Raw genomic sequence first — 72,089 nt, forward strand, 5'->3', positions numbered from 1 at the left:
AACAGTAAGCTAAGGCTGCAGTAATTATACTAATATCAGATCAATCTGACTTCATGATAAGTATTATCCAAGATAGACATTCCATAATGATAAAATGATCAATTCATCAGGAAGACATAAGAAAAATAAATGTTTACATGTCCAATAACATAAATTCAAACTGTGTGAAAGAAAAGCTGACAAAACTAAAAGAATCAACTCCACATAGTTGTTAACACTCCTCCTATCTCAATAACTGATAACACTATAGAGAAAATCAGGATGACATAGAATATCCGAACATAACTATCAACCACGTTAACCTCATTGACATTGATATACACAGTGTTAAAGAACTGCAAAATATATATTTTCTAGGGTTCACGGAACATTTATCGAGATAGGCTATGTTCTGCGAAAGACAATAAATCTCAAAAGATTTAAAAATATTGCAATTTCAGAGTTACTTTTGTGACCACAGCAGAAACAAACTACTAATCTCTAACAAGACTGGTCATTCAAAAAAGTGGAAGATGCAAGTTATCAATGTGAGTGTTTCAGTTACTGATTGCTGTGAAAGAAATCACTCTAGACCTCAGTGGCTTAAAATATCCATTTTATTGCTCACAATTTTATGAGTCAGGAATTCATGCAGGGCTCATCAAAAACAGATCACTTCTGCTCCTTGTGTCATCCACTGGATTCACGCATGTAGCAGCATTCAGCAAGTGCCTCATTTAGGCTACAAGGTCTGAGATGGTCTTCTTTCTATGTCTGGAGCGAAGGTGCTGACTGTTGGCTCCATGTCTTCTCTTTCCATGTGGTTTTTCATATTCCAGGGGCTCTTTCTTCATGTGGCCTCTCTCCCCAGAAGGATAGCCTTGGCTTCTTTACATAGTGGCACAAGGTACCATGCAGGCAATAAATACATAAATAAATAAATAAAAAGAAAAGAAATGCCTGCCACCTTTGAGGATAGTCTTTCCTCAAGTCGGAGCCTGAGGTGGGATTCTAGTCCATGTATTTGAAAGAGTTCATAGCTGGACATTTCTCCCCACATTATTACATAAGATGTTTTTTATTTTATGCTTTCTAAATGCCACATTCCTTGTTTATTTAAATTATTAGCAGTGATCTAATATAATCTATGATGTCTCTCAAATTGTTTGGTTGAGTGAAGCTTGTTCTTTAATAGGTTGTACAGGAAGCGTTCATGGGAATAATATTCCCTAAATGACAACTTGCAGATTAAAGAAAAAATGTAATTCGTCACCGTATTAAGCTGCACAAAGCGATTGTGAGACCATCTTCCTCTTCCTTGGGATATGTTTTGTTACAGATTGGAGTCTAGAAAGCCATTTGCATGCTTTGTTTTGTCTTCATTTTTGTCATGCCATATTTTTATCTTGATCATGCTACTGGAGATTATTTACTATAGTCGATTTTTAAACTCTCTTCTCCCCAACCCATTTTCTACCAGAATTGTACCATGGGAAAGGGAAGTGGTATGAAGGGCACATAAAAAATTAGTTCTTAACTTTCTCTCTTTTATCTACTGCTGCCCAGAGGTGTTTGAGAACTTAAAAAAAAAAAAAAATGACATAATTCTTCCCCATTTTCATTTTAATCTCTGTTTTAGCCATATAAAACCAGTTATGGGTTAGTTTTGGTGAACTTATACCTCATGCAAGTGAAGATATGTAGCCAGACCAAGCTTCTAGACTAGAAGCTAGTAACTATGTTATTTTGTGTGTGTGTGCTCCTGGACGACATCATCACTTAGGCTAGCCTTGCCTGCAGAGTTAGAGCAAAGGCTTGAATGAGTCCGAGAAATAATGACACAAAGAGCAACAGAAGATACTTTTTCTGCAAGCCCATAACTACTGCATATTGCTTATGAAGACAATCAAGAATCAAGCATTCATATGATTTTGAGGAATCTATGTACAAACTCTTACTAGATCTTTAATCTCGTCTATAATACTCTGATTTTACTCAAACGGTTTACATTCAGAGGGGAAACTCAGAGATTCCTGAAGAAACCTATACCATTATTTGTGTAGCTTTAGTTATGAACACAATTCGTTATTGCATTGACTTCAAAGGAGCCTCCCTGTAGCTTTCACTAAAGTGAAAAGTTCTGTTCTCTGATGCTATGAAAAATTGTCTGACCCTTCTTTCACAGATCAATCCTCCAAATACTGGAAAAGTACGTTGTGCTCCCATGGGTCCCTGACCCTTTTCCAGGGTCATCTTCCCTAGAACCTCTCAACTGTCCCTCGTTTCACATGGTTTTACCATCTTACTTTCGACCCCTATTTCATATGGTTTGTCAATGTCCCTCAAGAAAGTTAACCCCAGACAGGTCCAAAGAACAACCCCCGCTGAAAGGGAAAAAGAGATTCTTGCCCAAACTGTGGAGAAGGCAGTCAAGTCACTTAAACCCAAAGCTAAAATTGTCATAAAAGAGAAAAGAACTTTCAAGGAAACAATGAAAGGCTATGCATCGCTCTGTCTTGTCAGAGCCACCAGCCACGCCTCCGCTCGTGCGGCGCGCCTGGAGCACGGTGACTTTCTCGGGTAAAGTGACATTCTGCTCTTTTGACGGCACCTCTTTTTCAGCCGCCGTCCTCTTGCCACAATCTCCATTTGCAATGAACGTCTCCCATTTTCCGGCTGGGACACACAAACGCGTCAGATATGGGCCAAACCGACGGAAAGAAGACGCGCTTACCCGTCAATCCCGGGTCACGGCCCCAGGCCACTTCCGGAGTCGAGGCGCCGCGTTGCGGCCGGTCGCCCACAGGGGGCGTTGCGCATGCTCGCACGCAGCGCGCGGCTCGCTTCCGGCGGGGTCCTCGCGCGGTTCCGGGGTCGAGAGGCGGAGTCCAGTCTTACTGAGCGGCTTCGGCTGTAGGCGGGTCGGTTCGGCGCGCAGTCCGTGGTTCCTGTGGCTAGAGTGGAACGGGAAGGGCTGTGCGCTCTTCCTGTAGCTTCCTCCTGAGGTCCTGAGACCTGCAGTGCTGGGAACGAGAGAGGGCGGGCGTGGAGAGCCTCTGCGTGGAGCTGCGTAACACCGGTGAGGGGCCTTGAGGACTCGGGGAGGGAGGATTTGTGTAACGACTTTCCAACGTACCGTACGGGGTCGGTCACATTGAAACTCGGGCGTTATTTCAAACTCATGCTCCTAACTGTAGAGCTTGGTTTTAAAAGGTTTTAATAGGTTTACTCTGGCTGCAGTGTGGAGAAGCAAAATTTGAGGTCGGGTCACTAGTTAGAAAGCTAAAGCACTAATCCAGGCACAGTTTGAAGGTGTGCTGTGTTAGCGTAGAGCTGGAGGATTGCAGGGAAGAGGGAAAACGAGAGAAGTTCTCGGGGCTAGTGTCAGCAGCACTAATACTCGATGTGCTATGGGGAATGGGGGAGAGGGGACCTGAGCATCTTGAGAGTGAAGTCTGAGCTCAGCCCGGCACATGCCTTTTTTTCTAGGTGTCGTTTCCCGCCGGCACCTCTGCCTGCCTTCCGCCCCCTGCCCCCCACCCCCCAAATTCTAGTCATACCAGGTACTTTGGTGTTCTGCTTCCTACGATGTTGTCCTCACCTTTTTTGCGACATTGGGCAGGTTACATAATTTCACTAACTGTCAGTTTTTTCAACATGAACATGGAAGAAAATAATAGTACCTCCCTCAGGATTGCTGTGGGGATTAAACTAGATTATTTATACGCCTGATGTGTGGTAAGGGCCCAGTAAATATTAGCTACTATTATTATTCTTATTGTACTTATATTGTTTTCTTACTATGCATTTTGTTGTTTTTTCCTTTAGACCTGAAGTTTTTTTTTTTTTTTAATTAGAGGGGCGATATCTTGTCTTTATTTTTGAATGGATCATTGATTTTGTCTGTTGCTGACATAATTAAATTTTTTAACTTTAAGAGCTACCAGGTGCAATAAATTTTGTTGATAGAATGATATTTATTAGATAAAAAGATGGCTGTTTTTTTTTGTACAGCTCAGAAGCCTGTGGATTAAGATGTACGGAAAGTAACTGACATTCTTAGTTTAGTAAAGATATGAGTGATCTCAGTGAAGAATTGACGAGGCCTGTGACAGAGGATGAGCAAGTGGAAACGTCTGTGCTCTCTGGTACAGGAATGCATATTCCTTGGCTTCAAAAGCGTATAGAAACTGTAGGTAAGTAAAATATCATAGAACCATTGTAACTTTAATGCAAGGAGGTGATAAGATTCAGTATGGATACAAAATGAATTACCAGGCTGGTTCAATTTTCAAAATTGGGATATGTGAATTTTTTCTTTTAGGCTGTAAGCAAAAAAGAAATAAGAAATAGATTCTGTTTTCTTTTAGAATTCTTTGCTTTTGAATTAATAATAGATAGCCTGTATTATGGTAGATAAACATTTTTTTCAGTAATACTTACTGAGTGTTTATATCATTGGCTAAATATTGGGGGGTTATAGATAAAGAAGATGCGGTCTCTGTCATTGAGGAGCTCATACCTAGGAAGTGTTCTGGAAGTTTCTGTTAAATTGCATTGAAATAATTCCTAATAGAATTGATTGTGTGATAGGTTTAATATTAGTCCGTTGCTGTTGCTATAACAGAAGTACCTGAGACTGAGTAATTTATAAAGAACAGAGGTTTATTTGGCTCACGATTCTGGGACAGCTGCATCTGGCACAGGCCTCAGGCTGCTTCTACTAATGGTGGAAAATGGCAGCAGCCAGCACGTACAAGCAGATCACATGGTGAGAGGAAGCAAGAGAGAGAGAGGAGACGTACCAGGGTCTTTTAACCAGCTCTCACAGCAACTAACAGAGCAATGACTTAACTCACCACCCCTCCTCCCCCAGAGAGAGCATAACGGATCCACCCCCATGACTTGAACAGCTTTCAGCACTGCCACATTGGGGATCAGATTTCCCCATGAGTTTTGGTGGGGACAACACATTCAAAGTATCAGGTTTCAAACAGAGCATTTCCCTCCATTTTTATTTAACGTAAATACAAGCAAGTTTTCCTATGGGATAAAATCCCTGTAAAAAAAATATAAAAGAAGCAGTTATTAGTATGCTGGAAATGTTGGATGGTGTGGTCTTGGGAATCCATTTGAACTAGCACTTCTCTTATTGCTCTTTCTTTAGCCCAGGCTTCTTTCGTCTTGATGGAGATCCCTTGGCTCCTAGGATTTAGCTCTTATTTTTTCCTTTTAACCTGGGTGTCATCTCATTTAGTGATCTCAGTATATTAATCTTAAGTAGATCTATGTGCTAGGCATTGTAGATATGAGGAAACTAAATTTCAAAGAAGTTAAACTCTTCAGTGGTAGTGTCAGGAGTCAAACCCAGGTTTATCTGATCTTAAAGCCTACACTTTTAACCACTGAGATATAGGAGGGCACTTCAGAAAGTTCGTGGAAAAATAGAATTAAAAGATAATACAAATCTTTCCACAAACTTTTTGAAGTACCTTCATATTTAAAAAAAATGAGGCAATATATGTAAAGTGTCTGGCATAGAGCCTTATGCATAGTGAGTGTTAAAAAATAATAGTTCCTTTTCCCTCTTTTTATTTTTGCTAGATTAATGCACATGGCTTCAGCCAGGTTTGGAAGAATGGTACTTTAGAGGGAGTGCTACCTCACGCTTTGTAGGGAACTAGTAATCTAAAGTTCCTGCTAGTGTAGGCATACCTACCCGGGCCTGTTTCTGTCACCAAAGTTCTATAGAGAGCTTGAGTCAGTCTGCAAAGCAATTAGGTTTAAGACCATATGCTTAGAAGTGTTTCATGTTTTGTGGATAGTCTGTTAAACCCCCAATTCTGTCTGCAATGAGGAAATACTAGCAAGTAATATTGACATTGTAGTAGTAACTAACCGTAATAGGAGAACAAAATTGCCTTAACAATTATTTTTTATGCTGGTAGATATCTTTTGGGGTTTTGAACGGTGTGTTCCTTAGAATGAAAACTTTGAAGACGGGGCCAGTCTGGCATGAAGCTGGATGCTGAGTACCCGCAATACGAGGGTATTTCAAAAAGATGGTGGAAAGTAGAATTAAAAGATAGTACAAGTCTTTCCGTGAACTTTTTGAAGACCCCTCGTAGTGCTTGGCACACAGTAGTGCCGAAGAGATATTTATTGACAGATCAACCAAGTTTCCAGATTCTTTCAGTGGTATTATAAGTTAAGTTGATGACACCTGTTCTTTATTGTATCTCATTCTATGTAAAAATTTATTTCACTTGACAGTTACTATTCTTAAAATTATTGGCAACAAGTAAGATTGTCTTTGCTCACTAAAGAATGAAATGAGAGGAGAAATTTTCCTGAGATAACTTGGCTAAGTTGGAAGACAGAAGGTGAATTTCCCAAGGAGTTAGGTATAGTTGTGTAAAGTTGATTTTTAGTGTGAGCCATGAAAGTTTGAGAGGTAGAGGGGGATTGTCCTGAGAACAGTCCTCCTTTAGATAAGTAAAGAGTATCTTAAGGAAGAGGTGTTTTGTCAGTTTCCTGGACTAGCTGCCTGATCCGAGGCAGCTTGGGTATAGATCTTGTTAAATACAGCTTCTGATTTCGAGAGCTCTCTGGGGCATGGTATTCTGCATTCAAATAAGCGTCCAGATGATAATGATCCTGCTGGTTCCAGGACCATACTGAGTAGCACGGGTCAGGATCCTCGGATGATTTGTATGTACATTAAAAAAGTCTGAGAAGCACTAATCTGGAGTAGTGGCCTTCAACCTTTTTCACTTACATATTCCCTATTTTGTTTTTCTGAAAAATTGTGTAGTTCCTTGTACAGTTTGCTGGTACCATCTAAAAATTTTATTGTAAGTTTAGTAGTTGCAAGAGATATAATTTCCAGCATTTTTAAGTGAAATTATATTACTTTTCTTTTGGTTTTTTTTGATGACTGGCTGGTACGGGGATCGAAATCCTGGTGTTATCAGCATCACACACTAACCAACTGAGCTAAAAGGCCAGCCTTATATTACTTTTAAAAATATATCTGGTAGAATCTAAACATAGGGATGTAATACCTTGCATTATCTATTTTAAGGAATTTATGAAAAAGCTTTTAATAGATGGAAATTTTATATTCCTTTTTCTATTGTACTTCTTGAAGTAAAAGTATGTGTCTACATTGGTATGTGTTTTTTTGTTATTGTTAATATTCTTTAAGTTTTTAAGTCTTATTTTCTTTGGGGTTGAGTTGTACACAGGTGATCAAAATAACACGTATTAAAAGTTTTGTTAAATCTTAAGTATTAGGGCGGCTGGCTAGTTAGCTCAGTTGGTTAGAGGATGGTGTTGATAACATGAAGAGGTCAAGGGTTCTGATCCCCACACTGGCCAGCTGCTAAAAACCCAAAACAGTACATTCTTATGTGTTTCTTTATCGTAGTAAAATAATCACTTTTTTCAAATTACTTTATGTACCTGTGGATGACTGTTATATACTTCTAGAATGAGAAAAGATTTAGCATCAATTTTAGTATATTTTGTTTTAACTTTTGTACATTCTGAGGAACCTTAGTCACATAAGTAAGTAGATGGCAGTGAATGGTGTTTAATTATAGCAGTGTGTCAGGTCTTTGAACTCCTTCTGAATTATTCATGAAAAGATTACATAGTGATCTATTACAGAAAATTAAGTCATTCTGCAATTTTGATAAGCAAAGAATTGCAAAAAGAGATGTTAGTCATTGACTTTTTCAACACCTTGTATGTACACCTTCAGGTAATGTGTAGTGATTCTGATTGAGAAGCCTTGACTATAGACAGCTCTCTAGGAGATTAATTTTAGGTAAGAGTGTGTAAAGAAGTGAAAGATCTGCAAGTTAATAGTTTTGAAAGTATCTTTGCATAGTATACCCATTGGTCTTTGTGTACTTGTAGGAGTAAGGATACCTAACTGGAAGCCTGCTGCCCTAGAGGGGTCTGGTAGCTGGGTGTGAAGGGAAAAGGAGGTAGCAGTGCAACCAGTCACTTATGTAATGGGGCTGTAACAAGCCCAAATGTTCTTAACATGAGGATTGCCAACACTTTAGAAATATAAGTGCTAATATTTATAACTTTTAATTTCATTTGCATTTAGTATCATTGAGTTACTAGGAACTTGGTCCTTAAAAAATGAAAGCCCACTTGAGTTTTTCAGAATATAGGTGGGTGATGAAGACCGTACTTGCCTAGGATGACCCTGGTGATTTTTACCCGTTATAAATACCTGGGATGTGCTTTTGGGATCCTCTTTGAGACATTCTCCCGAAATTGTTTAGTGCAAGGATGAAAGGGTGATTGAATCAGATCTGAAGGATCTGGTGATTCTGGTAGCCCAAGAACATCAAACTATACATTTTTAATTTTTTTATTTTTTATTTTTATTTATTTATTTTTTTTGTCTTTTCGTGACCGGTAAGGGGATCACAACCCTTGGCTTGGTGTCGCCCGCACCGCACTCAGCCAGTGAGCACACTGGCCATTCCTATATAGGATCCGAACCCGTGGCAGGAGCGCCGCTGTGCTCCCAAGCGCTGCACTCTCCCGAGTGCGCCACGGGGCCGGCCCAAACTATACATTTTAAAAAATTTGCTAAAAGTAGTTGATAATAGTGTGGAAGAATCTGTTTCAAGTGAAGTTGGCTTTGATACTGGGGATGGGCTGGGTCAAGTAATACCTACTGTTCTACTTGTTAAAGCTTCTGCTTATCAGAAGTCAGGTTTTCGAGTTGTTGAATCGGAGTCACTGTAGGTAAAGGCTCTTCTCTTTCATGTTTATAGTGACTGGAGGAAAAAAGAAGAAGGATTTTGCTCAGACAACAAGTGCATGTTTAAATTTTATCCAAGAAGCTCTACTGAAGCACCAGTGGCAGAAAGCTGCAGAGTACATGCACAGTTATTTTCAGACCTTGGAAGATTCAGATAGCTACAAAAAGCAGGCTGCACCTGAGGTAAACAAAGTGTGAAACTGCTGGAAGAAATGACAGATTCCTGAGAGTTTCTGCCTTCAGCTCCACCCACAATAGCATCTACAGGAACGCAAATTGATTATACTAAAAGCTACTAAAAGTTATTCTGGGTGGGGAGTTTGTATTGGGTCATTTTTTGAACATTTCTTTTTAAAGGAGATAAAAATAGTTTGAATTCTCGGATTCCCCAGTATTCATTCATTCATTCCAATAATTCTTCCTTCTTTCCCTGTGTCATTATTTCCCCTCTCTATAGGAAGTTTGCTGTCATCATACAAAGACGTTTATTCTATCTTAAAATCGTCTCTTGATTCCCCACTTCCTCCACAGGCTGTCTCATTTTTCCACTGTCCCTTTTAGCAAAACTCCTTGAAAAAGTTATTCTCTTTCTCTAGCCACAGTGATCCTTTTTTATTTTTTTCAGTGTTATCGAGACATACTTAACACATCATACAATTCTCTCGTCTAAATTGTACAATTCAATGTTTTTAAAAAAATATCCACAATATTGTGCAACCGTTACCACAATCTAAATTGAGAACATTTTGTCCCCCACAAAAAACACATACTCTGTACCCTTTTCAGACTTTCCCTGTTCTTTCCTCCAATTGCCAGCCCCTGGCAGCCACTCATCTACTTTCTATTCTGGACATTTCATATAAGTGGAATCATACATTTTGTTGCTTTTTGTGAATGGCTTCTTTAGCTTGTGTAATGTTTTCAAGGTTTATTCATGTTGTAGCATGTATTAATACTCCATTCCTTTTTATTGGCAAATGATATGTCATTATATGGATATCCCACATTGTATGGGTATACACATTCCATTAATCAGTTGTCACATTTGGGTTGTTTCCACTTTTTGGTTATTATGAGTAATGCTTCTGTGGACATTTGTGCACAGGTTTTTTATGTGGGCATTTGTTTTAATTTCTCTTGGGTATATATCTAGGAGTGGAATTGCTGGGTCATGTGGTAACTCATTTTTAACATCTTGAGGAGCTGCCAGACTGTTTTCCAAAGTGACTACCCCATTTTATATTCTCACCAGCAATATTTGAGGGTCCCAATATCTCTCTATTCTTGCCAGATTTGTTAATGTCTTTTTTATTATAGCTGTCCTAGTGGTTGTGAAGTGGTATCTCATCCTGGTTGTGATTTGCATTTCCCTAATGACTGATGATGCAGAGTGAACCTTTTAAAACATCAGTCAGATCATGTCACTCCTGCTGAAAACACTAATGGCTTCCCATTTCACTCAGTAAAAGCCAGAGTCCTTATAGTTGCCTACAGGTTCTTACATGATGTGCTCATTCTCCCCTTCGACCTTTGTAACCTCATTTCCTGTTACTCTGCCACTTGCTTTTTCTTCTCTAGCCTTATTGGCCTTCTTGCTTTTACTTGAGCCGGCAAGGTGTATTGCTGCCTGATTGCCTTTGCCTTAGCTATTTCCTTTACTTGGAAAGATCTTCAGCTGTCACTATGGCTACCCTCTTTCAAGGACTTTCTTCAGTGAGGCCTTCCTTGATTATTTAAAATTGCACCTGCACTGCTCCCCTGTCACTCATTTTCCTGCTGGCATTTCTGATCTCCTTACCCTGCTGTATTTTCCCAAAACACTTATCAATTTAATTATTATGTTTCGTGGTCTGTCTCTTCACACAGAATGTAAATTTTACAGAGCAGAGATAAAACATTGTCTGGCATATAAATTAAATTTATATGTTAAATTTGCTTAATAAAAGTTTATCCACATGAATATCTCAGATAGCTTTTACTAATTAATGCAGTAACTATTGCATCAATTCATTATCTAATAGAGCCAAAAGAAAAAAAAAATCTGAAAGAAAAAGTTTATGGACGAAAGTTATATACATCTACAAAACATTGGACAAGGTACAAGCTCTTTTTGTCCAGATTTTGTTCTGTAAAATTAAGGAATTGGCAGTGGTTTACAGGTGCTTATTTGCCTCTAATTGAATCATAGGGCTTCTGTTGAAAATAATGATTCCTGTACTCCATCCCAGTCCTACTGAATCAAAATCTGAATACTTAGAATATTTGTTTTAACAGGTGTCCCAGGTAATTCTCATATGCAACGAAGCTTGAGAACAACTCTTATAGATAATCTCTAAGTTTTCTTTAAGCTCCCCAATACTACAGTTTGGCCTTCTGCAAATGAAATTTTGACCTCTTTCTGAGTTGGGAAGATGAGTGTTTTTGTTATACCAAACATCCAGTGTTTATGCTCATAGAAATAGTTGATTTAAAGTTCACTTTAATTTAAAGTTGATATTATTAAGTTGGCATTCTAAATATAGAATAAATACGGCCAAGAGTTGTAGAGCTTGATGGGATCTCAGGAAACATCTAGTTTGCTTCCCTCATTTTGCAGAGGATAAGATGTGACTGAGGCCAGTGAGAAGGCAGTGTTACTAGAACCCGAGTTTCCTGACTTCAATATTCTTCCTCGTATACTATTAAAAATTTTATATTCAATGTGTATCTTAACTGCCTACCTAACTTTCTTGGGCAGAAATTGGTTTAGGCAAGGATTTTACATTTTGGTACTAATTTCTGCTTTGACAGATTATTTGGAAGCTTGGAAGTGAAATTCTATTTTATCATCCCAAGAGCAACGTGGAGACTTTCAATACCTTTGCCGACCGGATGAAAAATATTGGCGTCATGAATTACTTAAAGGTGAGAATGTAGGTTTTGTGAGTTTACATTTGCAGTATTCATTTTTTAAAAAATTGCTTGTGTCTGATAAAGTAGATGATAATGTAAAAAGCATATAAAAAGGATAAGACATCTGGATAAATAAGAGAAACTAAAAGTAGTGTTGTGAGAACCATTGTACTAGGTTTCCAGTGTGTTCTGTGACCGAAGATGCCTTCTCTTTGTTGCAGATCTCTGGCTGCCAAAACCAGTCCTTCAGCGCTTGTAGTTGTGCTTCATTATTATAATGGGCCAAACCTAATGTGTTTGCTTAAGGTATTTGAGCTAAGAGTTGGTGTTTTGGGGAAAAGGAAGGAATTAAACGAGTTGGGAATTTGAATGTGTGAAAGTGTTTTGCTCCTAACGATTAGGTGGAACCTTCTCTCCACATTCGTATATCCTGTAATAAAAGTCTTATTCAAAAGGATTTAGACATTTCCAAAATATTATAACTCCCATCTGTAGTATGTTTTTGACTAAAAGAGCACTTTTTCAATAAAGTTTTATAAATGCTTTGCGGTTTAATTTTTTTCAACGACCATAAAGTTTTATTGGAACACAAGTACACCCTTTACTTCCATATTGTCAATAGCTGTTTTGCGTGACAGTGATGGACTTGAGTAATTGTGACAGAAACCATATGGTGTGCAAAGCCTAAGATAGTCACTCTTTGAATCTTTTTGTTTTGTTCTTACTTTTTCTATTTTCTAAATTTCTTTTTATCATGGTAAAATATATAAAACAAAATATGTTATTTAAGCATTTTTAAGTGTACAGTTCGGTGGCATTATATTCGCTGTTGTACCACCATCAGCACTATTTCTGAAACTTTTCCATCACCCCAAACAGAAACTTTGTGCTCACTAAGCAATACCTACCCATTTTCTTGTCTTTCTGGCCCCTGGTAACCTCTAACCTATTTTCTGTCTCCACGAATTTGCCTATTCTAGATATTTCATATAAGTGGGATCATACAGTATTTGTCATTTTGTGTCTGGATAATTTGACTGAGCATAATGTTTTCAAGATTTATCCATGTTGTGGCATGTATCAGAATTTCATTTCCTTTTTATGGCTGAATGGTATTCTTTTGTATATCACATTTTGCTTATCTGTTGTTGGGTTGCTTTTACCTTTTGGCTATTGTAAATTATGCTTCAGTGAATATTGGTGTACACACACTTCTTTGTTCAATGTTTTTAGGAATCCCCAAACTGTTTGACACAGGGGCCGCACTATTTTACATTCCCACTGCTTTGTAATTTTAAAAACAGTTTCCCCGGTTTAGGATTCTTTTTAGATCTTACTAATTAATTTAGGAAAATTTTTCTGAGTATTTGCTTATGTCTCAGGTGCTCTCTTATGATCTTGTTCTCTGGTAAACCAGATATACTGTGAGTGGAAATTAAATGGAGGCAGCTTATGGTTTTGCTTGAGGAAGAGCTTTCTAACTGAGTAATTGGAAAAAGGAATGGCCTGCCTTGATGATTTTGTGTGCTTCCTATTTTTTTTTTTTCAGGAAGAAACTGGACAGCCATTTGATTGGGGAGGGAGGGTGGAGTTTTAACTAAATTTATTAAAATCCCATTTGGCTCATAGAATCTACTCAGTTAAAGAAAACAAACTGGAAGGGAACCTCATTTCTCATTCTGGAGTCTGAAGGTGGTGATTAGGGTAGAGAATAAAATATCTTTTTGTTAATAATTTTAGAAACACTGCTGTTTTGCAAGCAATGTGCTAGATGTGGTTCTTGTGGTAGAGGGAGACAGGCATGTAAATGGAATAATGTGTTATGGGTACCATAGTAGAAATGCAATGTATGGTGAGAAGACAAAGGAGAAAATGGGCAGCTCTGTGGAATTGGAGAAGGCTGGGATTGAATGGCCAGGGGAATCAGGAAGAGAAAGGAAAGTGACGTTTGAGATGATTGTGAAAAAGCAGGTGAATGTTCACTACGCAGCCTAGGGGAGGGGAGAATCCGACGTGGCAGGGGGTAATAAGGAGTTTGATAGCCCTCTATCTGAAGCTTTAGTTATTCTAAAAATTATTTGGGTGGAAGCCAGGGGAAGTAGGTTGGGCCCCGTGTGCTGTAGCTAAGGAGCTTGGATTTTATCCTGTTGGTAGTGGGAGCCATTGAAGGATTTTACACAGATGACTATTCCAAGTCGCTGTTGTTAGTCACAGATGACTAACAAGATGAGATTGCTTTGGTAGTCACATGGAAGGTAGATAGTAGGGTGGGCAGAAATGGAGAGACCAGTTGAGAAATTATTGCAGTAGTTTGAGATGAGTCCTTGAATTTTCTGAACTGGCTCAACCCATATGATTAATTTTATTTTCCATTTTCCTTGATGTCTTCCTTTCTTGTAATGTTCTTGCTTTTTGTAATTGTTCTTTTTTAAATTAAATTTTTGCTGAAACATATGGATTGTACATATTTATGTGATACAGGAGTTATGTTTCAATACCTGCATATGTGTGATGATCTAATCAGTTAATTAGCATATCCATCACTACCAAACTTAATCATTTCTTTCTGATGTGAATATTTGATCTCTCCTAGTCATTTGATAACATGCATGAAATGATTGTTAATTATAGATTCCTGGGTTCACTGTATACCAATACAGAACTTATTTTTTATATCTAGCTGTAATTTTGTATCCATTAACCAAACTCTCTCCTCCCCTTCCCATCTCTAGTAACCAGTTTTTCTCTCTCCTTTTAACAGTACAACTTCTGAATTTGTTTTTTTTTTTTTTTTTAGTTCCTACATATGAGTGAGAACATGTGGTTTTTCTCTTGCTGTGCCTGGCTTATTTCACTTAACATAATTTTCTCCAAATTCATCCATTGTGCTGCAAATGGCAAAAGTTTGTTCTTTTTTATGGCTGTGTAGCATTCCATTGTGTATATATACTACATTTTCTTTATCCAGTCATCTGTCAGTGGACATTTAGGTTGGTTCCATATCTTGGGCATGGTGGTGCAGGTATCTCTTTGACATGGTGACTTCCGTTCCTTTGGGTATAGACCCAGTAGTGGGATTGCTGGATTGTATGGTAGTTATATCTGTAGTTGTCTGAGAAACTTCCATACTGTTTTCAATAATGGCTGTACTAATGTACAATTCTGTTTCTTTGCCCCACATGGATTTGTCACCCCACTTCCACTGGGTGATGGAGCTGCAAAGGATTACTCAAAGCCCATCTCTTCTGAGCAGTGAGAAGCCCCAAAGTGGTTAACTTCCCCAGAACCCTCAAGCAAGAGGCATCCGTTCCTCGGGAAATGAACCCCGAGTTGGGGTTCTCTTCCTGCATTTATTTTCCAGACCAGGAAGTTACAGGAAGAGAACATAGGTGGGGTTATATTTTAACAATATAGGCTGGTAACTTTCAGTGAAACAAGTCAGATGACATTCCATTAGACAATGAAGTGATCCACCAACAAAAGCTTGATCTAGCAAACATTCCCTTCTTACAGCAATTTCTCAGTATCTTTACATAACAATCAGTAACTAGTCTGTCCTTGAGACAGCAACCTTGCTGTGCCACAAATCTTTATCTTACACCAGAGACTTTATAGCCTGAGGAAAATTTCCTGTCCTCCGCAAGGACAATATTTGAAACTGCAAGGCTTTGGAAAACCAGGCCCTGTGAAGTACATTTGCTTTAAGAATCCTCTACACAATTCTACCAACAGTGTATTATAAGAGTTCCCCTTTCTCCACATTCTTGCCAGTATTTGTTATTTTCTGTCTTTTTGATAATAGTGAGATGATACCTCAGTGTGGTTTTGATTTGCATTTCCCTGATGATTAGTGATGTTGAGGATTTTTTCGTATACTTATTGGCCATTTTTATGTCTTGTTTTGAAAAATGTGTATTTGGCTTTCCTGTCCATTTTTAAATTGGGTTATTTGTCTTTTTATTATTTTTTAATTTATATTTTTGTGGGGGGTACAGTGTGTTGTTTCAATACATGCATATACTGCACAATGAGTCACTTAGGGTAGATAGCATAGTTTTGTACCCTTTAGTTCCCCTTTCTCTCCTCCACCCCCAGTTCCAGCCTCTGGTAATCTCTATTTGTATAAGAACCCCCCCCCTTTTTTTTTTACATTCTGCTTATGAGTGAGACGATGCGATTTGTCTTTCTGTGCCTGACTTATTTTACTTAACATGCTGGTCTCCAGTTCCATCCAGGTTGCTGCAAATGATAGGATGTTATTTCTTTTTGTAGCTGAATAGTATTCCATTATGTATATATAGCATGGGTTTTTAATTCATTCATCTGTTGATGGCCATTCAGGTTGATTCCATTTCTTGGCTATTGTGAGTAATGTTGCGATGAACATGCGAACGCAGGTGTCTTTTTGGTATATTGATTTCGTTTCCTTTGGGTACATACCCAGTAGTAGGATAGCTGGGTCATAAGGTAGGTCTGTTTTTAGTTCTCTGAGGAACCTCCAAACTGTCTTCCACAGTGGCTATACCAATTTTTATTCCCACCAATAATGTAGGAGGGTTCTCTTTTCTCCACATCCTTGCCAGCATTAGTTACTTTCTGTCTGGTTGATAATGGCCGTTCTAACTGGGCTGAGATGATGTATCATTGTGGTCATAATTTGTATTTCCCTGGTGATTTTGAGCATTTGTGCTTGTTGGCCATTAGTATGTCATCTTTTGAGAAATGTCTATTCAGGTCCTTTGCCTATTTTTTAATTGGGTTATTTGGTTTTTTGTTGTTGAGTTGTTTGAGTTCCTTGTATATTCTGTATATTAGCCTTTTGTCTGTTGTGAAGTTTGTGAACACTTTCTCTCATTCTGTAGGTTGTCTCACTTTGTTGATAGTGTCCCCTGCTGTGCACTAGCTTCTTAGTTTGATGTAGTGCCATTTGTCTGCTTTTGCTTTAGTTGACAGTGCCTTTGTAGTCTTGTTCAGGAAAGCACTGCCCGTTCCTGTTTCATGTAGTGTTTCTCCTGTGTTTTCTTTTAGTAGTTACATAGTTTTGGGTCTTAAGTTTAGGTCTTTAATCCATTTTGAGTCGATTTTTGTGTATGGTGAGAGACAGGGGTGTAGTTTCAATCTCCTGCATGTAGATAGCCAGTTTTCCCAGCACCATTTATTGAACAGGCTGTCCTTCTCCACTGTATATTCTTGGCACCTTTGCTGAAAATCAGTTGGATGTAAGTGCGTGGGTTTATTTCTGGGCTCTCTATTTTGTTCCGTTGGTCAGTTAGTGTGTTTTTATGCCAGTACCGTGGTGTTCTGGTTACTATTGCTTTATAGTGTATTTTGAAGTCAGGAAGTGTGATGCCTCCAACTTTGTTCTTTTTATTCAAGATTGCTTTAGCTATATGGGCTCTTTTGTGGTTCCATACTAATTTTAAGACTGTTTTTTGCATTTCTGCAAAGAATGCCATTGGTATTTTGATAGGGATTGTGTTGAATGTACAGATTGCTTTGGGTAATATGGACATTTTGATGATGTTAATTCTTCTGACCCATGAACATGGGGTATCTTTCCATTTGTGTTTGTGTCCTGTTCAGTTTTTTTCACCAGTGTTTTATAGTTTTCATTGTAGAGGTCTTTGACCTCTTTGGTTAAATTTACTCCTAGGTATTTCATTTGTTTGGTAGCTGTTATGAATGGGATTACTGTTTTGATTTCTTTTTTAGCTATTTTGTTATTGGCTATAGGAAGGCTATTGATTTTTGTGTGTTGATTTTGTATCCTGCCACTTTATTGAATTTGTTTACTAATTCTAGTAATTTTTTGGTGGAGTCTTTAAGATTTTCTGTGTATATGATCATGTCATCTGCAAATACGTTTGACTTCCTCAATGATTTGGATGCCCTTTATTACTTTCTTTTGCCTTCTTGCCCTGGCTAAAACTTCCAGTACTATGTTGAATAAGAGTGGGGAAAGTGGGCATCCTTGTCTTGTTCCAGATCTTTAGGAAAAGCCTCAATTTTTGTCCATTCAGTATGGTATTAGTTATGGGTTTATCCGATGTGTCCTATGTTGTGTTGAGGTACATTCCTTCTATACCTAGTTTGTTGAGTGTTTTTATCATAGAGGGGTGTTGAATTTTATTAAATCCCTTTTTTGCATGTACTGAAATGATCATGTGGTTTTTGTCCTTCATTCTGTTCATGAGATGTATCATGTTTATTGATTTGCATATGTTGAACCATCCTTGCATCCTTGGGATGAATCCCACTTGATCATGGTGTGTGATCTTTTTAATGTGTTGTTGGATCCTGTTTGCTAATGTTTTTGTTGAGGGTCTTCGCATCCGTGTTCATTAGGGATATTGGTCTGTAGTTTTCTTTTTTTGTTGTTGTATCTTTTTCTGGTTTTGGTATAAGGTTAATAATGTTGGCCTCGTAGAATGAGTGTGGAAGTATTTCCTCCTCTTTAGTCTTTTGGAGTAGTTTGAGAAGGATTGGGATTAAATCTTCTTTAAAAGTTTAGTAGAATTCAGCAGTGAAGCTGTTTGGTCCTGGGCTTTTCTTCATTGGGAAAATTTTTATTACTGTGTCAATCTCATTACTTGTTAGTGTTCTGTTTAGGTTTTCTAGTTCTTCATGTTTCAACCTTGGTAAGTTGTAAGTGTCCAGGAATGCATCTGTTTCTTCTAGGTTTTCCAGTTTGCTCTTATACAGCTGTTTGTAATAGTCTTTTATGATCCTTTGTATTTCTGTGGTATCAGTTGTAATGTCTCCTTTTTCATTTCTGACTTTGAGTCTTTTTTTTCTTCATCAGTCTAACTAAAGGTTTATTAATTATTTTTATCTTTTCAAAAAACCAGCTCTTTTTCATCAAAATGTTGTATTGTTTTTTAAATCTCTAATTCATTTATTTCTGCTCTGGTCTTTGTTATTTCTCTCCTACTGATTTTAGATTTGTTTTCTCGTTTTTTGATTCCTTGGTGTGTAGTGTTTGGTTGTTTATTTGAAGTCTTTCTTATTTTTATTTTCCTCAGATGTGGGCATTTATTGCTATAAATTTCCCTCTTAGAACTGCTTTTGCTGTATCCCGTATAAACTGGCGTGTTGTGTTTTCAATTTCATTTATCCCTTGGAATGTTTTAATTTCCTTTTTGATTTCTTCTTTGACCCATTTGTAATTTAGGAGCATGTTGTTTAATTTACATGTATTTGTATGGTTTCTAGTGTCCCTTTCGTTGTTGATTTCTAGTTTTATTCCATTGTGGTTGGACAAGGTAGTTGATACTTCAGTGTTTTAATATTCGTTGAGGGTTGTTTTTTGACCTATTCTAGATAGTGGTCCATGTGCTGTTGAGAAGAATGTGTATTCTGTAGCAGTTGGATGAGATGTTCTATATATGTCTGTTAGGTCCAACAGGCCTATAGTAGAGATTACTCCTGATGTTTCCTGGTTAATTTTCTGTCTGGATGATCTGTCCTTTGGTGAAGGTAGGATCTTAAGGCCCCCAACTATTATGGTGTTGGAGTCTATTTCTCCTGATAGGTCTTACAGTATATGTAGCGTATTGTTGGGTCTTGTTTTATAATCCATTCAACCACTGTGTCTTTTAATTGGGATATTTAATCCATTTACATTTAAAGTTGTTAGTGATATATAGGGACTTGTTACTGTCATTTTGTTACATTTTTCTGGTTGTTTTGTTAATCCTTTTTATTTTTTCTGATCTTACTGTCTTTGTGATTGAGTAGTTTTTTCTAGGAGTATATTTTGATTTCTTGCTCTTTTTTTTTTTTTTTAACAAGTTTTTGTGTTATGGTTACCATGAGGCTTACCAAAACCATGTTATAGTTATAACAGATTATTTTAGACTAATAACACCTTAACTTTGATGTATAAGAAAAAGGAAAGAACCAAAGCCAACTGTTTGCTTTGGTTTCCTTCCCTCCCACTTTTTGACATTTTGATGTTTCAAGTTACATCTTTAAATATTGCCTTTCTCCTATATGGTTGTTGTATATGTTAGTATCTTGTTAGGTTTGTCCTCTAGTCTTCATACTAAAGATGTAAGCAGTTTATTTATCCCCCTTAGGATATTGGAGTATTCTGAGGTTGTCTGTGGGTTTACTTTACTCATGAATTATGTACCTTCAGGTGTTTTCTTGCTGCTCCTTAGCATTGTCTTCTTTCAAATTGAAGAACTCTCTTTAGCATTTCTTGTAAGGCAGGTCTAGTGTTGGTGAATTCCCTTACCTTTGTTTGTCTGGGGAAGACTTTCTTTCTCTTTCATATTCAAAGGTTAGTTTTGCTGGGTAGAGAGTTCTTGGCTGACAGTCTTTTTCCTTCAGTGCTGTGAATATATCGTCCCATTCTCTTCTGGCATTCTAGGGTTTCTACTGAGAAATCTGCTGAGAGATGTATTGGGACTCTGTTGAATGTTCTGCGTTTCTTTTCTCTTGCTGCTTTCAGTATCCTTTCTTCGTATTTGGTTTTTGATAATTTGATTATGTGACTTGAATTTCATTGGTTACCTGCAAGCTTCCTGTACCTGAATACTGTCATTTTTCTCCATACTTGTGAAATTTTCAGCCATTATTTCCTTGAATATGCTTTCTATATCTCTTCCTTTTCTTCTCCTTCAGGTATGCCAATTATGCAGAGGATATTTTGCTTGAGGGAGTCCCATGTTTGCTGTATTTCTGTTTCATTTTTTCTTATTCTTTTTTCTTTTTCGCTCCTCTGGTTTGATAATTTCCTATGTTTTATCTTCCACCTCACTGATTCTTTCCTCTGTTTGGTCAAGTCTGCTTTTGGAGCTTTCCATCGAGTTTTTTAGTTCAGATAATGTATTCTTTGTTTGTAGAATTTCTATTTTTTTTTTTAATTGATTTCTTTGTCACGTTTCTCATTCTGCTCCTGGATTGTTTTCCAGATTATCATTTAATTTTGTACCTGTATTTTCTTGTGACTCTCTGAACATCCCCAAGAGGATTATTCTGAATTCTCTGTTAGGCATTTCATAAATCCGCTATTCCTCTGGGTCTGTTGCTGGTGCTTGGTTTGTTTCCTTTGGTGTCATATTTCTCTGTTCTTTCTCAATCTTTTTGTCTTTTCATTGATGCTGGGCATTTGAGGAGACTGCTACCTCTTCTAGGTTATACAGGTGTTCTTTGATGCTGTTACATCTTTACTGGATATCAGAGATTCTAATCTTTTGTTTTCCAGTTTTTTGTTGGATTATTACCTACCATCAGCACTTAAACTCTGCACTGAAACTAATTTGTTGTCCTTTGGTGAATTCCACAATTGGTGGAACTTCCTGTGGGGACCAGCACCTGAGCCCTGTGGTTGTGGTAAATTGCTGCCTTGCTGCTGATTCTCTGGAGAAGTCTTTTGTGCAGCTCACATTTTAATTGTTGACCTTTTAATCTCATCCAGGTCTTATGAGGTCAGATACACCTGGGCTGTGTGGAAATTCTGGCCCAGGACTTAGTCTTTTCAGCAAACTGCACCCCCTGTAGTCCTGTTTCCCTGACTAGTCTCCAGTGAGTGGGCCTGTGCTGACTGGAAGGCAGATCAGCTGCCCATGCTGTGCCCCAGTGTTCCTCTGGTGGGCCAGCCTCCCTCCCACCCCAACTCTAAATAAACACATCCTGTGGGGTGAGCTTTGTAGTCATCTGTTGCAGTGACTCACTGGCCTCTGGGTGACTCCTGTTTTTGGTCAGCTGGGGCACCTCGCTCCCATGTGGGTACACAGGAACCGTGTCAGTGGTCACATTAACCTGAAAGCTGGTATGGTACACTTTTAGTTCCTCTTCTCCCCTGCAGACTCCAAACACATTCATGCACAGGGCACGGCTGTGGCTTTGCCAGCTGCTGCTCTGTGTGCTCTCAGTGGCTGGCCCTAAATTGGCCAGGGCTCAAAACAGTTGGAATGGTACCTTCTTTCTCTCACTGCGGCTTCTCCTACCTTCATGAACTCTGTGGGTCTCTCCTCTTTCCCCAAGCTCCAGTGATCCTAGGATTAAGTCTTTACTTTTTAATAGTTGTATGTTGATCAGTTGTGGGAGATAGTGATGCTGGGGATCATCTACTCCACCATCTTGAAGACATCCCTTAAAAACTTTTTTTATTATTGAGATCCTTGTGTATTCTGGATATTATTCCCTTTTCAGGTTTGTAGTTTGCAAATATTTTCTCCCATTCCCCGGGTTGTCTCTTTGCTTTATTTATTGTTTCCTTTGCTGCATGGAAGCTTTTTTGTTTCAATGTGCTGATGGTAAAAATGTGTATTCTGCAGTTGTTGAGTGTAATGTTCTGTAAATGTCTGTCAAGTCCTTTTGGTCTAAAGTGCACTTTAAATCCAATATTTCCCTGCTAATTTTTTGTCTAGACGATCTCGCCAATGCTGAGAGAGGGATGGAGTTCCCAACTACTATTGTATTTGGTTCTATCTATCCCTTTAGATCCAATAATGATTGCTTTATATATCTGGTGCTCTGATGATGTTGGGTGCATATATATTCATGATTGTTATATCCTCGTGCCAAATGATCGCTTTATCATTATGTAGTAACCTTTGTCTCTTTTTATAGTTTTTGGTTTAAAGTCTGTTTTATCCAGTGTAAGTATAGCTACTCCTCGTTTTTTGTTTCCATCTGCATGGAATCTCTTTTTCCATCTCTTCAATATTAGTTTATGTGTATCTTTACTGATGAAGTGAGTTTCTTGCAGGCATCATATAGTTGGGTCTAGTTTTTTTTAATCCATTCAGCCAGTCTGTATTTATATTCAGTGTTATTATTGATAGATATTGCCTTACTCCTGCCATGTTATTAATTTTTTATGGTTGTTTTATATTTATTTTGTTTCTTTCCCTTTTATTGTTTGTGGTGCCCTTGGGAGTGTCTTGTTGGGGTGGGTGACACTGGGTAGGGTGGTTGTGGCTGTGGGCCTAGTAGCTTTGTAGAGGCGTGCTATGGAGGGTCAAAGCCCTTGCCCAATCTTCTGTTGGTCAGTGAGTGGGTATACAATGGTGCAGCAGGGCCTGGCAGTTCTGTAGAGGTACACTGGATCAGCTGTTAAGCCTGGAGCAAGACTGCATGGATGCTGCAGGACCCCGTGGCTCTGTAGAGGCCTGCTGTGGGGAGGAAAACTGCTACCCAATCCACTGTTGGTCGGGGAGTAGGTGTACACTAGTGTTGCAGGACCTGGCAGCTCTGTGGAAGGCTGCCAGATCAGCTGTTGAGACTGCAGCATGTCTGCAAGGAAGCAGCAGGCCCTGATGGCATTGTAGAGGACTGCAAGGGGAGGAGGAGCTATTGCTGGGCTGGCTTCTGGCCAGAGTGGGCACCTTTGGGTTCAGTGAGTCTGCAAGCTGTGCAGGGCGGGTGTACACGAATGTTGGAAATAGCTACTGATTGGAAGCTATTCCACTCAGAGGTCTGCCTGTTCTTCTGGGAGGGAAAGGGTGCCATGTGAACTCAGATGCTGGGGGTGCGGTCTTTCTCTCTAGCCTAGGCTCCAGGTAGCCCGGGGTCATGGCCTTGCTGGTGCCCATGTGAATGTGGTAGAATATAGATGGGGCTTCTGGATAAATGAAGTCAGTTTCACTGGGGCTGGGGCATGCATACTTTAACCACGGATTTGGTTTCGCGACTGCGCTGTGGCATAGTCACTTAGGGTGAGAATGGGGGTTCTTCTCCCTATGTTTCTACTCTGATACCATGTAGCTGCAGAAATTCCCACCTATTCTCCAACTGGGTTTGGGTCCTGAAAGGATTGGGGGACTCTCATGTGGCAGGGATCACAGACATTTGTGGTGGCAGTGGAAACAGCTGGGTTTTTTTTTTCCACCTTATCTCTCTCTGCCTGACTCTGAGCTGGTCTCTGCAGCAGGGCAGAGGCTGGATGCCTTGCTGTGCTCTCTATGGAGCTATTCCTGTCTTCCACGCTTCACAAGGATTTCATCACTCTCCTGGTGCTCTGCAGCATATTTCTTTAGTCGGTTTGGTCGAAATGTATTTGTTTGCTGTTTGGTCTCTTTATTGGGGGGGTGGGGGGGGTGGAAGGATACTAGAGCCAGACCCCTCTAGTCAGCTGTCTTGCCTCTTCTCTCTGTGTGATTGTTCTTATTGCTTCTCCTGTGTCAGAGATAGTTTCCTTTCTATCTGAACTGAAGCCATTCTTTATAAACTCTTATCAAGATGCTTTCTCTGAGCTTATATAACATGTATAAAATACAGGTTGTGCATCCGTAATCCAAAAATTTGAAATCTGAAACCTGCAACATCTAAAACTTTTTGAGTGCCAACATGACGCTCAAAGGAAATGCTCACAGGAGCATTTTGGACTTTGGATTTTCAAATTTGGCATGCTCAAGCAGTAAGTATAATACAAATATTCTAAAATCTGAAAAGCTTATGGTCCCAAGAATTTCAGATAAGGGATACTTAACCTGTAGTATATATTGATCGATTGTCTGTTATGGACCAAACTAGGCATTAGGTTGTATGTAACTATTATCTAATTTAATCCTCAACAATACCCTTCTGAAGGGTCAATAATAATTGTTACATGTAACATATGAGACTCTCAAAAGGTGAATAATTTACTCAGGTTAATTTATCTTTTAAGTGCCATGAGAACTAGGGCACTCTGTCTTCAAAGCCCATTGTTTTGTTCACTATATCACACTGTCTTCTGTTTGTAAGTTTACATAATTTAGCTCTCATTTACATACTGTTAATTATTTCATGTGTCTTTCTTCTTCACTAGATTGAAAATTTTGATGACAGGGCCAATGTCATATCATTTGTGTCCTACCAAAGTGAGCATGTATTTACTGAGCTTTTTGACTAATGGTTATCTAATGACTGAAATTTCAGTGGGCTTTTTTTATTTTTGTTGCAGATCTCCTTGCAACATGCATTGTACCTTCTGCATCATGGAATGTTTGAGGATGCCAACAGAAATCTAAGTGAGGCAGAGACATGGAGATATGGTGAGAAGTCGTCTTCCCAGGAAATATTAATCAATCTTATTCAAGCCTATAAAGGGCTTTTGCAGTACTATACTTGGTCTAAAAAGAAGATGGAATTGTCAAAGCTTGGTGAGTGAATATGAGTAAACTTTTTCTTATAGTGATGACACTGAAGGATGGAGATCTTAAGAAGTAATCTAGTAATCTCCCTACTGACTTCATCCAGATATTGCAGAGAACGACATTTTATTGATTTAAAATTCTTGATCATCTTTTCTCATATTTCAGATGATTCATAATTAAATATGTGACTGTTTTAGATTGATTGCTTTTTTTAATGTGATTTTTATCAAAGAGAAATACAGCTAGACATTAGAGCAGAGCAAACATTTTATTCAGTAACTACTGACAGTAGGGGGAAGAATGTAGAATGTAGCTACATTCTGATTTGTACAGAGGTGACTCGGTATTTTAAAGGGAGAACGAGGGAGTAGGGAGGGAGGGTGGCGGGGCTTGAGCAGAGCCAGGGAAGTGACAGTTATGAAAAGCAGAGAGGGGAATTGGTCCCTGGGAAACCCATCTGGATTTAGTAACTGGTGCTTGTGGAAGTTAGGCACCTGTCCTCCCACAGAGATTGGGAGACAGGGACACTGTCTTCATGTGTTGGCTAGAACAAAGAGTAAATTCTTTGGCAGCTTTGAGCTTTCTCAGGCAGGCACTAAGGGGAGCCAGGGTCATCTCAGGGATGTGGCATTGAGCTGTTAGAAATTGTTAGTGTTTGTTCAAGTCTTGTTGAGGCCTAGTCCCGAAGAGGGCTCAGAGGAACCTAACTGGAGTTAGGTCAAGGAGAAAATCTTTGTCAGTTACTAAGAGGTTACAAATTTTCCTCAGCAGCCATTATTGCATATAATAAACATTTCTTCCTGTGTGTTTAGAATGGAGTTTAGTTTTGTAGTGTTGTTTCTCAGAATATGTTTAAAGACTCTAGGGCAAGATAAAGTTGTTTTATTTCTATACAAAGGTTGTAATGAATTGTTTTCTTGATTTACTTACCATACCAAAAATTGACTTACGGGTTCTCAAACTGAGTTCTCCTTTTCTTAACCTTCAGTGGTGATGTTATCCTCTCCTACCACCAGATTTGTAATCTTTGGAGCTGTATGATTCTCTGCACTTTTCTTTCCCTTGTGTAATTTTTCTCCATGGCTCTCTAGGATTAACTCCTTTCTATGTTCACATCTTCCATCCAAATCTTAGTCCTGGTGTTTATCACCTCATATGTAGTAAGCAGTATTTTCTTTTTATCCCTATGTGATAAATAGTATTTCCTTGGTCTCTGATCATGTAGGTTCGCTAATCTCAGTTCTCTTCCTTTTTCCTGTCCATGATCTCTCCCAAGACACTTCTGAAATGCTGTCTTCATCCTGTTAGTCTTGTGAGGTCTTTATGCAATCTCATCTGGAATGCTCTCTGCCCTTCAAGACTCATTTGACCCTGCCCCAGCCCCTTTATTCTTATACTTTACACCTCATGTATCAGCTGCATGTTCAGCCTGTATCATTTGGCTCTTTATCTCTTGCTTTCTAATTGTTCTTTTTCAAGTGTATTTTATGTTGTGTCTTCCCGTTTAGACTAATTTTTTTGGTGTCTCGTATCTGTCCTCTATTTCTTTTGTTAACCTTGCCATGATTTGTGGTATGATATTTGTTTTTTTTTTTAAAAAAAGAAAAGCTTACTGATATGAATTGATTAGGTGAGTTTTAAAATCAGTATTTTCTTATGCATGATTAGGTAGAACTCAAGCAGATAGCTAATGATTAAAGCAGTTGGAACATGGCATTTATACCATCACTCCCATGGATAGATGATTCGGTACCTTACTGTAGCTGACGCTTAGTTCCGTAACAAGAAGAGATAAAGAGGAGATAATATATGGAGCTTTTTAGATGATCTCTAATTTCTAATGTGTATTTAATGAGGAAGAAAGTTAGGACTAGTTTTTATAACCAAACATTAGAATGTAATATGTGCACTCGTGCTCAGTAAGCTTGGGATTTTTTTCTTGCTGCTATAGCTGTGTCTATGTTGGGTCTGATGCTTTTGCTGACTGGAACCTCCTCCTCCTTTTTTTTTTTTTTAAAGATGACCGGTAAGGGAATCTCAACCCTTGGCTTGGTGTTGTCAGCACCACGCTCAGCCAGTGAGCAAACCGGCCATCCATATATAGGATCCGAACCCGTGGCCTTGGTGTTATCAGCACCGCACTCTACCGAGTGAGCCACGGGCCGGCCTATGGCACCTCCTTCTATAGTAAATTCACACCCAATTTATACTTAGGGATCTGCCATTTTTTTTTTCTTTTTTTCTTTTTAAAAGGTTTTTCAATATTATTTCTTATTTACTATCCCCTCATCCCCTCATTTCCAAGTCCATGTTGATACACATTCAGTTGATCCACTGGGGAAAGAATACCAGTGCCTCTTTCTGGTTTGAGGTATCTTGTGCTTTTATTAGTTGTTGCTTTTGAGAGACTTGAATAACTTTCCTTTTAAACCTTTAAGATTATGAAATATAATATACGAAAAAGGTGTATAAAACAAGTGTGTGATATAATGAATGAATTAAAAATAAACATCCATGTAACTACCACCCAGATTAAGGAACACAACATTGCTCTTACCCTAACCTAAAGGTTTTCCATTTGTTCCTTCTTGATTATACTCTCTCCCATTCTGTCTCAAGAAAATCACTGTCTTGACTTACATGGTAGTCACTCCTTTGCTTTTCATTATACTCTTTCCATTTGTGTATGTATCCATAAACAATGTAATTTAGTTTTGTCTATATCTGAATGTTAAATTTGGATTCATACTGTATATATTCTTTTGAGTCATGCATGTTTTATTCACGGTTGGTTTTAAGGTGTGTACATATTGTTGAATGTAGCTCTAGTTTATTCATTTTTATTGCTACAAAATATTTCATTCCATTATTGATGGCCATTTAGGTTATTATAGTTTTGGACTGTTATAAATAATGCTTTGAAATTAACTCCTGTTAATTTCTGTATACTGATGCACGTAAGCATGCATTTCTAGGAGTAGAATTGTGTCATAGAGTATGTGCAATTCAACGTTATTATATAATATGCTAAACTCTTTCCAAATTGGTTACCAATTTATACTGCATTGGTAGTCTGATTAGAGTTTTCTTTTGTCTGTAGTCTCAATATTTGTTATTGACAGAGTTTATATCAGCCAATTTGTTGGGTGTAGTACTCTTGTGTTTTTTTTTTTTTCAAATAAACCCTTTATTGAGACTTGATATATAATTCTGATACCATACAAATTTACCCTCTTAAAATCTTCAGTGGTTTTTAGTATATTCAGAGTTGTGCATCCATCACCACAATCAATTTTGGTACATTTTTATCACCTCAAAAAGAAACCCTGTACTCCCCATTTCTTCCCAATTCCCCTAATCCAAGGCAACTACTAATCTACTTTTTCTGTGCATTTGCCTATTGTGGACATTTTGTACAAATGGAATCATATAATATACGGTCTTTAGTGACTGGCTTCTTTTCACTTAGCGTGTTTTTAAGGTTCACCGATGTTGTAGTATGTAACTATACTTCATTCCTTTTTATTGTTGAATAATACTCCATTGTATGGATATCCCACATTTTAGGTATCCATTCATCAGGTGGTGGACATTTGAGTTGTTTCTAATTTTTGGCTATCTTGGATAACATTGCTATGAATATTCATGTACAAGTTTTTTGCGTGAGCATATGTTTTTGTTTCTCTTGGGTATATATAGTAAGAGTGAAATTGCTGGGTCATATAAACCAAGTTTATCCTTTTGAGGAACCACTGGACTGTTTTCCAAAGCAGCTGTACCATTTTATATGTCTACCTGTTGTTTATGAGGGTACTAATTTCTGTACCTCTTCAGCAACACTTGTTATCTTTTTCATTATAGCCATCCTAGAGGGTGTTAAGTGGTATCTCATGGTTTTGATTTGCATTTCCCTAGGGGCTAATGATATTGAGCATCTTTTCATGCATTTATTGGCCATTCGTATATCTTTTGTAGAAATTTGTATTTGGATCTTTTGCTCATATTTTAATTGAATTACTTTTAATTATTGAGTTGTAAGAGTTCTTCATATAATGTACATAGAAGTCTCTTGTCATATATATCAGGTATGTAAGTGATTTGTAAATACTTTCTCCTATTCTGTCGATTGTCTTTTATTTTCTTGACGATGTTCTTTGAAGCACATAAGTTTTTAATTTTGGTGAAGTCTAATAATTTATCTGTTTTTTCATTTGTTGTACAAGCTTTTGGTGTCATGTCTAAGAAACCGTCCACGGTCAGAAATATTTCTACTTCTTCTGAGTTTTATAGTTTTAGCTCTTAAATTTTAGGTCTTTGATCCATTTTGGGTTAATTTTTGTATATGATGTAAGGTAGGTAGGGTCTGACTTTACAGTATTTTGCATGTCCATATCCAGTTGTTCCAGCACATTTATTGAAAAGTCTGTTATTTTTCCATTGAATTGTCTTAGCACCCTTATTGAAAATCAGTTGCCCCAAAATGTGAAGGTTTACTTCTGTACTCTGACTTTTCTTCTGTTGATCTGTGTATGTATATCCTTATGCTTATATCATACAGTATGGATTACTGTAGCTATGTAGTGACTTTTGAAGTCCTAGTGTGCATCCTCCAACTTTGTTCTTCTCTAATGATTGTTTTGACTATTCTTGGTTCCTTGCATTTTTCATATGAATTATTTGAGAATACTTAAGGAAGTTTGTGGGAAAATGGAATTAAAAGACAGTACAAATCTTGCCATGAACTTTTTAAAGACCCCCTCATAGAATCAGCTTGTCAGTTTATGTAAGAAGGCCAGCTGGAATTTTGATAGCAATTACATGAATCTGTAGATCAGTTTAACAGTAGTAAGTCTTTTTACCCATGAATGTGAAATGTCTTTCCATTTATTTAGGTCTTTTAAAATTTCTTTCAACAATATTGCTTTTCAGAGTATAATTTTGCATCTCATCTATAAAATCTATACCTAAGTATTATCATTTTTGATGCTTTTACAAATGGCATTGTTTTCTTAATTTCATTTTCTGATTGTTTGTTGTAAGTGTATTGGCATATAATTGTTGTTTCTTGATCTTGTACCCTGTAACCTTGATGAACCAATTTATTAGTTCCAGTAAGTTTTTAGTGGATTCATAGTGTTTTCTGTGTACAAGATCATCTGCAAATAGAGGTAGTTTTACTTCTTCCTTTCCAATCTGGATGTCTTTTATGTTATTTTCTTGCTTAATTGTCCTGGCTAGGACCTCCAGTAATGAATGTAAGTAGTGAAAGAGGACATCCTTGTCTTGTTCCTGATTTTAGAGGAAAAGCATGCAGTCTTTCATCATTAAGTTTGATGTTAGCTGTGGATTTTTCGTAGATGCCCTTTATCAGACTGAGGAAGTTTCTTCTGTTCCTAAATTGTTGGGTGTTTTTATCATGAAGGGTTATTAAATTTTGTCAAATGCTTTTTCTGCATCTGTTGAAATGATCATGTGGCTTTTTGCCCATTATTCTATTGCTTTGGTTTAGATAATAGATCTTTATTTGCATTAATTGACTTTCAGCTCTTAAGCAAACGTTGCATTCTTGGAATAGATTCCACTTGAACATGGTTTATAATCTTTTTTATATTTTGCTGTACTCAGTTTGCTAGTATTTGGTTGAGAAGAGATACTGATGTATAGGTTTTCTTATGTTGTCTTTGTCTGGTTTTACTATCAGGGTAATACTGGCCTCATAGAATAAGTTGGGAAGTGTTCCCTTCTGTTCTGTTTTTTTTGGGAAGAGTTTGTGAAGAATTAGTATTTTTCTTTAAATGTTTGTTACAGTTCACCAGTGAAGCCATCAGGACCTGAACTTTTAGTTTTTTGATTACTAATTTAACAGAAATCTCAATACTGAACGACTTAAAAAATTCTTTTGTCTTTGGGCAGATAAGGATGACTATGCTTATAGCACAGCAACCCGAAATATGCTCAACCACAGCTGGAAGACATCTGTAAATCTTTGTGCGTTGATTCAAATTCCTGGAGTTTGGGACCCTTTTGTGAAGAGTTATGTAGAGGTAAGTAAGACTTTTCATAAAATTTTTTAGTTTCATTTTGTCATAAGCCAGTGCAAAGACTGCATGCCTAATCTTTATTGCTCAGAAGGAAACTAATGGAAAACGTTGTTAAAAAAAAAAAAATTAAAAAAATACAGTGTCTCTGTTTTGGCCTGAATAATTTCTGTTTATTTTACTAGTATACTGTAAATTTTATTCTTTATTTTCACTACTCTTTATTTAACCTGTCATGACCAAATATCTATAAAATAAAGAGTAATGTAGTTGTAAATATCATTTCTGTATTATTCTTGGTGGGCTTAAAAGAAAAGCAAAAAGACCTTTTACGTTTTGGTAGAATATAGAAGGGAAGAGGATAAAAATATGAAACTGGATCACAATACATGATATAGAAATAATGGCTTTTAGGAAGTTTTTGGATGTCCTGTCATCCCAAAGTCATTGTAGAAGGACAGAGGGACTTGGCACTTGACAGTAGGAGAAAATCTTCAAGATAATTTTTGTGAAAGTTGATGAATGCTAAAGTGATAATTGTGTTGCAGAGGTTAATCTCCAAAAGCATATCCCAGTGAATCTGGGAATTTCTATGTAAGGATGGGAACAAAATGAAAGGAACTATAAATGTCATGTACTCCTTTTGCAACTGGAATTATGTCGGGCACTGAGGTTAATTGCATCACATTTTCAGTCATTAGTGTGTTGTGCTTTGAGGACTTTTATTTTTTATAGGAATAGTTCCTATGTTGAAGTTGCTGCATTTTTCAGTAACAAAATAATCATGAGGAAAAAATGGGAAAAATTCGGTAGGCCTTTGTTATAAGTGATGTTTTCTGTGTTCCACAGGTAACATACGTGAATGGAAGCAAAAATTTACATTACTATTTTTCCCTATGCAGTACTATTCTATAATTTTTTTGTACCCATCAGTAAAGTTAAGCTATGTATTACCTTTCATATAGCTACCTTACAGAATTTAGCTAAGATTTCATGACTGACTTTATATAGATGCTGGAATTCTACGGTGATAAGGATGGAGCCCGGGAGGTGCTCAACAATTACGCCTATGACGAGAAGTTCCCTGCAAATCCAAATGCCCATATCTACTTATATGATTTTCTAAAGAGAGAGAAGGCACCGAGAGAAAAACTGCTAAGTGTGCTTAAGGTATAGAATTTTTATTTCAATGTTTAAACAGGGTTGGGGATCTAATTCAAAACATTCTTAGGTCATTGCTTTCTAACTTTCACATTATAGCACCTATAGAAAGTTACAGTATAGGTGTGGTACACTGAGGTAAACAAAGAAACTTGTTCTAGCTGGAGGCTCCAGGCAGATACCCTCCACAGCAGTCTTCCCCTAACCCCACCACCTCCCTCTGCCCAAGTGAGATTGAGGAGAGGGGATCGGAATTTCGGAAACCCGTTGCCACTCTGGTAGGAAGACTCTGCGTTCGTATTTTTGAAAATTTAATTTTCATATAGTAAGACACACTTACTTTAAGTGTACACTTGGGTGCATTTTAACAAATATGTATGTCTACACACTACTGAGATGATCAAGATACAGAACATTTCTGTCACCCCCCCAAAATCCCTTATTTCCTTTTGCAGCCAATGTATCCACACACTCCTGGCCCCTGGCGATTACTGATCTGATTTTTGTCACCATAGATTAATTCTTCCTCTTCTAGCATTTCATATAATTGTCATATAATTGGAATCTTTACAGTATGTACAGCTGACCCTTGAAGAACATGGGTTTGAACTGTGCAAATCTACTTACACTCAGATTTTTTTCAATAAATATACAGTTGGCTTTCCATATTCCCGGGTTCTGCATTCGAGGATTTAACCAACCATTGATTGAAAATACAGTATTCATAGGATTTGGCACCCTCAGATATGGAGGGCCAACTTCTTGTTTCCATGGGTTCTGCAGGGCCAACTGCAGAACTTGAGTATCTGCTGGATGTCTGTCTACTTTTTAGTTATTACAAATAATGCTGCTAAGAACATTCATGTACAAGTGTGTGTGTGCACGTGTATTTTCATTTTTCTTGAGTGGCTACCTAAGACTGGAATTGCTGGTAAGGAAAGTATATATTTAAATTCTTAAGAAATTGTCCTGTTGTTTTCTGAAGTGACTGTACCACAGACATTTCCACATTAGCGTATGAAAGTTCAGTTTCCCCACGTTCTCACCACATTTGGTATTGTAGGTCTTTTTAATTATAATGATTCTAGTGAATGTGAGGTAGTATCTCATTGTGGCTTTAATTTGCATTTTCCTAGTGATGTTGAGCGTCTTGTCTATGTCTGTAGGCCATTCCTATATCCTCTTTTGTCAAGTATCTGTTCAAATATTCTGTCTAATTTTATTGGGGGGGGGGGGGTTATTTGTCTTCTTATTGAGTTGGAAGTTTTTTATGTAATCTGGATACAAATTCTTTGTTAGGTATATTCATTGTGAATATTTTTGTCCCTGACTATGGCTTTCCTTTTTGTTTTCTTAACAGTGTCTTTTAAACAGTAGAAATTTCTAATTTTGATGAAGCCAAATTTATGCATTTTTTTCTTTTATCATTAGTGCTTTTTGTCTAAGAAATCTTTGCCTGCACCAAGATAGTAATGACAGTTTTACATTTAGGTTTTAACTAATTTTTTTGTGTGCAGAGTCAAGTAAGGGTCAAGGTTCATTTTTTTCTATATGGTCGTTTCAGCACTATTAAAGACTAACCTTTCCCCATTGAGTTACATTGGTTACTGTTGAAAATCAGTTGGCCATACATGGACTCTGTTGTGTTCTAGTGATGTGTACTAATATTTCCATCCTTATACAAATACTGTAGCTTGATAGCAAGTCTTGGGATCATATCATGAAAATCATGCAAATGTGTCCTTTTCCAAAATTGTTTTTGGCTTTTCTAGGTCCTTTGATTTTCCATATACATTTTATTTATTTATTTATTTATATTTTATTCAAGTCAATTAAGATTTTAATTACATTTAACAAGCAAACAACACATGTTCTTTTTTGAATTTTGAAAAATTTTTAAGGCTATGTACATTTATTCAAACAAATACATAAACTGAATAACAGATGAATAACAAAATACTCTGTAGAAAGTAGGGCTTCAAATTTTCACAAAAACTGGAGATGTAAAGCTTATTAAGATTTACATATTTCAGTTTATAATCTCTCCATTATTTGAGGTAGCTCTCTAAAGTCTTCCAAAAGCATGCAAATATCAAATTAATTTCAACAGAGGAAGATGAATAAACTTTTCAAAGGCAACTTAATTTCTAAGCAGATCAACAAGTCCACTCAATAAAAAGAAATCAAGAACAGAAATTAGATATCTAAGTTTAGCAACATAAATTGCATAAAAAAAATCAATAAAACAATATAAACACAAGCACACTTCAAAAAGGTTGCAGAAAAACAAAATTGAAAGATAATGGAAATCTTTCCACGAACTCTTTATTAAAAAATGTTTCCTTTTTTTTTTTTTTTAAGTCTTAGATCATAGAAAATATGTTCTCTGACCACAATAGCAGAAGGAAATTTAGAAAACTCAGAAATGTGTGGTACTTGAACCACACTCTTCCTAAATAGGAAAATCACAGGGAAAATAAGGAGTACTTTGAGATAAAAATCAAGATGCAACATATCAAAATTTATAGATGCAGAGCTCATGCATTGTTTACAGAAAAATTTATACTTGTAAGCCCCTATATTCAAAGTAAGAAAAACCTCAAATCAGTAATTTTAACTTCTGCCTTACAAAAATAGAAAAAACAGAGCTAACTAAACCAAAAGCAAATATAAGTAGGAAATAAAGATTACAACAGAAATATATGAAATAGGGATTTAAAAAACAATAGAGAAAATCAACAAAACCAAAAGTTGATTACTTAAAAAGAACAACAAAATTTTGCAAACCTTTATCTAGACCAACAAATAAGAGAAGACCAAAATTACTAAAATCAGGAATAAAGTAGGGGCATTATTACATTGTCACTGTGGCTTTTGTGGTGGTAAGATTTAGTTTCTTTCTCTTTCTTGTCTGCATTTTTGTTCTGTGGGTTTTGTTCTTTCTTGTGTATTTGTGTTAGTGATTATCATTTTCTGGATTCCAGGTGCAGGACTTCCTTGAGCATTTGTTTTAGGGCTGGATATCTAGTGGTGAACTGCCACAGCTTTTGCTTGTCTGGAAAATATGCTATTTTTCCCTCATTTCTGAAGGATAGCCTTGCTGGGTACAGTATTCTTGACTGGCAATTTTTTTCTTTTAGTATTTTGAATATATCATGCTGTTTTGTTCTGGCCTGTAGAGTTTCTGTTGAGAAGCCTGCTGTTAGTCTGATAGGGGCTCCCTGATAGGTGACTTTATCCTTTTCTCTTGCTTCTTTTAAGATGCTGTTTGTCTTTGAGCTTTGCCAGTTTGACTATAACGTGTCTTAGAATCTTTTTGGGCTGAATCTGTTTGGGGTTCTTTGAGCCTCCTGGATCTGAAGGTCCATGTCTCTCCCTGTACCTGGATAGTTTTCCCTTGTTATTTCAGTGAATACATCTCCAGTGCCTTTTCCTTTCTCCTCCCCTTTTGGAACATCCGTGATTTGAATGTTTGTGTGCTTAAGGTTGTTTGCTAGCTCTATTAGATTTTCTTCACTTTTTAAAATTCTTTTTTCCTTTTTTTAAAAAAATCTGCCTGGGTTATTTCTGAAAGACTGTCTTCAAGATCAGAAATTCTTTCTTCTGCTTGTTCTAACCTGCTGTTTAAGCTATTGCTTGTGGTGTTTATTTCATTGAGTGAATCTTTCAGTTCCATGAGCTGTGCTACATTCATTTTTAAGGTATCAATCTCTTTGTAAATTTCCTCCATATCCGGATTTTTTTTCTCATTTCATTATGTTGTCTGAGTCTTCTCATATCTTGGTGAGTTTCCTTAAGATTGTTGCTCAGAATTCCTTTCCAGTCATTCCAAGGGTTTCCTGCTCTATAAGTTCTGGTATTTGAAAATTACTGTATTCTTTTGGTAGTGTCATGTTTTCTTGGGTTTTCATATTTCTAGTATCTCTAACTACGTCTCTAGACATCTATGTTGATATCTGGTCATCTGGTAGAGCAGTTGCTTCTATTATTTTGGAGTGGGCTTTGAGGAGAGAGACGTCCTCTTCTTTTTCCGGTCTCCACTGGTGACTCTTCCTGTGTCAGTGCAGTGAAGTGTCTGGCAGGCCGCCTGCACAGTTGCTGTGGCTGTTGCTGTGGCTTCGAACCGCTTTTTCAGCAGCTGTGGCTGTGGAGGTGGCTGTGGTGGGCTGCCCCTGTGGAAGTGGTGTTTTCAGAGTGCTTTCTTATCTGCTCTTGGGTGGGGCGTACTGCTCTCGGCTCCTTGCGTAGGGTCCCAGGCATGCTGTCTTGCCTGCTTCCAGGTGGATGGGCTGCCGCCCTTGGCTTCTTGCATAAGACCCTGGGCATGCTCGCTTGGCTGCTTCCAGGCTCCATATACATTTGAAAGTCAGCTTGTCTGTTGCTACAAAAGAACCATTCTGAGATTTTGAATCTATAGATCAGTTTTGAAAGAACTGACATCTTAACAGTATTGAGGTTTCCCAATTGTGAACATGGTATGTCTCTGAAGTGCAGAAAAGAATATACAAAGGAGTTGGTGAAAAGGTCTGCCATACTTGAAATTGGAGTTCTGGGAGAGGACATAGAAAACAGTGTAAAAGCAAACAAACATTAAAAAATCCCTAATATTTGAAGAGCTTATAGCTAAGAATTTTCTAAAACTGATGAAAGCCTTTTAGAGGTCTGGTAATGTTTGTTTTTTTGATGTGGGTGATGGTTTCCTGAGTGTGTTTAATTTTGTGAGAATTTGTTGAATGGCACATTTGTGATTTGTATACATTTCTAGTACATATGTTATATTGCAATAAAAAATTTTTTAAAAATCTAAGTGAAGTTAGCCATATACAGAAATCTATAAATGATGAGAAAAATGCAAATAGGAACTGAGTTTCAATAATATTCTCTGGTATTGGTATATTGATCTTGATTATTGATCTTGAAGTGATAGATCTTTTACAAAGCTATTAAGAGAAATTAAGAAAATTTACTTTTCATTTTGTCGGAAATCATTTCAGTGAGGTCACAGTACCTCAGCAAGCAGACAGAATGATTTCATTTCTCATATTAAATATGTTGAAATGAGAAATGTACAGGGTGATCATTCCAAATCCAGAAATCCAACGTCTGAAATGCTCCAGAATCTTTATCTTTATGAGCACCAATGTGATGCTCAATGGAAATGCTTATTGAAGCATATTTGATTTTGGATTTTCAGATTTTGGATGCTCAATTAGGAAGTATAATAGATCTGCAAAAATCCAGAAAACAATATAGACATGTAGAGGGGACAAATAATAAGTCCCCATCCATTTCCCCCAATTCTCCTGTCTTATTAGCAGGGATTTTTAAAAAATACCTTTAATGAAAGTGCCTTTCTCTACCCAAATTGAAACTAGATAAAAGCAAAGTATGTTTTAAGTCCTTGATTCATTTACTGAGAGCATATTAAACAATAAGAACTTGATTTGAAAGTAAGTTGAAATTTGAGAAATGCCTTTACAGTGTGTAAAAATGACAGGGCTATTTTTTCTTCCAGATTTTGCATCAGATTGTACCATCTCATAAGCTAATGTTAGAATTTCATACATTACTTAGAAAATCAGGTAAATAATTTTTGTTTTATACCTCTTTGTAAAGACAAGCTATAGATTAGGGATCAGCAAACTACGGGCCAGGGGCCAAATCCACCCCTTATAAGTGCTTGGAAATATTTGCCCATTTTAATAGTTCCAGTTTTGTTGAAGCCCATTCATTTATGTATTGTCTGTGGCGGCTTTCACACTACAATGGCAGAACCATGTAGCTCTGATAGAGACTATATGTCTCGCAAAGCTTAAAATATTTACTGTGAGGCCTTTTACAGAAAAATTTGTTGACTCCTGTTATAGAATGTTAGGCAATAGTTAGCAAAAGAGAAATGGCTTCAATTTATATAATTCACTTCGTTTTAATCCCTACTGGACTCAGTATAAAAAAGAAGATACTTCTTCATAGAAGGAAACTAGCTGGCTAAACCCAGTTGGTCCTAGAATGGCATAGGTCCCTCCTAATAGAAGACAGCATATGCGGGTACTTCAAAAAGTTCATGGAAAGATTTGTGATCTTTTAATTCTATATTTCCATGAACTTTTAGAAGTATCCTCATATATAAAATGCCCAAATAGGGCAGGTATTTTAAATAATGTTTTACGTAGTATATAAGTAGAGAAGTATGACTCATGTTGGAATCACTCACCACTGTGACCTGATTAGAATGACTAAATTATTGAATTCTTCAGATTCCTCATGCGAATATGAGCATAATGAATTGTTTTAAACTGTCAACCAAACCAGAAGGCTTATGATTTAGTAATATTTCATCAACTGCATTTTTTTTTTCAGTTTTGTGCACTTTGTTACCTTATGTAATCTTGAACTATTATGACTATTGCAGAAAAAGAAGAAGACCATAAACTGGCATTGGAGGTGTTATTTGGAGTCTTAGATTTTGCTGGATGCACTAAGAACATAACTGCTTGGAAATATTTGGCAAAATATCTGAGACAGACCTTAATTGGGTAAGGAAGAAACACACAGTATTTATTACTGTATTATCATAAATAGTTTCCAATATTTTAGCTAATGCCTATTAATTTTTTTTTTTTCCTGACTGGTAAGGGGATAACAACCCTCGGCATGGTGTTGTCTGTGCCACGCTCAGCCAGCGAGTGCACCGGCCATCCCTATATAGGATCCGAACCCGTGGCCTCAGAGCTACCAGCACCGCACTCTCCCGAGTGAGCCACGGGGCCGGCCCGATAGCTGTCGACTTTTAAATGAAGTTTTTTGCTTATGTTTTTGGATTTCTTCAATTGTGCTTTCAGCTATTTTCTTCTGAGTACATTTTCTTCTGAAGCAAGGAAATAGAGTCATAAGCATAACATACAAAAATTCTATCAAGATTTTTTTATTCTCTCAAAATAAGTCCTGTGCCTTAGCACTCCAATGCGAGGGCGTGCATGTGTGTTCTCAGATTGGGAATAGGGACCAGAAGGGATCACACCCACTCTTTGCTGAAGATTCTCTTTGCACATCTTTGTGATTTGTGTGTCACCAGTTTCTAAGATCACATGGGATGCAGCTTTCCTCCTAGCTGTCTTCAGTAATTTTTAGTGGGGGTTTTTAGCACCTCACAAGATCATCATAGATTATTCATTCAACAAGTATTTATTAAGTCCATTGTGATCTGGATAACTAAAACTATACTTCTTATCATTGTATCATTAGTGTACATTTTGAGTAAAAGAAAAGGAGTGGCTCTTGTTTTTACTTGGTGTATGAGAAGAAAGGATGTCACAAAATTAAGTTTAATTTTATCCATATTGGTTGGTTAGGAAATTCAGTATCATTGGAACTTGTTTGAGGCTTCAGATTTGACTTGACTGTGGAGAGCAGTGCTGATTATAAAGTGTTTTTGGGCTGGCCTCGTGGCTCACTCGGGAGAGTGCGGTGCTGATAAAGTGTTTTTGGTGTAATATGTTGACGCACTCACTGTAAACCACTCTGCAAATCTCAAGCACTATGTAAACCCCTACTAGAATGTAAGGTTCTTGAAGGCAAAGAAAGGTACTATTTTTTGAACCTCTAGAATTTCTACCATAGGGTGCTAAGTAAGTAAGCATTTGCTGAATTAAATTATAGAGATCTAATGTACAGCATCCAAGGACTATAGTTAATATTGTATTGCATGCTGGAAATTTACTAAGAGAGTAGATTGTAGGTGCTTCTACCACACACAGAAAGTTAGTTGTGTATATGTATATCAAAACATGTTGTACACCTTATATACAATAAAAAAAATTATTGACAAATACCTAGCATTGCCTGGGCTCAACTGTCAAACCTGTGTGTTCATGTATTTATATAATAATGGCATCTTAATTTGGATAGTAATTCTTGGCAGTGTATAATATTAAGTAAGATTTTAAAGTAACTCTTAAGTAATAATAATAATAATATATATTGAACATTTACCTTGTGCCAGATACTACGCAAAGAGCTTTATACCTGCTCTACTGCTAGACCAGCTTAGTCTTAGTAACAGTGCTATGAGTTAAGTACCATTAGTATCCTGAAGGAAACTGAAGCTCAGAGAGGTTAAGAAGTTTGTCTAAGATCACATAAATTGCAAACCGAAGATATGAGATTTGAATCCAGGATTCTGGCTTTATTGTCGATGTTGTTAATCACTGTGCTATACACTTATTCCTCAGTATTCGTGTGGGATTGGTTCCAGGACCCCCTGAGGATATTAATATCTGTGGATACTCAATGGAGCTAGCTGTTTAGATGGAAAATGGGACATAGAGATTGAAGAGAACAAAAAGAGGATTTGTTTTCATGCTGTTGCCAGTCGTGTTATGGCTTAGCTATATTCAGAGTTTAATTTGGAAACATCTTGTCGTTTTTCCCCAGACTCTACTTAAGTTCATATTCTGACAGTATAGATTTGTTCCCATCATTGATCTTCCCTTATGACATCTCTCTTTTCCAGAAACCACCTTGCATGGGTTCAAGAAGAGTGGAACTCCAGGAAAAACTGGTGGCCAAGCTTTCACTTCAGCTACTTTTGGGCAAAAAGTGATTGGAAGGAAGATAAAGCTTTGGCTTATGAGAAAGCTTTTGTAGCAGGAATACTGTTAGGAAAAGGTACTTTTTTCCCCTTTCTTTATATTTAAACATAGCTTTTGGCTGATTTTGAAATTACATGGTATGACCATTTGTTCGTCTTAGAGCTTACCTAGTATGGTGCCTAAGGGTACTAGATGCTCAAGAAATTACTATTGAATGGAAGGATGAATCCTGAGTTGGGACCAACCAGGTGATGTGCTTGTAAGGTATCCCCATGGATTAGGAACAGTTATTTCATATTGATGATTATGATCAGTTTTCATGCTTTGACTTGAGTATTGTTAGGGGATGTTAAGATACACAGTGCAAACTTTTTATAATAAATGATTTGCCTTGCTGTTTAGAAAGTTTGCTGAGATTGTCTACTTTATTAAAAGTACAAAAATAGTCTTTGTTGACGTCATTTTTCTTTAATAGCTCTATATTTTATTTACGTATTTATTCCTGTAAGGATAAAACATTTTCTCCCCTTAAGAGAAAGAATACCTCCTATTAACTTAGCAATAAAAGGGAAATCAATCCTTTCTTTATGGAATATTTTGGCTGATAAAACTCTTACCTGCTTTGTACCACTAAAATATGAAAAGGTGGCCAGTACTAAAATGAAAGTGCCACAAAATATGTCCAGAAATGAACAAAGTGAGCCATACAATGACCACTAACAAGCCTGCTATTGCTAGGGAGTCCAAAGTGTCCTAAAGAGGTTCTTCAATTAACTTTTGGATACGTTTTTTATTATTTTGGATTTAGTGTTCTCAGTGACTTTGAGATAGTTACTAAAATTAATTAGATGTTGGTTTTATGGGATGAAAGGAATTAAAGTAATGTGAAATTGCTCTCTAATACACTGATGACAAGGAACAGAATTGTGATCTGGATTGTCATTTTTTACTGCTTCATGAATGTAGAAGTATCTAGTACAGATTACCTAGAAGTATCTGTGTTTTAGCGGAGTCTGAAGACCTGGGTTAATTTACTAATCCTCTAGCTTGCCATGTAATGTAGGTAAAGCAATTTACCTCTGGGCGCCTTCTCTGTGAAATGGGCATTGTTATACCTGTCCTTATTTGCGTATAGGTTTGTATTCTACGAGTATCAGGCATCATTATGCCTGAAAATGGGTAAATGTCTTCCTCTGTCAGGGTGTTGGTGTGGGTGCGTCAGTCTGTTCAGGGGTTTAGCTGGGTTTTCCTCATTATTGTATCACAGGACTCAAATGCTAGTGCTGGCCTGCCTTTGCTTTGTGCTTAGACTGGGGAGTGGTGTCTGCCTTTCTTCTCAAGCTCTGCTGAAAGCAAGCCAGGCCTGTTTCTCCTTGGATGGGCCTCCCTTGGCATTCTGGCTACTTGGTTGCCCTGTGACCTCAGCTCTCTGGTGGGCTTAAGAAGAGTTAAGATTTTGTAGTTTATTTGGCTTTTTCTCTTTGTTAGGGTGGGAATGAAGTTCTTTCCAGTTTTCTATATAGGTAGAAGCAGAAATCTCTGTACAAAGTATATTGTCTTTCCTAAAGTGGTATGATACATTTAGAAATGCAAATTATTGTAGTAACACCACAAGACACAGCTGCTTCCCAGCTAATAAAATGTTGGCAGTTCTGACATACTATTTTTCAGGGATAATAAAATGATTACTATTGGTACAATATATATCCCAGCAATTTCCCAGAGAAGGTGGATATATACAAGCTGAGACTATAATGAAATTAATTTTTCGTATATGATTTATGGTCTTGTTCTTTTGTCAGATATTAAAAAAATCCCTTATAATATCCGCTTTACATTTTTCCTACAAAAATTTGATTTCTCCTACAAAAATTTGATTTCTCCGAAATACTTGACAAATGGACTCTTTGCATTGTAAGACTATGAAGAGTGGATAGAGCTTATGGGGAGCACTGCGCACCTTTGTCAGAGCTACATGATCTCCATCCAGCTGCTTGCTCGATGGCTAGAACGAGCAGATAATGTTTGATCTCTTCCATCCTATGACTTGTTTATTCTAATCCTTCACACCAAGATTTTCTACAGAGAACTTTCCTATTGTTGTAGGTGCCACTTTGGCTGATCTACATGCTAACATTGATAGGGAAGCTATAGTAATTTGGTTTTGGAGAAGGCTTATTTAATATATGAATATATTACCTAGTTATGATAATATGCATAACTAGGATTTGGGGGGATGAGTAGAAAACAAGCTAACGTATATGCTTTAATTATGATGGATCAGAAACATCTTTGTATGCGGGAAGCAATACGTTTAATTGGTGACAACTCTTAGAATATGATTAGGACGTACTCATATAGATATACAGATAAATAAATCTGTTTTCATAATTATTAGAATGCCAGAGTTGAAGCAAAATTTTTACAGTGTAGAAATATACTAGAAAAATATGATGATAAGTATTAAAACTCTTTTTGTTTATTTTGTATTTTAGGTTGTAGATACTTTCGGTATATTTTAAAACAAGATCATCAAGTCTTAAGGAAGAAAATTAAGCGGATGAAGAAATCAGTGAAAAAATATAGTATTGTAAATTCAGGACTCTGATATAGTTTTATTTATTTCACAGTAGTAGGTGCAGAGTAATAGCTCAGTAGACAGTCATTGAATATTTGCTGTTTTAAGAAGGTAGTTTATATTGCTACAAAAGTTTTTTTTAAATATATTTTCTTTAACTATCAGTTATAGCTAGAGGAAGTCTCACTGCCTTTGCTCTTTGTGTGTGTGTATATATATATCTTTTGTAATGATAAATGTAGCATTTATTAAGGACTTAATTCTTCCAGTGAAAAATATTTAATTAGAATAGCACTCTACAGTAGTTATTGTTTGCCAGTAATTTGCCTCTATTTCTGTAATAAAATATAATATGCTGTGAAATGAATTTATATTCTTCTGTTAGATTCTAATTGATCCATGTTAGGTTTACCACCAGGAAGAAATATATTGGTGATGAGGTCTGTTGAGGAAAATTGGAAAGAGAGAAGAATCTAGAAAAAGACCTCTTTCTCTTTTAGTATTAAGACATGGCAGTTTAGGGCTAAGTGACCTTCTGGTAGAGAGGGACCTTTGACTCTAGAGGACTAATTTGGGGTCAGAGAGGTAGAGAGAGGGCTGGCTGCTTTCAGCTGACACTGGCTTAACTTTAAAGGGCTCTAGGTTTTTTGTTGTTTGGCATAGCAATCTAAGGCATGTTTTAGTTTTCTCATCACTGGCCTGTACGGGGATCCGAACCCTTGACCCCAAGGTGTTACAACACCGCGTTCTAACCAACTGGGCTAACCAGCCAGCCCTAAAGGCATATTTTAGAAATCATATGTTCTTCTCCTTTTACTCATGGAAACTAGGATGCAGCAGTAGGCAACTGGACTGGAGGAAACTCTGCCAGTGACGTAGTGTCCCAGAATCACACAGTAAACCCAATTGGAAATCTTGGCCAGAAGCCAACAACAGCTCTCCTGGATCATGAGCTGAGCTTTATAACACTTTGTGATGACTTGTAGAGTAAATGCTTTCAAAAATGTCTTGGCTCTTAAACATTTGCTGTTCAGATAACTAGTAGTTGAGTTCCACGAAGGCTCACTAACTGTTCAGAGGGCGAACCACACATTTTTCCCATTGGCTTACATTCCTACCAACTTTAAACCATCTGCAAGAAAATTGGGGGACAAATTACGCTTTGTCAGTAATTTATATTAAAATGTTATTTTATACTTAGTAAGTAAAGTCAACAAAGAAGTACTTTTATAATGTGCATATAAAACAAGTAGATGTTACACAGAATGAAAATAAACCAAGTTAAAGCTACCATATGAATAAGGCTAGCTTTATTGCTGGGAGTTGATGATTGGGTTGTGTAGGAGTTCTGTATAAGATCAACCCAATTGGAATGAAATTCCCAGATGATGTGAATAAGATCTCAAAGCATAGGCCAAGATCATCAGGGCATGTAGTCCCTGAATCCTTTAGTCACAAGCTATAAAATAGGATTTATGAATTATCATCCCCAGAAGAATGGAGGTAAGAATGAAAGAGAAATGAGTAAATATGGTCCTTAGTTTCCACACAAATCTTACTTTCCTAGAATTTTATATCAAATGTTCATATCTAGTTGTTCAGTAAGAGCAGTGTGATTCAACCCCTGTGAAACTTTATTTAGGTCCACTGAAGTTAAAGCCAGTTTCATGAATGATAACGATGGCTAAAATTTATCAAGCATGTTGGGCTTTACATTGTATCACAGCACCCCCACAATCTTATGAATTGTCACGTATCTTTCCAGGAAGGAAAGTGGAGTCGTCAGAGATGAAGTCACTTGCCGAGGTCACAACTAGTAGGTGTTGGCACCAGGACCCAAACCCAATCAGTGTGGTTCTGAAGATCAGACTCTGAGGTGCTGTGTGCACTGACTGCCTCTCAGTCTACTCAGTGCCCACTGCATGCAGAGCACTGAGCCAGGTAGCAAGGAAAGGAAGGAATAGAGGACATCCATACCCCAGCGACTGCTGGCTCAGGCAGAACCTCTCCTCTCTCTCAGGCTTGTTCGGCTCCCTGCTTTGTGTGCTCACTGGTTCCTGTACAGCCTTTTATCAAAGCACCACATTGTCTTTGAAACTTTATCTTTCTTACTAGCATGTCATCTAGGCTTAATCATCTCCATATCACCAACGACTAACAAAATTTCTAGTTTATTAAATAATTAACTGAGTTGTACTGAAAGAAAAGTTATGAAAGTTATTGACCAAGTGTGCCTATCCCATAGGAAGTAATATCTTGGCAAGTTTATGCCAAGAGTAGGGCCTCGGGAAACTGCTGGGTTTGGATCCTGGTTTCTCATTCGGTGTTACTGTGACTTCTTGAGCTCTCTTAGTTTATTCATCTGTAGAATTGGAGACAATAGGATTTATCTGACTGGATTTCTATGAAGAATAAAAGATGCCCTGCCCCTGGCTGCAACCAGGCAAGCCAGGAAGCATGCCCGGGGTCCTGAGGCCAGGACTGTGGGCTACCCCACCCCTGCCCGCAAGAATATCTTAGAATGCATTTATTAGCCATTTGTGTTTCTTTGTGGGGGATGTGACTTGTCTGCTCATGTCCTTCACCAAATTTCTGTTAAGATTTTTCTAATTCATTTTAAAGAATTATTTTCGCATTAGGGATGTTAATCTTTGTTAAAGTTGTTCCTTATAAATTGACTTTAAATTCAATTTTTGATGTTTTCCTTCATTTGTATGTTGAGAAAATAATTTTCTATCTAGACATTAAATTAAAGAATAAAAGAAATAATGCCTAGGATAATAATTAATGAATAATAAATGTTAACTACTAAGTAACCATCCATCATGACTACTTTAAGACACTTTAAATGGAACTAAAGAGAATTTAAAGTCTTGTTTTTTCTTGGAAACTTCAATGTATACATTTAAGATGTACAACTTTGATGTTTTGATATATGTATACATTGTGAAATTATAATCAAGCTAATTATCATTCATTACTTCTGAACAGTTACCATTTTGTGTGTGTGTGCTGAGAAGATTTAAGATTTTTTTTAGCAAATTACAAATATTTAATACAGTACTGAACTATCATCACTATGCTATACATTAGATCTCTAAACTTAGTCATCTTGCACGATTAAAACTTTTAACATTTGAGCAACATCACTCCATTTCCCCCTCCCCAGCCCCAGGCAGCTCCATCCTACTCTCCACTGCTGTGAAGTCTCATTCCACATGTGAGTGAGATCACGTGGTATTTCTCTTTCTGTCTCGTTTCTGTCAGGTTCATCTATGTTGTCTCAAATGGCAGGATTTCCTTATTTTTTAAGGCTGAATAATATTCCACAATATATGTGGGTATTTCAAAAAGTTGATGGAAAAACAAAAGATAATGTGTATCTTTCTGTGAACTTTGTGAAGACTCCTCACTTATATATCACATTTTCTTTATCTGCTCATCCACCAAAGGACTTTTAGGTTATTTCCATATCTTGGCTGTTAAGAATAATTCTGCAGTGAACATGGGAGTACACATATATCTTTGCAATGCTGATTTTCACTTTCTTTGGATATATACTCACATAGCTCTATTTTTAATTTTGAGGGGGAACTTTCATACTGTTTTCCATAATTTACATTACTGTCAGCAGTAAACAAGGATTCCCTTTTCTCCACATCTTATATTTTCTCTGATGATTAGAGATGCTGAGTGACTTTTCATATACCTGTTAACCATTTGAATTTCTTCTTTTAAGAGTCTATGTAGGTCCATGGTTCATTTTTTAATTAGGTTATCTGTTATTTTTGATATTGAATTGTAAGAGCTCCTTACGTATTTTGGATTTGAACCCCTTATCAAATGAATTATATGTGAGTTACATCTCAGTGAAGCTGTTACACTCCTCCCCCCTTCAAAAAAAAAGTTCTATGGAGAGAAAGGGAGCCTCACCTTTATTCTGTAAAATGGTGTGGTCTGAGAAAGGCAGACAAAAAGTGCTTGATAGCATGGATCCTGCTATGATTTTTTTCAATAAATGGTAACATTTGTTTAATTTTTTTTTAAAAAGGAAACAAAACTAAAGATTAAGAAACAGATCATTCTTTAATAAAGGGGTAAGTGCCTTTCGGGTTACACTAATAGCTACACTAATTGTCTGGTTGGAGTTATTGTCCGACTCCTGCCATCACAGCCAATTGTATTGCTAAAGCAATCCATAACTAAAGCCAAAACATTTCATTATTTTAGTTATACTAAGTTTCCATTTGTATTGTTTGGGCTAGGGCTCAGACCCTTCAAACCCATTGTACAGACTGGGTCACCAGACCCCTCACATGCCAGGCTGGGTCTTAGACCCCTCACACGCCGGTCCACACTAGGTAGTTTGGAAAGATCCGGGGAGCCTTTGGCAGATGACACAAGCTCAGTCCTCAGCAGTAGCAGCAGCAGCGGTGGTGGCCTCTTGGGGCATCCCAGGGGCACTGGCAGCAACAGCTTGCAGCAACAGCCTCCAGCAGCAGTAGCAGCCTCCCCATCCTCCCTGGGGGCATCCTGGGGACTGTGGAGGGAGGTCCCGTGGGTCAGAGCCACTAGTCCTTTATACTTAAGTCCATAACCCAGGACACCTGGGTGCACGTGCAATTACATTAGACAACCAAGGAACACCTGGGTGCACGTGCATATTTACATCAAATGCTTGGCAAGATTCTGAATATCTGAGGGGCCCTGACCATTTTCCTTCACTTTCTCTACAGTGCCCTGTTTGGATCCAGTTATTTATCCATATTTACGGCACAAGGGCTCTTTCTGCTGGATTGAATTAAAATATTTATATTTTAAATATTCCAGAGGAAACAAGACCCTTGATGGATGTGGTCTACAAATTATATAACTAATAGCTGAATATAAGTTAATTTTGAGAACTTAATACAATTTGAGGCTGTTCCTGTCTCCATCCAAGATTCATACTTCCAAGAGAAACAATCAGCCACCAAATAAAAGTCTACTCTTCAGTCCTACAAAAAATAAGGAGCAAAGACTTCCTCTGTTGTATTCTTAGATATGAAAATAGCTTTAAACTCAGCAAATGAAGCTAGTCTTTAATTTGTTTCTGCCCCATCGGTCTCACAGTACCACTGCCAGGTTAGTTACAACTCCTATCATGCTTAGACCAAGAGTTCACAGGTGATATCAATATGATTGTTGTTCGGTCAATATGATCTTCAGTAGGCTGCATCTGTCACACATTTTCCTAAATGAAGAGCAAAAGTGAGTGTCGTCCTTTCTTTTGGATGCATCATGATAGAATGAAAAAGCTCTGGGTTGTAATTCAGAACACCTAAATTTTATTGCCATTCACCTAAGGTGGGACCCTAACTATTCCACTGAACCTGAGACTTAATACACTTGTCTACACACTGATAATATCGATCTTGCTTACCTAAGAGAATTAAGATGAAATGAAATGCAATGTGAGAAAATATACTGTAATGCATAGTACAAATGAGAAAGTTACTACACTTTCCCTAATCTCAAATAAACCTGTTCATTTTCAGACAGAGAGGGAGATAGTCTGAAGGCAGATAGACTGCAAGAGAAATCAGTAAACTACATGAGAAGCTGCTGAGAAAGAAAATTTCTTTTTATATATTTTTTTCTGTTCTGTTTCATGACCTGTGTGTTAGTAACTGCTATGAGTTGAATTGTGTCCCCTCAGAAAGAATTGTTGACGTCCTAACCCCCCGGTACCTCAGAATGTGACCTTATGTGGAGATAGTCTTTACAGAGATAACTCAGTTAAAATGAAGTCATCATGGGGGCCTTCTATGGTAGCCCTTTTTATAAAGACTGGTGTCCTTATAAAAAGGGGAAGTTTAGACAGAGACGCACATACACAGGGAGAGTGCCAGGTGAGCATGAAGGCAGAGACTGGGGTGATGCATCTGCAAGCCACAGGGTACAAGAGTGCCAGCGAACCTCAAAGAGCTGTAGGAGCACGGAGCAGCCTCCCTCATGGTCCTCAGAAGGAACAGCCCTGCTGACACCTCAGTCTCAGAGTTCGAGTCTCCAGAATCCTGAGATGAAAAAGTTCTGTTGTTTAAGCCACCTAGTTTGTGGTACTTTGGTATGGCGGCCTTAGCAAACTAAAACAATTTTTTAAAAGATTGTTTGGTTCAAAAATGGGAGCTAAAGTGATTTCAGATACTAGAACACAGTTTCAGACTTACTTCCTAAGCTCACTTAACAGTAAAAATTCATTTTCTGTCCTTTTCCACTCACACCTTATCTCAAAGCCCCGTTCAACCTTCATTAAGATGCTCTTAGTACCCCCAGCCTGATGTCATTTCTCCCTCCTTAGAATTCCTAATAGCAGTTTGTCCCTCTCTTACTGTTACCTGAATATAATCTGCCTTGTATTATTTGGACACTTTTTCATCCTTTCTTCTCAGAGCATAAACTTGAGAAAGTTTGTTCTATATATCAGTTTTCTATTAAATATTTCTCTTCTGGCATAATACTTTGCATTTAATAATACATATTTACTGAATTGACACATCTATTGTAAAATTAACTATTGCATAATTGTTACATAGTCACATGTATTATGTAATTATATCTGATAAGTAGTCCTATCTGAAATGTTACACATTTTAATAATCAGAAATTCATGCTGTCACTAGGTATGATGCGATCCTGCCAGCTGATCTTTTCCTGCTAATCTTGCAGTGATTTTTTGTCCCAGACCATAAATCTTCATATTTTTCATGGCAAAAGGGAAACAGACTGTCAACAGAAGTTCAAAAAATACTCTCAGGTCGTGCATGGGATGAGAGAAGGCATTCATTCTTATGTATCCGGGAGTCAGACGGTTACGTCCCATTTCTGAGAAGGCAGAGGTGGCTGTGAACTCACTGCCGAAGTTAGCCCAAGTGTTACTCCTCCCACCCAAGGCTTCCAGAGCAGAGACGTTATCTGACCTTTAAGCAAACAACCTAGTGGCAACGGCACAGCCACCATGAGTCATGGGTGCCATGTTATGTTTTAAAAAGCACCACTACACTAGGTGTGATAGTGAACAGTACAAATAGGAAAGCAGGGCTGTGCTGATGAACATCCCGACAACTGCCTCCTGACTTTTCCGTTACTATAAAGATTCTGTTTGTGTTTTAAATGCTATTTGCGGCTTTCATAATCCAGAGCATTGTAAGGACCGACTTGGCTAGATTGAGGCTTACTGTCCCCTTTAGATGACATTCTGGCAAAGGCTGGTGGTGAGTGGGAGAGCCAGGTAGTGTGCCCTCTGTAGAAGCACATCTGGAACAAGAAGAAACTTGGATTTCAAAAAGATGCTTTTGCCAGTAAGAAAATTTCAGGGTGGACCGGAACTGGGGAAAATACTGAGTGAGCTCAGGTACCAAGTGTTTGGCTGTGTGCATTTGGGACTCCATGTTCTTCATCCGCTTACTCAAGAAATATTGACCAAGGGCCTGTGATATGCAAGGGACACGCACAAAGCAAAAACACATCTTAAACACTAAGTGAGTGGGAATGCCCCTAAAGCAGGTATAAATTTGGCAAAAATAACCCAGATGTCGAGTGCTTCCTGATGAAATTGTCCCAAACAGTCCTTGCTGACTGTTTTCACTAGTCCACAGTCCCTCTGCTATGGTCTGAATGTGTCCCCCCCAAATTCATAGGTTGACAATCGCTGATGTGATGGTATTGAGGCAGCTGGAGGGAGTGGGTTTGCTCCTTTTATGTCTTTGGTGTGAGAGCATGCAGCAACAAGACACTGTCTATGAGGGACAGGGCCCTCGCCGGACACCTGCTGGTGCCTTGGTCTTGGACTTCCTTGCCTCCAGAACGGTGAGAAATAAATGTCTATTGTTTATAAGTCATGCAGTCTGTGGTCTTCTGTTACAGCAGCACAAACTGAGACCCTCTGCTTTTTCTTTGCTCCTCTTTCCTCTCCTTGCTTCTTGCCATGTGTACAAAATTCGTGCAGTGTCCTCCTTCCTGCCACTCCACACACCTTTCCAGATGGCAGAACCACAGAGCACACTCTACTCCGGCCACACCCCTCCATCTTCTAGACCCTCATCTGAGTCGGGTGTCCTGGGCCTGGCAGGAACAATGGAAGCTTGCCCGCCACAGAGCGTGCTGTCTGGGACTGTCGTGTGGTGTTCTCGTGGTCCTGGGCCACTCAGACGGTGGAGAAACAGTAAACAAAGGGTGAATTCCTGGTCTCCCCCCGCGCCACCCCAGCACCTCTGCCGTGGACACCGTTGCACCCTGTGGCTAAGCAACCATGTGCCTTCAGCCCCGAGGTTGAGACTTAGGCCAGCTTCATGTTTAGGTGGCATTGGAGGGAGAGGGACGTCCCACTGCTTCCATAAGGGACGCTTGCTTAGCTACCCAGCCCACAGAAGGGACACTGCTCAGAAACCACCTCAGTGAACTTGGGGAGGGTGAAAGACAAGGAAGGAAGAGAAGAGGAGGGGGTGAGGGGGAGAAAGAGAGGGAGGGAACTCGGGCAGAGCAGAGAAGCCAACCTGAGCTAACACCGCAGCCCGCCTGTTCTCAAGGCCGAAATGCTGAGAAAGTCCATTCCCGGCCCGTGTTCTGGTCCCCCCTGGCTCTCTTCTGGCATTTTCTGCCTCTACCTCATTTTCTTGGTGGGCCAGGTGGGCTTGCTGCAGGGACACCCCCAGTGCCTAGATTACGGGCCCCCCTACCAGCCCCCTCTGCACCTCGAGTTTTGCTCTGACTATGCTGACTTTGGCTGCTGTGACCAGCGTAGGGACCATCGCATCGCTGCCCGCTACAGGGACGTCATGAACCACCTTGGCCTGAAGGGCCACGAGCTGTGTGGAGGCCACGTTAAAGACATCCTTTGCCAGGTGGGTCTTCGCGTGAACCCGCAGGGCAGTGGAGGAAAAGCGCCTCCCCTGAGAGCGCGGGCTCTGCCCAGGCCGGCGGGGGCCGGGGCCCACCCAGCGAGCTTCCCGGAGCCTTCGGCGTCCGCGTCCCCTGCGGTGCCCCGAGGGCGGGCGCCCGTGACACTGACTAGTGCGCAAAGGGAGGGGGTGGGGCACCCTCTGGGTCCGTCCTCGCTCGTCTGGGTGGTCTGTGCCAGGGCGTCCTTGGAGTGGGGAAGGCGGTGGCAGGGGTGGGGGCTCTTGTAGGGTCCCGTCTGCCCGGCGTTGAGAGCTGGTCAGAGCTGCAGGCGGCTGCTGGCAATGACACCGAGTTCCCGCTGCTCCTGGCTCCCCGGCGCCAAGATCCACAGCCCCGGGAGCCATGGGCTTAGCTGAGCTCAGCCTGGAAATGCGGCGAGTGTCGGCTGCACCACGCGCTTTGTGGGAAGCGGCGTTTAGGGGCACGGAGCGGGAGGTCACATCAGAGAGCTGGTGAAAGAGGTCACTATATGGAGAAGCCCTCTAATGACGAGTTGGAGACAAGAGGCAGAAAGTCCAGGCACACCTTTGACCTGAGACCCTCCTGGGTGTGTCAGCGCCATTAGCTGGCCGCCTGCCTCATCTCGTGACATCAGCCCCAGACCTCCCGCTGCCACTGTTCCAGCGCACTGGCCACCCCGACTCCCCGAGCGGTGTACGCAGAAGTTAACTGAGCTTCCCAGGGCCCCGGTGGGGATCACAGCCAGATCTGGCACACAAGCCAGCCACCTGGGTGGCACTGCCCCGGGCTGCGCTCTCTCACTCTGTGCACCCTCCCCTCCACCCCACACCGTTTCCTGGAGGATTAACTCTGGGATAACCGTTTTGGCAGAAGCTGGGCTTTTATGAGCAGCCCCGAGGCTGTTCATCTATGAGATCTCCCGCGGTAAAAATGTCTACTCCCTACCCCTTCTCTCCTGGGCAAGGTTTCAGGAAACCGTAGTTAGCAGTTCTCTTGTTTCAGGAATTTGAGGAATAAGAAAAATTTCAGGCAAACAACCTTACCCGTGTCTATTCATTAAAATTTCCAAGGCCCTCTTTCTTCCCTGCACATGTACTGTGTTCCCAGCAATGATTCTGCAGGCAGTTATTATGACCTCCATTTTACTGATGGGGTTCTGGAGTTTTAATGACTTGGCCAACGTCAGACAGTTCCGGATAACAAATCTAGATGCTTAGACTTCAAGTTTTGTGCCGTTTTCATCACAGCATGCCAAAGTACAATACTAGCAACACTGGCCCATTCTGGCAAGAGAAGTGAGCTCCATCAGAACAGAAACTGTGCACTTAGCTCACTGCTGCAACCCCAGTGCAGAGAACGGTGCCTGGCACATAGGAGAGACTCCAGGAGAGTCTCTGCCCTGTCCTTAGTTTTCTTACCCTTAAAGCAGAGAAACATTTTTTCGTTACTGAGCTAATAGAGGAGCAGCAACTTTGCAAACTAAATGGCTGCAAAAGGGTGTGCCACGGTGGGGGCTGTATTTCCACAGCCCCCTTCTGTTCCCTGGTATTTCATTCTTATTCTCATCTCCCCTCTCTTTTATTCTCACTCCCCAAGAGTAGACAGAGTTAGTGAGGTGTTTTAGTCTGTTTTGTGTTGCTATAACAGAAATACCTGAGACTGGGTAATTTATAAAGAAGAGAGGTTTATTTGGCTTACGATTCTGGGATAGCTGCATCTGGCATGGGCCTCAGGCTGCTTCTACTCATGGCAGAAAAGTGGCAGGCAGCCTGTGGGTACAAGCAGATCACATGGCGAGAGGAAGCAAGAGAGAGAAGCAAGAGGAAGCAAGAGAGAGAGAGAGAAGGTGCCAGGGTCTTTTTAAGCAACAAGCTCTGGCGGGAACTAATAGAGCGAGAACTCACTCATTAATCCCCTCTCCCTTAGGGAGAGCATTAATCCATTCATGAGGGATCCACCCCCATGACTCAATCAGTTTCCAACATTGGCACATTGGAGATCAAATTTCCACATGAGTTTTGGAGGGGGCAACACATCCAAACTCCATCATGAGGTGACACTCAAGAGCGGGTCATTTTGCTTCTTGTTAGCAGCTCTGACAAGTGTCCTAAACCGAAATAGACTGCCCAGGGACAGACGCTGTGAATCTCTGGGCTCCTTCCCTTCTTCCCAATAACTAAGAGCTTGCTCTGCAAGCTACAAAAGGGGAAGTAAGAGAGAACAGGGAAGTTACATACACATGAAAAATGCTGCTTGTCCCTTCATGAGGTGGTGAGAGAACAGAGGTGTGTGGGACAGGTCTGCTCAGGCCAGCTGGCTTGGGAGAGCCATTAGCGATCAGAAGGGGGATCTTGGGACAGTGGTCTCTGCTATGCTGCATGACCCCAAACAATACCTTTTTAGCCAACCTTTCTTACTTTCCCCGTCTCAGTTGCCTCTGTCTTTCATCACTATTGGGAGTTGCTTGTCTGCACACAATATTCTATTTTCTTCCTAAAAAATACTATAGTGTAGGGAGGTCCGAATAGCAGATACTCCTTTGGGCACAAGGTCCTCTTATGTTTGTGTAAAGAGCAGTCATATTGCTCTATAGTCACAGTTCAAATTTATATAGCCTTTAGCATGGTGCTTTGTATACAATACACATACATATTTTTAATAAATTAGTGAAGAAATTACTAGACACTTAATCTCTGGGAGTAATACGTCAATGTCTATTTTATAAATTTTATTTTTAATTGTAAAATATTTCAAAAATATGAAAAAGCAAAGAAAATTAAATAATTAACACTGTATATCCAACACCAAGTTTATTTTTCATTGATCAGTAAAACATTTTTATTTTTATTCTTTTTCTTTTTTCATTGTATATGTTTGTGGGGTATAGTTTGTTGTTTTAATACATGCACATATTGTATAATGATCTAATCAGAGTAGTTAGCATATCTATCACTAAACATTTATCATTTCTTTGTGGTTGTATCCAAGATCCTCTTTTCTGGCTCTCTTGAAATACACAATGCAGTATTATTAGCTATTGTCACCCTAGAACACCAGAACTTATTCTTCCTCTCTAATTGTAACTTTGTAACTTTGTACCAGTCCACCAACCTTTCCACAGCCTCCCCTCTCCACTCCCTTTCTCTGTCTCCGGTGACCACTATTCTACTTCTATTTCTGTTTTTAATTTATTTTTCTTAATTGACCCATGATAACTGTATATATTTATGGAGTACAGTATGACATTTGGGTACATTCATATGTGTGCAATGATCATATCCAGGTGCTTGGCATATCCATCACCTCAGTCGTTTGTCACTTCTTTGTGCTAGAACATTCAACATCATCTTGACTAGCTATTCAAAGATACCCAGTGCTTTGCCCAATGTGGTCTCCTTATATTTCTATATGATTGTTGGTTGTATCTGTTCTGTCGTTGTTCCAGAAACCTCCATACTGTTTTCCATAGTGGTGTACAAATTTACATTCCCACCAAAAATGTATGTGAGTTCCTCTTTCTCTGCATCCTTGCTGGAATTTGTTACTTTCTATCTTTTTGATAATAGCCATTCTAACTGGGGTGAGATGATATCTCATTGTGGTTTTGATTTGCATTTCTCTGATGATTAGTGATGTTGAGCTTTTTTTCATGTCCGTTGGCCATTTGTATGTCTTCTTTCGAAAAATGTCAGTTCAGTTCCTTTGCCCATTTTAAGATTGGATTATTCATTTATCACTGTTGAGTTGTTTGAATTCTTCGCATATTTTAGATATCAATCCCTTGTTGGATACATAGTTTGCAAATATTTTCTCCATTCTGCAGATTGTCTTTATGCTCTGTTACTTCTTTCCTTTGCTGTACAGAAGTTTTTTAGTTTGATATGATCTCATTTGTTAACTTTTGCTTTTGTTCTCTGTGCTTCTGAAGTATTATTCATAAAGCCTTTGCCCAGGCCTATGTCCTGAAGTGTTTCCCCTATGTTTTCTTCTAGAGTTTTATAGTTTTGGGCCTTACATTTAAGTCTTTGATCCATTTTGAGTTGATTTTCATATATGGTGAGAGATAGGGGTCTAGTTTCATTCTTCTGCACATGGATCTTCAGTTTTCCCAGCACCATTTGTTGAAGAGACTGTCTTTTCCCTAGTGTATGTTCTTGGAAACTTTGACAAAAACCAGTTGGCTAAGGGGAAGCCAAATACAGACGCGTTTGGGCAAGCTGCCGCCACCACCCTTGGGCCCAGCTGGGGATTTGAGGCGTGGAGCCATGGGAAGCTGAACCCAGCCACAAACAGGCAAGGTGCTGCCACTTCCCTGAGCCCCAGTGGGGTCCTGAGGCATGGAGCTAGGGAAGCTGAATCCAGCTCCAACCAGGTAAAGAGCACAACAAAAACACCATTTTCACATGGGTAGCCCACCATAGCCACCGCAGTTGCCATGGCTGCCACAAAATCAATTAGACTCTATAGCAGCAGTCACAGCCACTGTGCAGATGGCATGCCAGACTCTCGACTGCACTGACACAAGGAGAGGCACCAGTGGAGACCAAAAAAAAAAAAGAAAAAAAAAGAAGATGTCCTTTCTCTCCACAAAACACACTCCAGAGTAATAGAAGAAATTTGATTTACAGTAATACAGGAAGACTTGATCACACCTGTCTCAGTACTGGACAGATCATCTAGGCAACAAACCAACAGAGGATAGTTAATCTATCAGATGGAGAGAACAAATCTATGGTTATTAGGGGGGGTGTGAGAAGAGGGGGGAAGGGAGGGGGGATTGGATAAGGGGCATAAAGCATAAGTATGATTTGTAACAATGAATATGCTAATAAAAATAAATTATAAAAAAATCAGTTGGCTGTAGATGTGTGGATTTATTTCTGAATTCTCTGTTCTGTTCCATTGATCTATGTGTCTGTTTTTTTTTTTTTTTTGGTACTTTTTTGTGACTGCGCTCAGCCAGTGAGTGAACCGGCCATCCCTATATAGGATCTGAACCCATGGCGGGAGCGCTGCTGCGCTCCCAGCACCGCACTCTCCTGAGTGAGCCACGGGGTCGGCCCTATGTGTCTATTTTTGAAGCAGTACAATGCTGTTTTGATTACTATCCCTTTGTAGTATATTTTGAAGTCAGAGTGAGATACCCCCTGCTTTGTTCCTTTTGGACTGGATTGCTTTGGCTCTTCAGCATCTCTTGTCATTCCATACACATTTTTGAATTGTTTTTTCTATTTCTGTGAAGTATGTCATTAGTAGTTTGATGGGGATTGCATTGAATCTGTAGAGAGCTTTGGGTAGTATGGTCATTTTGACAATATTGAGTCTTCCAATCAATCAGCATGGAGCATCTTTCCATTTTTTTTGTGTCTTCTTTAATTTCTTTAATCAGTGTTTTATAGTTTTCATTGTAGAGATCTTGTACATCCTGGATTAAATTAATTCTCAGGCATTTTATTTTATTTTATTTTTTGTTGCTATTGTAAATGGGGCGGCTTTCCTGGTTTCTTTTTCTTTTCTTCATTCTTCCAATGCTACTAGTTGGTTTTTTTTGTTTTGTTTTGTTTTGTTTTGATTTTCTGTTTCTTCTTGGTTCAGTCTTGGTAGGGCATACGTGTCCAGGGATTCATCCAGTTCCTCTACATTTTCATGTTTATTGGTATATAGTTGTTCATAATAGTCTCTGATGATCCTTTGTATTTTGTTGCTATCTGTTGTGATGTCTACATTTGCACTTCTGATTTTATTTATTTGGGTTTTTTGTCTTTTTTTTCTTGGTTAGTTTGGCTAGTGGTCTGTCAGTTTTCTTTATCTTTTCAAAGAACCAACTTTCTGTTTGATTGATTTTTTGTATTGTATTTTTAGTCTCAATTTCAATTATCACTGCTCTGATTTTTATTACTTCTTTTCTTCTATTTATTTTGGAATTAGTTTGTTCTCGCTTTTCTAGTTCCTTGAGATACATCGCTAGACTGTTTATTTGAAATCTTTCTTTTTTTCTGATGTGTTTGTTGGTATAAATTCTCCTCTTAATACTGCCTTGGCTGTATCGTGTAGGTTTCGGTATGTTGTGTTTCTGTCTTCATTAGTTTCACATTCTTTTTAAAATTGCGTTCTTAATCTCTTCTTTGGTAGTTCAAGAGCATGTTGTTTAATTTCATGTGTATGTGTAGTTTCACAAGTTCCTCTTGTTATTGATATCTAATTTTCCATTATTTTCAGAAAAATACTCAATATGATTTCAAGAGTAATAGAACCTTCTGGAATGCCCAAGGTTTTTGAACTTGTTGAGACTTATTTTGTTGCCTAACATATGGTCAATCCTAGAGAAATCTCCATGTGCTCATGAAAAGAACGTGTATTCTGCAGTTGTTGGATGAAATGCTCCGTGTATGTCTGTTAGGTGCATCTGGTCTATGGTGCCATTTAAATCCAGTGTTTCTTTGATGATTTCCTGTCGAATACTGAAAGAGGGGTGTTAAGTCCTCAGCTATTATTGTGTTATTGTTTATCTCTCCCTTTGGATTAGATACTAATTGTTTTATATATCTGGGTGTTCCTGTGTTGGGTGCATATATATTTATAATTGTTACATGCAGCATATGGATGGTTTGTGTTTTTTTGCCCATTCAGTCAGTCTTTGTCTTATAATTGGAGCATTTAATCCATTTACATTCAAGGTTATTATTGACATGTGAGGTCTTACTCCTGTCATTTTGTTGGTTGGTTTCTGATTGTTTTTTGTGTCCTTTGTTCTTTTCTTCCTCACTTAATGTTTATCCTCGTGGTCTGGTGGTTTTCTGTATTGATAAGGTTTGATTTCTTTCCCTTTCTAATTTATGTATCTACTCTATGAGTAAGTTTTATATTTTCAGTTTTTTTCATGATGGTTGTTATTGTTCTTTCTCTTCTAGATGTAGGACTCCCCCTAAGTTGTTATTGTAGGGATGGTCTGGTGGTGATGAATGCCCTTAATATTTGCTTGTCTGATAAAGACCTTATTTCTCCTTCTTTTCTGAAGGATACCTTTGGTGGTATAATATTCTTGGCTGGCAGTTTTTTTCTTTCAGTACTCTGAATATATCATCCCATTCCCTCCTGTCATATAGGGTTTCTGCTGAGTAGCAATCAATTAGTCTATTAATAGCTTCCCTTACAAATGACTTGATGTTTTTCTCTTTCTGTTCTTAGAATTCTCTTTGTCTTTAACTTTGGATAGCTTGACTACATTGTGTTTTGGAGATGACCTATTTGGGCTGAATCGACTTGGGGACCTTTGAGCTTCCTGAATTTGGAGGTTCACATCTTTCCCAAGATGAGGGATGTTTTCAGTTACTATATCTTTAAATAGGTTTTCAATGTCCCTTTTGTTTTCTTCTTCTGGAATGCCCATAATTTGAATAGTTGTTCACTTAACAGTATCCTATATACCTTGCAAGCTTTATTCATTCTCTTTTATTCTCTCTCTCTCTCTCTTTTGGCTGCCTATGTTATTTGAAAACTGCTATCTTTAAGATCAGAAATTCTTTACTCTGCTTGATGTAGTCCCAGAAGTGTTTTTTATCTCATTCAATGAATTCTTCAATTTCAAGATTTCTGCTTTTTTTTAATGTTACCTATCTCTTTGTTGAATTTCTCATTCAGATGGTGAATTGTTTTTCTGATTTCACTGAACTGTTTGTCTGTATTCTCTTGTATTTCAGTGAGTTTCCTAAAGATCATTAATCTGAATTTCTTTTCTGGCAAGTTGGCAATTTTCAATTCTTTGGGATCAGTTACTGGAGCATGATTTTGTTTTTTTGGTGGTGTCATGTTACATTGATTTTTCATGTTTCTTGCTTCCCTGCATTGATATCTGTGGATCTGGTGGAACAGCCATCTTTTTGAATTTTGTAGAGTGGCTTGTGTGGGGAAAGACTTTCACCTGCAAATGTGTCTTAGAGTGCTGATTGGGTACAGTGCAATGGTTTTGTTCCATATAGATGCAGTAGTATAGATTCTATGTGGTTTCTTCACCTATAATCCACTTTCATTATGTCTGCAATTGACTCAGTGACCTATGCTTTGGAGGTTTGTGGCGGTGGTGGCATGGCTTTGCAGGGGGAGGGATCACTGGGTTGGTTCACAGGCTGGGGGTGTGCACATCTACTCTGTGGTCAGTCGTTTCTGGAGCTGGGATGCCATTGCTGATTTGATTCTCAGGTTTGGGGTGCAGGCATGGCCTGTCAGGGTCTCTGGCACTGGTTTACCAGTGGCAGGGTCACTGTGCTTCTTCTCTGACCAGGAGTGGGCCCAACAAGGGCACATCAGCCACATGGTCTCTCATTCAGATGCATGTGCAAGTAATGGCTCAAAGACTCAGTGGCAGGTCTTCCAGGGGTATGACAGCTGAGCTGTTTTTCTGAGCCAGGATGTGGGTGTGCTTTGGCTCAGCTAGCTGATTGCAGGTCTGCCAGTGGTCCTTCCGCTGTGGCAGTTCTTGGGGCCCAATGTGAGGTCATGCTTCCTTCTGTGGTTCAGGAGTTGGAGAGCCAAGGCCAGAGCTGCTGAGCTGCTTCTCAGGAAGTGAGTGAGGCCACTAGGTGGGGCTGCAGTGAGGGGGCCCATCCAGATACTTCCTGGGTGGTGGGCAGTGCTGCTAGGTGGGGAGGGGGGTGACCAGCCTCTTTCCAGTCAGTGGGCAGGACGGCTAGCATTCCTGCAGTGAGGGAGCCCATCTGGTTCTTCCCCAGAAGTGGACAGAGCTGCTTGGCAGGTCTGTGGTGAAGTGGCCTGTCCAGCCACTTCTGGGTAGAGGGCAGGGCCACTAGGCAGGCCTGCAGTGAGGGAGCTGGTGCAGCTGCTTCCGGGACTGTTGGCGAGGCTTCCAGGCAGTGCTGTTCAGGGTGGAGCCAACTGCCCGCTTCTCCAGGAGAGGGATGCACTTTATTCCCACCAGCTCGAGGACATATTCATTAGGGTAGAGACCCGTGAGCTGTTTTTCTGGCTTGAGGGTTCAGGCACACATGACTCAGTTGGTAGTGCTGGAGGGTAGGGGGAGGAATAGGGGGAGGTCTGCCGGACGAGGGTCGGCCTGTCTGATTTTTGGCTGGGGACATGGAGGTGTGTTAGTTCAACAGGACTAGGTTTGGCTTCCCAGAGTGCACAACTAGAGTCATGGCTGCTCTGAGCCCAGGCTTGAAGCTGCCAGGATCAGGGTATTGTAGCTTCTCCTGTGGTTGTGCTGGGACAGGGAAGAGCCTTAAGGCTGGGGAAGCACCATGGCTACTGGCCGCAGGGCAGCGAGTGCTCCTGTAGAGGCTCTGGTTTCAAGATGATGCTGTCCTGAATCATCTTGAGTCACGTGAGTGGGTGGTGGGGAGTGTACCATTTGTGCTAGTGTTCTAGAGAAATGCAGTGTGTGTATTCTAGGCCACTCCCCACACTTTTCTCTAGACCTGGCTTGCCAGAGGGTCTGTGGCTCTCTGTGGTGAGGGTGGGGTTGGTGGGGGTCCTCTGCCTACCTTTTTGCTGCAAGGGGAAATTCTTCCTGTGCCTGGTGTTGGAGACATGGTGGCTGAGGCCTGTGTCTCTCCTCTCTGTGTCATCAACCTGGGCTTTCATGCTCCATAGGGACTCACCACTCTCTTGCTGCACCCCCACACTCTCCCACACATGCTCCCGTCAATATTTAGTCTGCTAGGTGTTCTGGTCCTTTTCTGTGGGGGGAATGCACCCCAGGCACTTCTAGTCCACCATCTGGCTGCAGCCTTCCCAACATCCAGTTTTAACAAGCATGAAACTTGCCAAATTGCTTCAGATTTGTATAAAGAAATAAAATCTTGCAGATACATCATTTATAGAAAAGGGAAAGATTGGGAAATTTGGTAAAATTTCCTTGTAAAAAATATTCATTCATCATGTAATAAAACATTAAGTGGCAAGAACTAAGCTGAAATGTTAGAGACAGAATAGGGAATACGAGAGTTTTTTTCCCTTCTGCCTTCTAGGAGCATTAACTGGGTAGAAAACTTGGGTCACAGAGACAAGAAGTGAGTTACTAGTAGTTGGTAACAAAAATTCCAGAATACTAATTTTTTTCTTAGACCGTTTTTACTTTGTTCTTACTCAAAAATTGAGACAAGCCCCACCGTGGCCAGTCTGACTGCTGAGATTGGGCTTCCTTTTCTTTTCCAGGAGTGCTCACCCTACGCAGCCCACCTCTACGATGCTGAGAACCCTCTGACGCCCTTCCGGAAGCTTCCTGGACTTTGCTCTGACTACTGCTCTGCATTCCACTCTAACTGCCACTCTGCCATCTCCCTGCTGACCAAAGGTCATGGCCTCCAGGAGTCCCATGAAAAGGATAGTGCCCACTTCTGCCACCTCCTCAATCTTCCTGACAAAGACTATTGCTTCCCCAATGTCCTGAGGAATGACCATCTCAACCATGACCTGGGTGTGGTGGCCAAGGACCATCAGGGCTGCCTGCAACTCTGCCTAACTGAGGTGGCCAACGGGCTGAGGAACCCCGTTGCCATGGTCCATGCTGGGGATGGCACCCATCGCTTCTTTGTTGCTGAGCAGGAAGCAGTGGTGTGGGTCTACCTTCCAGATGGGAGCCGTCTGGAGCAACCGTTCTTGGACCTCAGGAGCATCGTTCTGACCACTCCATGGATTGGGGATGAGAGAGGCTTCTTGGGGTTGGCTTTTCATCCCAAATTCCACCACAACCACAAGTTCTATATTTATTATTCATGCCTTGGCAAGAAGAAGGTAGAAAAGATCCGGATTAGTGAGATGAAGGTTTCTCGGGCTGATCCCAACAAAGCGGACCCCAAATCAGAGAGGTGAGTCATAGCCATGAGAATCTGCAACTTTATACTGTATCTTGAAATAATGCCAATCAGTCCTTTGAAATGGTAGAGGGGAACTTAACTTGTTTTGGAGCACTAGCTTAAAACATCAAGAAAGGAGTCATTGTTGATTAATGAGCACAGCCTAAGTTAGACTCTTGAGTCCAGGGTCTTTATGGGGTACAGCCGCCACCTTACAGTTACCTAATTAGAACCATGGTTTCTTGTCTTTACAGAGGGTAAGAAAGGGCCAGCAACCACAAAGTCTTGAGAAATGATTATGGATAATATCACTATATTAAATATAATAGCGGCCTATGATTATTGTGTGGCCATTAGATCCAGACCCTTTCTCTTAAATGTGGGATTTCTTGTCCTCATAGGAGGCTGGGGCACAAGGCCACAAAGCTATTGATGCATGGTCAGATGAGGACTCGGTTCTAACTGACCCCAAGCTCACGCTCTGTCCATTCTACCACCCTGCCTTTCTTCCTTCTCCTTTCTGCCTTGTCTCTTTCCCGTAGTAGATAGGTGGGAGGACTGGAAAGAGCACACTGCACTGATAGACTAACCCCTGCTAAGTCACTCAAAGAAAGGGACTGAGAATTCTGGGACAGCAGAGAGTAAGGCAGGCCCTAGAACAGGATGATTGTTACCCTGGCTCTGTCTACATCACATGAAGTTGTGGTATGAAAGAAAAATAATCCATGAAGGAGTCATGCCAGGAAACAAGAGCCCTCTCAGAGCCCCAGAGCTCTGTTCTGTCATCCTGGACACTCTGAAATGGGTCTTGGCTGGCGTGGCAGATCTTCGTGCGTACACCAGACATTTCTGGGTGTCTCAAGAGGATACAGCTTCTGCTTGTGTCAAAGCCCAATGCATAGTTTCTTTTTCTGTTTCAGGGTCATCTTGGAAATAGAAGAACCTGCCTCAAATCATAATGGTGGACAACTTCTTTTTGGCCTGGATGGCTATCTGTACATATTCACTGGGGATAGATGGCAGGCTGGGGATCCCTTCGGCAAGTTTGGAAATGCTCAGAACAAGTAAGCTGGAGTCTATCTAGAGTGAGTCAGTGGGGTACAGTGTTCTTGCTGAGATGGAGTCAAACCCACATGGATTACTTCAAGATGTAGTCCCTTCCACGGAAGCAAATGGGAGAAACATTTGGTTTTCTTTCTTATAAATTTCAGATGAGTTAGGGTTAGGGTTAGGGTTAGGGTTAGGATTAGGGTTAGGGTTAAGGGCAGAATCAGAATTCTAATTCAGACTATCTGGGGCCAGAGTTCAATAATGCTGTGCTATCAAGATAAAGGTCACGTGGTCACTCTGCCCTTTGCACCCAGTAATCACTTGGTTCTCATTATTCTTAGTAATAAAAATATCGAGGTTAATAATAATAGAAAGGTAACATTTGTTGAATGCCTAATTGTGTTAAATGCTGTATACACAATAACTGTTAACCCTTACATCACCACCACATTGCAAGGTAGTGTTACTGTCCACTGCTTTATAATAAGGAAACTGAGGTCCAGAGACCACAGTCATTGGCAGAGACTGACAAAATCCTCTTTTCTTTCTACTGACCACGTTGCTACATGAGGTAGAATAAAACCTGCTTCTTTTAAAAATTCATAGTATTAGACCAAATCAAAGAGAAACCACCCTCATCATTAAAATAAAAAATTGAAGGTGCCATTTGCTCAGGGTCACATAGAACAGATTCACATCAAACTTTTGCCTACTTATTCTCTTTGAGCCAAAAATGGGTGTCTTAACATCTTGTATATACAGTACAGTCATGCATTGCTTAACAACAGGAATACATTCTGAGGAGTGTGTCATTAGGTGATTTTGTTATTGTGGGAACATCATAGGGCATACTTCCACAAACCTAGATGGTGTAGCCTGCCACAAACCTAGGCTACAAATGTACATCATGTTACTGTACTGAATACTGTAGGTAATTGAAACACAATGGAATGTATTTGTGCATCTAAACATATCTAAACATAGAGAAGGTACAGTAAAAATATGGTATTCTAATCTTATGGGACCACCATCATATATGTGGTCCATTGTTGACCCAAACATTGTTATGCAGCACATGACTACTTAAAAGAAAAAAATGAATCATGTCTCCCCATGTGATTTCTAGCAGTCTCTTGGCATCACTATCAGTCGGCTCTGCTGGGTGGTCTCTGCTGGTGCTGTGCCCTTGCTCACCTGTGTCTGTTTCTTGGCCTTTCTTTCAGAAGTTCCCTGCCGGGAAAAGTGTTAAGGATTGATGTGAATGGAGCAGGCTCAGATGGCAAGCGGTACCATATCCCCGTGGACAATCCCTTTGTTTCTGAGCCAGGGGCCCACCCTGCCATCTATGCCTATGGGATCAGAAACATGTGGCGATGTGCCGTGGACCGAGGGGACCCCATCACGCACCAGGGCCGAGGCCGGATATTCTGTGGCGATGTGGGTCAGAACAGGTTTGAGGAAGTCGACCTTATTGTTAAGGGTGGGAACTATGGCGGGAGAGCAAAGGAAGGGTTTGAATGTTATGACAAGAAACTTTGCCTCAATGCCTGTTTGGGTAAGTAAGAAGCTCTCTGGGTGATTTCTAAAATGAGTTGGGTGGATTGGAGGTGAAGGTGGAGGAATAAAACCTGGGAGTGTGCTGCCCTGCAGGTCGTTTAAATAATGCTTTGTGTCCTGTGGGACATGCTTCTCCAAGTGGTCCTCCAGCCACCAGCACCAGAGACACCTTGGCAGTCCTTGTTAGAAAGTAGATTCCTAGGCTGTACCTCAGACCTAATTAATTTGAATCTTGGGTGGATTGTGGGAATGGGATTGATCTAGGAATCTATTTTATAAATATTACCCATATGATTTTTAGGCATACTATTTTGACAACCACTGGCAGAGCCAAATTGGTGGCTGTATCTTTTTATTTATTTCCCAGTTGGGACAGCCCAGTGAAATGACATTCCACATGCAGCCAAGTAAGAGTACAATCCCTTAACATCAATAAACAAGGTGTGCTTTGGAAACTCTACCTGGCTCAAAATTCCAATATTCTGACTTTACGTTATTTAGTGTTTTTTGTCCTCTAAGTTATAAAGCAGTCTTACAGACCCTCACAATATTTTCCGTATCCTTAAACCCAAGTATCTGCCATATCAACCTAGGGGGAAAACTTAGGTGTCTGGGTTTCTAGGTCACTGCCTCATAGAATGGGGGAGTTTTGGGCTTCCTCTCTGCCTGCAGACAGTAGTCAAGTGGGAAGTTCGCAAATATTGTGTCTGGCCTAGTGGGAAAAATAAACATGATTCACTTGGCCAAGTGTTCTGCTGAAGACCAAGGGATGAAGTGTTTTACCCCAAATCAGGCGACTGCATTAAAAAGCCCTCTTCTCCCTCCTTGAAGCTCCTAATTTTGGCCATGACACTCACTCTCCTAACTTATTCCTGGACAGATGATGTTTTGCCCATCTATGCCTATGGCCGTGCAGTGGGGAAGTTGGTCACTGGAGGTTATGTCTACCGTGGGTGTGAATCCCCGAAGCTCAATGGCCTCTACATCTTTGGGGACTTCATGAGTGGGTAAGGAAGTGTTGATGTCTCCTCTCCCTTTTTTATTTTAATGTTTTTATTGAAGTATAACTTACACATAGTGAAATATAATCTCTGAAGAGCACAGTTGGATAAAGTTTACAAACGTGTACACTTGTATTACCACCAACCGTATCAAGATGCAGAACATTTCCATCACCCTGGGAGGTTCCTTTTGCCTATTGCCTGTCAATACCAATATCATGGCTTTCTCTGCCCTCTCCCCTGCCAACATGCACAGGCATACACACGCACCAGCCAGAGATGGCCACTCTTACCACAGATTAGTTTTGCTTCTGGAACTTCATGTAAAAATGGAGTCATGTAGTGTGTACTCTTTGTGTGCCTGGCTTCTTTAATTCAATAATGTCTCTAAGATTCATTAATATTTTTGCATGTATCAATAGTTTGTCTTCTTCATTGCTTTGTAATATTCAATTGTATGAATATACCATGATTTATTCATCTATTCTTCCTGTTACTGATGGATACTTTGGTTGTTTCCATTTTGGGGATATTGTGAATACAACTGCTACAGTGTTTTGTAGTTTTCTGTGCAGAGGTCTTGTACATCTAAGCATTTCATTGTGTTTGATGCTATAGTCAATGTTATTTTGTTAAGTCACAGTTTCTGATTGTTAATTCATAGTATATACACATTTTTTCATATTAAGCTTATATCTGGCAACTTGCTGAACTTATTTGTTCTGGTAGCTTTTTTTTGTAGATTCTATTGGATTTTCTATGTAAAAGATAATTTTGTCTGTGAATATGAACACTTTTATTTTTCTTTCTCTGAATTGGAAGGTTTTTATTATTTTTCTAACTGGACAATTGCTCCAGTTTAATTCTTCAGTACAGTGTTGACTAGAAACGGGGAAACAGTCTAATTTTCACCATCATATTGGTGTCATTTCCATTATTATTATTTTAGTATTTATACAAACTATAATAACATCATTTATCTTATTCTTGATATTGTAGATTGTGTCTGTTTTTAATCAGACTGGTTAGAGTTTTATCAATTTTATTCATCTTCTCTGAGAACTAGCTTTTGAGTTCATTGGTTTTTTTCCTATTATTTTTCTGTTTTCTATTTCATTGCTTTCTGCTCTTTTCCCTTCCTTCTGCTTGCTTAGGGCTTAATTTGCTCTTCTACTTCTAGTTTCTCAGGATGGAAGCTGAGGTCATTGATCTGAGACCTGCCGTGTTTTCTAATATGTATGTTTAGTGCTGTAAATTTCTGCTCAAGTGCTGCTTGAACAGCATCCTGTAATTTTGATATATTGTGTTTTCATTTTTATTCAGTTAAAAATATTTTCTAATTTCCCTTGTGATTCCTTTGTCTCATGAGTTATTTCAAAGTGTGTTATATAGTTTCCAAATATCTGAATATTTTCCAGAGATCTTTCTTTCTTTTCTTTTCTTTTCTTTTTTTTTTGGACTGGTAAAAGGATTGCAACCCTCGGCATGGTGTTGTCTGCACCATGCTCAGCCAGTGAGCGCACCGGCCATCCCTATATAGGATCCGAACCAGCGGCCTCTGCGCTACGAGTGCCGCAGTCTCCCGAGTGAGCCACGGGGCCGGCCCACCAGAGATCTTTTTGCTATTTATTTCTGATTTAGATTTATTATGGTCACAGAACATACTATATATGATTTAGGAGATTATTCTGGATTTTCTAGGTGAGCTGAGCGATTATGAGAAGACAGAGGAAGAAGAGATGGAAGTGGTATGACGATGGAAACAGGGAGGAAAGGTGATACGATGTGGGGTTATGAGTCGAGGCGTGAGCACAGCCTCTAGAAGCTGGAAAAGGCAAGGAAATGGATCCTCTGGAGCCTCTGGAGGGAGCACAATCCTGCCAACAGCTTGCTTTTGCCTCAGTGAAAACCATTTCAGAGTTCTGGCTTCCCAAATTATAAGAGAATAAACATGTGTTGTTGTAAGCAACCAATTTGTGGTAATTTATTACAGTGGCAGTAAGAAACTCATATGTTACCATTTCTAATGCTCTTCATTCTTTTGTATAGATGCATATTTCATTCTGATATCTTTTCTTTTTCTGTCTGAAGAACTTCCTTTAACATTTCTTTTCTAATGGTTCTAGTTGTGAATTCTTTCCGTTTTTGCAGTCTTTATTTTGCCTTTATTTTTGAAAGATATTTTCCCCGCATACATTGACATGTTTTTTCTTTAATTCTTTAAGGAGGTTGCCCCACTGTTTTCTTGCTTGCATTATTTCCAATGACAAATCTGCTGTCATCCTTATATTTGTTCCTCCATATGTAATGCATCATTTTTTTCTCTGGCTGCTTTTAAGGTTTTTCTCTTTATCACTGGTTTTGTGCAATTTCATAAATTAAACTTGGTTTAATTTTCTTCATATTTTTGGTGCTTGAAGTTTGTTGTAATTACTGGATCTGTGAGTTTATAATCAGCTTTCATTAAATATTGAGAAATTTTTGCCATTATTTCTTCAAATATTATTTTTCTGTTTCCTCACCCCTTTTCTCTCCTCTCATTTGGAGACTTCAGTCACATGTATATTAGGCTGCTCATAGTTGTCCCACAGCTCATTTTTTCTTTGTGTTTCATTTGGGATAGTTTCTATTGCTATGTCTTCAGTTCATGAATCTTTTCTTCTGTAGTGCCTAACCAGCCATTAATTTTCTTCTATAATGTCTAACCAGCCATTAATTCCATCCAGTGAGGTTTTTATTTCAGTCTCAGACACTGAATTTTTCACTTCTAGAAACTTGATTTGGGTTTTTTAAAAATATCTCCCATGTCTTCAATATAGTAACAATCTCTGTTTTAATGTTCTTGTCTGCTAATTTTAACATCTGTATCAGTTCTGTGTCAGTTTTGATTGATTTTACTCTTTATTGTGGGTTGTATTTTCCTCCTTCTTTGCTTATCTAGTAATTTTTGATTGGATGCAAGAAATTATTTATTTAACTTTGTACATTACGGATATTTTTGTATTCCTGTAAATATTTTTGAGTTTTGTTCTGGGACACATTTAAGTTACTGTGAAATGACTTTCAGGTCTTGCTGTTAACATTTGTTAAGCAAGACCAAAGTGGTGCTTTTCCTAGAACTACCTCACTATTGAGGCAAGACTTCCTGAGAACTCTACCAATACCCTGCAATATTATACTTTCAGAATTCCTGACCCTAAGTGCCAGGAACTTTTCCTTCTAATTTGTTCCCTTGCTTTAGGTAGTTTCCTCACATGTACCTGATATTGAGTATACTGAAGAATACTTGAGGGGGACCCTTTACGGATCTCTGGAGTTCATTCTCTGTACAGTTTTCTTCTCTCCAATATGAGTCCTGCAAACTCTTATTGCATTGGTGTCTACATGGACTCTTGGCAATATCTTTCCAACTGAAAGAGTCTGCTGGGCATTGTCTTTGTTTTCCCTCCTTGTGCTGGAAAATCTCAGGGTAGTAAGCTGGAACAATTGTAGGGCTCACCTTGTTTGTTTCCTGTCTCTCAGGGAACACATGCCTACATGGCCTGATCTCCAGTGTCTTTTAACCCACCACCATTTTGCACAGGTTTTTGACTATTTAAGGTGTGTGGGGGTGTGTAAATCCGGTCCTGTTATGCCATCTTAGTGAGAAAGGTTGTTTATATTTTCATGCTGCAATTCTTGGTTACACAGATGGGGTAGAGTTACTTACTAATTTGTCAGTTCCTTCATCATCACTTGTTAGGTATTTGGGATTTCTTTGTCCTCTATGTTTTTTGCCCCCACAATGTCCACCCCGTATATCACTTGGTTGATATGCAGTGATTCTTAATTGAGGCATATACATCAGAATCACCTTGGTTTGGGTGTTTCTGGTTCCATAAACGTATTTGGTTGATTCTAATGAGCTCTCTGGGTTTACTGAGCTTCCATTCCTTGTCTTCTAAAAATCTGCTTTTAGTTCAGATAGATGGCAGAGGGTTGTAAAGCATGTGCCTGCTACTATACAGTCATAATAATAAGCACCAGTAGTTTTTGAGCCCTGACTGTGTGTCAGGCATATTGATGAGATCTTTATGTATATTATCTTACTTAACTTTCACAGCTCTCCCCTATGGTAAATTCCAAAAATTATCACTTTCCATTTTACAGATGAGGAAACTGCAGCTTAGGGATGTTGGACAACTAGCGAAAGTTTACACACTCATAAAAATAAGATTAGTCTTTTACAGTGGTGCAACCTTCACAGGGCACCAAACACCTTTTATAATAGAAAATAGGTTTCCCACCTATGAAAAATGGGTGACTGAAGCAGCTTTTTGGTTCTTGGGGGAGGTGAGCTATTGATCTCTTTATGGGAGACCTGGTCCTAGTAGTCAAGCATTCCTTGATTCTTGGTGGGAAAATATCCTGCAGACTGGAAATATGGATTCCTAAAATACAAGGTTTTATTTTCATCCTAGTCGACTTGTGGCTTTGCAGGAAGATAGAAAAACCAAGAAATGGAAGAAACAGGATGTTTGCCTAGGCAGCACCAAGCTCTGTGCCTTTCCAGGGCTAATCAGTACTTACAGCAAATTCATCATCTCCTTTGCTGAAGACGAAGCAGGTACAAATTTGTACAGTTATTTGATGTCTGCTTTCTGGAATTTCATCATAGGCATTGACTGAACATTGGTTTAAACAGTAATTTCCCCTTCTACTATTATCACTATCATTTTGTCATCTTTTATAATGTACTAGACACTGTTCTAAGCATTTCACATATCTTGTCCCATTTAGTAATCACAACACCCCCGTGATGTAATTATTATGCTCATTTCACCAATGAAGAAACAGACTGACTATGCCAACCTACCCCTCCTTGTTTGAGCCACACGACCATCATGAAGGGCAAATCATGGTCTATGCTTTGGTCCTTTTAACCCTTTGACTATGAAGAAGGTTCATGTGCTCCCCACCACCCCAACATTTATTCCAAACTGCAGTTATAGGAACATGGACATCCTGCTGGTGTTCTCTGGGACAGGGAACCTCTAGTAATCAGCTCTCTGGCTGGGTGGGGCTCTCTCCTGACACTGTCAGGAGTTTGTGAGCAAGGGAGAATTTCTTACCTGAGAAATCTGAGGAAAGGGCAGACAGCCAGGTAAGAGGTTACTCAACAGACTGGGCATATGTTAAGGTACCAGCACAGCAAGGCATGTGCATGCGTATGCATGTGAGAGGGAGGCACTCAGCTGCAGTACGTTTCCAAAAATTATGCAATCAGAAAACTAATTTTTAATTTTAGCTTTACATTAGTTATGTTTCATTTTGAAAAATAAAATTTTCAAATTTTAGATGAAATGTTTAAAAAAAATTTTCTTTTACGTGAGTACAGTGATCTCAAGTATTTGGCACTGGATCTAGCCATGGTTAGAGGCAAAGAAGAGAAGAAAATGATTTCTCAGGGTTCCTTCCAGACCTAGGATTCTCTATAAATGTAAACCTAAGTGCTTGGTTTCTTTCCACTCTGAGCTGTGGGGTGGCTGTACAGGACTGTTACTTGAGTAGGATTTAAGGAGGTCCAGTCTGCTCCTGGACCCTTTCCTCTTAGCTAGTTGATGATTAGATAGTTTGAAATGAACATTTTATAGGAACAGAGGTTA

At 39.1% G+C, this 72,089-nt stretch overlaps 2 protein-coding genes across 4 annotated transcripts in view; both read left to right on the top strand.

The window, feature by feature from the left end:
• The first annotated feature begins 2,889 nt into the window (after positions 1-2,889).
• Positions 2,890-45,706, top strand: LOC134390445 (TATA box-binding protein-associated factor RNA polymerase I subunit A). 3 transcript variants are annotated; one of them, XM_063113822.1, is made up of 11 exons: positions 2,890-3,058; positions 3,994-4,175; positions 8,784-8,953; positions 11,561-11,674; positions 24,561-24,759; positions 30,667-30,797; positions 31,803-31,961; positions 37,468-37,534; positions 38,365-38,488; positions 40,465-40,619; positions 44,887-45,706. In XM_063113822.1, the coding sequence occupies exons 2-11, from the start codon at positions 4,055-4,057 to the stop codon at positions 44,994-44,996; spliced, it is 1,350 nt and encodes a 449-aa protein (XP_062969892.1). In that variant the 5' UTR covers positions 2,890-3,058; positions 3,994-4,054; the 3' UTR covers positions 44,997-45,706. The 3 variants fall into 3 exon arrangements, with proteins under 3 accessions (XP_062969892.1, XP_062969890.1, XP_062969891.1); XM_063113820.1 differs by having other exon boundaries at positions 43,039-44,968; XM_063113821.1 differs by having other exon boundaries at positions 3,999-4,175; positions 43,039-44,968.
• A 5,988-nt stretch (positions 45,707-51,694) lies between these two features.
• Positions 51,695-72,089, top strand: part of LOC134390172 (HHIP-like protein 2) — a 29,905-nt gene continuing 9,510 nt past the window's right edge. The window contains 6 exon segments of the mRNA XM_063113439.1: positions 51,695-52,003; positions 62,196-62,848; positions 63,757-63,900; positions 65,110-65,441; positions 66,324-66,450; positions 70,905-71,050. Of these exon segments, the coding sequence (XP_062969509.1) occupies positions 51,695-52,003; positions 62,196-62,848; positions 63,757-63,900; positions 65,110-65,441; positions 66,324-66,450; positions 70,905-71,050 (1,711 nt within the window).

The sequence above is a fragment of the Cynocephalus volans genome, chromosome 11 (genome assembly GCF_027409185.1).
Source record: "Cynocephalus volans isolate mCynVol1 chromosome 11, mCynVol1.pri, whole genome shotgun sequence".
Classification (NCBI taxonomy): Eukaryota; Metazoa; Chordata; class Mammalia; order Dermoptera; family Cynocephalidae; genus Cynocephalus; species Cynocephalus volans.

Bases quoted from the DNA above. Each gene is read 5' to 3' on its own strand.
- LOC134390445 (XM_063113820.1), top strand. From the start codon at position 4,055: ATGAGTGATCTCAGTGAAGAATTGACGAGGCCTGTGACAGAGGATGAG. The intron at 24,760-30,666 runs GTGAGTGAATAT...GTCTTTGGGCAG, and splicing joins GATGGAATTGTCAAAGCTTG to ATAAGGATGACTATGCTTAT. The intron at 31,962-37,467 runs GTATAGAATTTT...TTTTTCTTCCAG, and splicing joins AACTGCTAAGTGTGCTTAAG to ATTTTGCATCAGATTGTACC.